General features: G+C 42.5%; 1 protein-coding gene across 1 annotated transcript; it reads left to right on the forward strand.

Annotated features, from left to right (window-relative positions):
• Nucleotides 1-36,026: 36,026 nt before the first annotated feature.
• On the forward strand, nt 36,027-60,727 carry FAM180A (family with sequence similarity 180 member A). The gene is made up of 3 exons (XM_059473334.1): nt 36,027-36,202; nt 59,984-60,084; nt 60,386-60,727. Exons 1-3 carry the CDS (start codon nt 36,127-36,129, stop codon nt 60,725-60,727), a joined length of 519 nt encoding a protein of 172 aa, XP_059329317.1. The 5' UTR covers nt 36,027-36,126.
• The last annotated feature ends 221 nt before the right edge of the window (nt 60,728-60,948 follow it).

Raw genomic sequence — 60,948 nt, forward strand, 5'->3', positions numbered from 1 at the left:
ACTATGCCTTGCTATCCATCTCTCTGGATTATTTAATTATTTCCTTTTCTGCCTTACTTGTCCTTCTTTCAGCTTATTGATTTTAAAGCAGTGTCTAGGGCTACACATTCATGTACATTAAAAGAAAATAAAAGGCTCTTCAGGCTCTTCTGGCTCTTCTATTATGTTTTCAAGTGAATCAGGAAATGCACAATTATCAAATTTAAAACAATTATCGGAAGCAAAAATCCTTACCAAGGCAAGAAAACCCCACCCAAACTCGAACACTGCATGTTATCTCTTGCTAACATCACCATTAATAATCTTTGACCATATTGGCAGGGGAAAGTAAATGATAAAAACCCCCATCAAGGGACCAGAAGACAAAAAATAAAATCTTGGAGGTTAAACCTTGACTTTTTGAGAAGGATGTCAAAGGCAAACTGCAGTAGCTGCTCTCTTTGCTCTACTGAAGGCACAATGCCTGACTTGAACTCCATTTCAAAACACACACAAAAAAAATACTGTTATTTCTCTGGAATTTAAATGACATTTCCTTCACTATAGGAAATACAAGAATGTATTTCTTTTTATATGCAGTTTTGTATGCTCGCAATTACCATGAAAGAGAAATATGTATTTTTTTATAATTGTTAGGAATTAAACTTAAATATGTTCATTGGATACAGAACTGACATGAGTTTCACAAATGAGAAATTTGCAGGCAGGACATTGATAGATTTTCATATTCCACCTTACAGCAGCAGAAAGAAATAAATTGCTGCATTGTCCTGGATATTTCTAATATTAAAAAGCAGAAAGAGCAATCATTTCTAAGCCTGGAGCAACTCTGCCTTTTTCAGCACATGAGATATTCTACCTTTCATAAGATTTTCACCATGGTTTCTGTAATATTGCTAAAGTTTCCCCACTGGGACAGTACAAGCCTGGATTAGCCTTTTGGCTGAGGTCTAGATTATTACATTAGGGGTGTTTAAATGCAAAGGATTTGCTGCTACACTGACCCCTTTTTTATTTTCTTTCTTTTTGACGGACTTGGTTCTAGAAAGTTAACTTGAATTAAAACTCCACCAAACAAAAACCAACAGCTGGAATATATTCTGAAATATGTAAATTTAATTTAGTTTCACTACAATCCTGGTCAGAGCAGCTCTGAGAGTGAGCATCTGATGGGAACAATAAGAAGCTATATGTTAATGCATATTCCTCAGTCTATAGAGGGACAGAGAAATTGGAAATGTGTACTCGTAAAAGGTAAAATCCACAGAGAGAAGCATTACCATTTACATTACTGAGGTGCCCTTTAGTTGAGATCCAAATTTATCTTCCTGAATTACCATCTTTAGGCAATCTATTCTCTCTGCAGGTTAGAAAGTGCTGTTCTGTATGCCCAATACAACTTTGTTTAGTTATTAATATTCACAACAATGTCAAAAAGGGATGGCACTGTTATTATTACACACAGTTTTAGTCTTCTTCCTGTCAAAGCTGGGAGTCACACTGGAAAAATTGAGATGGCACCTGGATGTGGTTTGTTTTACTCAGTATCCAAAGGCCAAATAGTAAACTTTGTGTGATATCAAGTTTAGGCAGCTCAACTGAGCACACCAGGATTTTTGCAAAAGGTTATTTATTGTATTTGCAGGGACTCTTGTGGCAGGGAGGAAATGATGCATCTGACTCCATGTTCTCAGAAGGCTCATTTATTACTTTATGATACTATATTATATTAGAGAATACTATGCTATACTAAAGTAAAGAATACAGAAAGGATACTTACAGAAGGCTAAAAAAATAATAAAAACTTGTGACTCTTTCCAGAGTCCCGACACAGCTTGGCCCCAGTTGGCCAAAGAGTGAAAACAACTCACACCAGAAACCAATGAAACAATCACCTGTTGGATAAACAATCTCCAAACACATTCCAGACAAGCACAACACAGGAGAAGCAAATGAGATAAGAATTGTTTCCCTTTTCTCTGAGACTTCTCAGCTTCCCAGGAGAAAAATCCTGGGTGAAGGGATTTTTTCAGAGAATGTGAATGCCACTGAAAGTTACTGAAGCTTCATATAAACACATCTTCCTTGCAATTAAACATAATGTTAATAATGACTAGTAACTATCAGTGATACAACAGAGTGCTCTAAATATGGGTCAAAATTTCAGTGCTGCAGAACTTTTGGGTTTGCCTCTGAGGTGGAACCAGAGCTCTTCCCAGGGTTTCTGAGCTGTCACATGGCCAGCCATCCACTACATCCATTCATCTTCTGCTACAGCCCTGCCCAAGTATGCCTACACATAATTTGTCAGAGTGAATGGTGCCTGCTCTTGAAAGATCAGATAAAATGAGGTTATCCAGTGAGGTCTTCCCAGCTGTAAAATGAAGTCATTAATTTAGTCACCATGAGATGATGTTTTGTACTCCCTGAATTCATGTTTCTTACCATCTTCTGTTTCAAATGTATTTAATTTAGTATGCTGGATGCTCTACCAAGTTGACAATGCCAATGCATCATTCATGCTCCACGAGCTTCACTTGGGACTGCTTTATTTCCCCAGCTTGGCAAAGTCTGGTTGTTTCACTAAGTGCCTTTCTATTTGCTTCATTAAGTGACTTTCAGATCTCAGCATGGACCTAATTCTCCACCCTGCAAACTGGCCTGAGGTCAAGAAGCTGATCACTGTTCCTTGTGTTTAAGCATTTTGTCTCTAAAGTTCTAGCTACAAAGAGATTTCCTCATTCTGTTGTTAAAAGCAGCAAGGAGATCTGGAGGTTGGCTCCCACCAGCTGCAGGGAAATTACCAGGTCCAATGTCACACATCTAAGTGATGGCTGCAAGGATTTTCATCCCTTTCATCCAACTACACCGTTGGATGAAACCCTATAATTCTGTGCTTGGGATCCCTGAGTTGATATTGTATGAAGTTCCTTATTTGGCATTTGGATCCTGAGTAAAACAAAACAAAACAAAACAAAACAAAACAAAACAAAACAAAACAAAACAAAACAGAATCTCCTTATCCTTCCCCACCCTGAAAAGAATAACCTTGCTCAGGAGGAAGCTCGCTTGTGCTTGAGACACAGGAGACAAAATCTTGCAATCACATTCATTCCTTTATCTCTCCATGACTTGAATACATTTAAATCCCAAGTGCTGAGAATGAAGAAGAGCAGGAAGGAAAGATTGTTTGAGGTGACTGAACAATTATCAATCCCCAACAGCATCTCTTAAAGTCTGTCTTAGAAATGGCATCTTATCCTCTCTACAGCCACTCTTCTTCTGCAGAGCTTGCTGGCAAAGATCATGTAGCAGCAGAAATGTAAGTAAAGCCTTGAAACAGGAGACTGGAATGAAGAGAGAGGTGGAATTACTCAGTTTTAGTTATCCAAACACTTAAGACTAAAATAGTAACAATAAAAGTCTATAAACCCCTGAGAAATTCAAGTAGTGAGATAGAAGTTGACAATTTAGCAAGAGCAAGGGTTAGAGTGTTCTGTGGAGAAATCAAGGACAAAATTTCCCTGTTCCATTGGCTCCTGCCTCACTGGAAGACTTGGGAATGGATGGGGGATTGATGGAAGGAATGTTGCATCACTCTTAGGCCACTCAGTCATTATCATTCACCTCAAACAAGTATTTAGGGGGCTGTACAGTGGTGGCATTATAAGTGCCAGAGACTATGAAAATCTGAACTGCCCCCATCATCTCATCATGTGGCATTGTGCAAAATCACTTGGTTCCTTGGATGCTGTCTTCCAGATGAGTCCTTCAGCAGCAAAGGCCTTGAACAGCAAAGCCCTTCAACATTCCTTCCCTTGCTTTGGCTCAAAAAGTCCTTTTCTGGATCCCTCACACACTGGTTCTCTCTGCCTATGGACAGGCTAAGTGTGAATCACAATTTCCATCCCAGAGGAACTGTGCTGGTGTTCCATAAAAGACATCTTTTATGGAAAATCCTTTCCTTAGGATTTTTCCTCCTGAGAAGCTGAGAGGCCTCAGGAACAAAATGTAAACAATGATTATCTGCTGCTGTGGAATGCAACAGGTGCATCCGTGATTGGTCTCATGTGGTTGTTTCTAATTAATGGCCAATCACAGCCAGCTGGCTCAGACTCTGTCCGAGACACAAGCCTTTGTTATCATTCTTTTCTGTTCTACTATTAGCTAGCCTTCTCATGAAATCCTCTCTTCTATTCTTTTAGTATAGTTTTAATGTAATATATATCATAAAATAATAAATCAAGCCTTCTGAAACATGGAGTAAGATCCTCATCTCTTCCCTCATCCTCAGACCCCTGTGAACACTGTCACATGGTGGTACTTCACCATTTTTTAAAATAACATGTTGTAAAGCTGACATATTTTCTTTTAACATTCTTGACTGAAATGAACAATGTTGATGTTCCCAAATTAGAATGTTTGTCTTGCTGAACTCAGTTGGAGTTTTAGTTGAAGTCAATTCAAAATGAGCATACATCTCTGCCAGGGGTGCTGCAGGCTCCTGGCTTGCCACTTGCTTTGGCATGAAGCTGCAGTGACCTAGGGGAAGTTCAGGGTGGGATAAAGGAGTCTGGCCTGTAGTGGAGCATGAGAAAGAAGTCATGTGAATTCTGACATAATAGGATTTGAAGGGTTCAAGTAGAACATATTTCTGAAGAGATGATTGTGTCCTGCAGTCATTCTGTCTGGGAGAAGGGATGTACTGGCATGAAAGAGGCACAGGAACAGGACATTCCTACCCAGAGTGGAGCAATTCTGAGTCTTAGACACTGAAACCTGTTGCAGCAGGTCAGCATGTGTTTTATTCCAAAAAACAATCCACAGCAAACTTTAAGGAAGAGCATACAAGTTAATAGTGTGCAAGAAAAAAGAAAAGCACCAATCCTGAGCCTACTTTTCAGTGCCTGTTAGTAGGTCTGAGGGGAAAAAAACAACTTGCAGAGAAGAGGAGAGCAGCTGATCAGCTGCCAGCTTCTCCCAGGTCCTTCTCCTCCAGCCCCTGCACAAATTGACTCAACACACTCAGGCACTGGGTAGGGTACTGAAAAATGAACTCCCTCTTTCTCCTTCTCCCTAAAATAATTCCTTTGCACTTGATGTAATTGACTCTTTTTCCAGGCAAAATTCTTCTTTATTGAGACTAAAGGAGGGGAAAAGGGGAATAAACTATTAATGTGAATAGGGGAGTAGGGGGATGCAACAGCTCACTCTCTTGAATACTGATGCTACTGTGGGGTTCTTTGCTTTCTGTGACAGGGCTACTCAGTGTTGTGACTTTGGCTAATAACTTGTCCAAAACAGTGTTAAAGACCTAGTATTCTATGAAATATTCTATTTTTCTCCCATTCAAAAAAAAAAAAAAAAAACCAACAAAAAACAGCATCTGAGATTTCTTGTAGATATTTTCATGCCACTTACACAATGCTGTGGGAAGCCCACCTTGTCATGCCATGGACACAGGTCCTCTTAGGACTTGGAGAAGAACCAACAAGAAGATGAGGGAGAAAGCAAAATTCTCCAAGACACCTAGTCAGGGCAAATCAACTAATTCTGAGCAAAATAAAGCACCTGACCTGTGCAGAGTATGTCAGTTCCTTGTATTACTGTCAGAGCAGAAAGCATTCCATGCTTTAGCATGCACTGTTCATAAGAAAATTGTGCCATCTTGTGGGAAAATGTAGAAAATATCAAACCATACCTTCCCATACATTATGCAAACTGAAAGGCAGGTGCTTCCATGATCAGATATTTGAGGGAATATTCAGTAAAGGGAAGTCCCCAGCCTGAATAGTGAAGGACCAAAACCTTCAAAAGACAATTTCAGCTTCCTGACCTAAACACTTATGTGGGCTTTGTAGTTCTGAGACTAAGAAGACAAACTCAGCCAGGTGATTTATTACTGAAAAGTGCCAGCCTGGCAGATTTTTCACTGCCAACTGTGAACTTCCACAGTGGGCTAATTCTTACCCAAAATAAAGCAGCATAGGCCAGCTAACTTGTACCATCCTGATTTGGAACCTTTATAAGAAAAGAATATGCAGATTGATCAGAATCAGAAGAGACATAAATGAAAATTAAGGGAAAAGAAGACTCTCAGAACTGGCAGAAGAAAACTTGTATCATCAGAGCATCAGTCTCTGTGATTCTTGGCTCATAGCAAGCCCACAAGACTTTGTATCCACAAGAATCCTGTTGTATTAGCAGTAAAAAATAAAACCTAGATAATAGCAACAAACGTCTTGGTCAGAGTTCAAACGCTTCACAGCAAATCCTTGGATTATTTATATAGCTTGGAACAGTGGTGCTTTTCAAACAGACGTTTGGACATGAGTATTACTGGGCTGCTGTTGCTCAGGAATCCTGCTGCAAGAGGCTCCATGAGGCAGGAAAGATGAGAGAAAAGGGACTTGAATTTGTGGGTCAGAGAAAAAACAGTGGGAAAGCAGCCCAGTGTCCTAGAAAAGAATAGGTGGTACCAGTCTGTGCTGGGTCCTCCCTTCTCCAGTGCCTGCAGTGCTTTCCCACTATTCCAGCCTGGCCCTGGTGTTGGGGAGGGAGCCCAAAGTCCCCTCTTAGCCCCTCTATCAACAATACTTCAATAATTGCAGCACACTGCTTCTAAAGGGTGAGGTTAAGGAGCTCTGGACAGCCCAAGCTGCTCAAGCTTCACAGCTGGGCTCACCCTTTGACAGGAAAAAGCATCAGATGTGTCTGATTAGCTGCACTGCTTTCCCACAGCCACTTAAATAAGGCAAAGTATGGAAGAAAATTCTTGAATGCAAAAGAAGAAAACAAACAAGAACTTGGGTCAGGACAAGATGCAGTGCCCTAAAATCATATTTGGGACACATGTGCTTTAAATATAAAAGCAACTGAGAGATGCTAAACAGTGGAAGGAAAAAGGATATTAAAAAAAATAAAAATAAGAGACTGTCGGAAGTCTTAATAAGCAACAAAAAAGGAAGTCTGAAAACTTATGTTTTTTGCTGCTTGGAAAGCTTCCCTTTTTTATTAACAATCCCTTGAGATATAAGGGAGGGTCCAATGGCAGGGAGAAAATTTTTAGTCTGGTTTGTTATTTTTACATCAAGAATAAGGACAGCACAAAATAAGAAGGTCAAGCATCAAAACAAAAAGAAAGTTCATGTGATATGCCCAAAATGTTGACAGAACCTACTTTAAGTGAGAGTAGGTCCAGGGAGTAGGGCAAGAATCAAGGCACTGAACTTTCAGCTAAGATGGAGATTCAGGGCATTCTGTTCCCTGAAGTCAATACAGAGAGAGGGGCTCCAGAGAGCAAAGTAAAGGATTTCTCTGCAATGTTTGAAGATTGAATCAGCACTTGGCTACGGCCACGCTGACATTGGGGATGTTTGGTTCAGGACCCCAGACCGGCCTGTGCTGGTTTGGGCTGAGATAAGAGTTAAATGTTCTTCACTGTTATGGGGCCATGCTTTGGATTTGTGCTGGAAACAGTGTTGATAACACAGGGATGTTTTGGTAATTGCTGAGCAGAATTTACGCAGAGAAAAGACCTTCTTGCCACTCTCATCACCCCACCAGCAACTGGGCTGGGAGTGCACAAAGAGCTGGGAGGAGACACAGCTGGAATTGGTCAGAGGGATACCTCAGACCAAATGTTGCCATGCTGGGCACATAAACTAGGGGAAGCAGAAGGAAGAGGAGGGACATTCATTTCTACTCTTCCAATTCTCTCCCAGCCCACCCAGGGGGAACGAGCAGTTGTGTGGTTAAACCTTGACATTATGTCTAGTCCAAAGTAAAACTGCACATTATTGTATTTGCAGGCGCCCTGAGGAAGGCAGGAAATGATGCATCTGACTCCATGTTCTCAGAAAGTTAATTTATTATTTTATGATACTATATTATATTAAAGAATACTATACTATACTAAAGAGTACAGAAAGGATACTTACTGAATACTAAAAGACAATAATGAAAACTCATTACCCTGTAAAGAGTCCTGACACAGCTTGGCCCTAATTGACCAATGAATGAAAACAACTCGCACCAGAATCCAATGAAATAATCACCTGTGGGTAAACAATCTCCAAACACATTCCACATGAGCACAACACAGGAGAAGCAAATTAGATAAGAATTGTTTTCCTTTTCTCTGAGGCTTCTCAACTTCCCAGGAGAAAAATCCTGGGCGAAGGGATTTTTTCAGAGAATGTGAATGCCACAGCACGTGGTGTATTTGTGCCCTCAGCAATGTATTCTTCACTCCATTGATTTGTCCTGATTTTGCCAAACTGCTGCTCATGTGTTTGCTGAGGTGAGCCTGGGCAGAATGCTGAGCAGCCACACTAATGTTGTTCCCAGGCTGACTCAGGCAGGGAGAGCTCTGAAGGTTTGGGGTTTTTGGCAGAGCATCTCCTTTGCCTGGGGTTGCCAGGAAGGGCGGAGGATGACAAACATCAATCACACACCATCCTCTCAACCAAAGCTGCCTTGTGGCACACAGTGGCATGCAGGAAAAGCAGAGCCAGCCTTGGCAACAAGGCTCTTGGCACCTGCAGCCTTCATACTCAGGGCAGCCGTGAAGGTGCTGGTGCTGCTGGTGCAGGAGGGTGTCAGCCTGTACCAGCACCAAGCCCTTTGCAGCAAAGTGCAGCAGGGGTTTGTTAAAGCAGACAGAACAGAAAATGAGCCACAAAGTTGGGATCTGGATACTGAGACAAGGAATTAGTAAGGAGTCAGCTCCAGCACCATGCTGCAATAGGCTTTTTAGCATGGGAAGATGGATTATGTAAACCTATCCTGAGCACATCATGCATTGGTGAGCTTCACTTAGGGAGGCTCAGGCTTTTAGCTCTATTAATTGGGGCTTCCTCTGATGACAGCATCAACTCTGCTGAAGGAAATGGGAATGTATTTGAATAAAGACCTAATCAGGCCAGTAGCAACTACATATTCCCACTGCTGAATGGCCTCTTTGTCAATTCAGCACAGATGTTTGATTGTATCCTGCTTGCTTGGCTTCCTTTTCATGCACAGGCTAACTAGTGTGATTTAAAAAAATTGCAATAACATTCCTCCATATTTGATTTAAATTCCTCCCTGTTGGTTTTGACCTTTCTAAAAATATAACTACATGTGAGTTTTGACCAAGAAACATTTTTAATTCCTATAGTCTCTGACTAAAACAGGGCCTTGAGATCATTCACTGAGCTTGGGGAGCCCATGACAAGTGCTGGGGAACAGACAGAAAGGTCTTTGGAGGAAAGAGAATAAAATTTACAGGTTCAGAGCTCCCAGGTCATCATAAGCTGTCATGGGCCACCAGTTGATGTTCACTGGCTACATCCCGTACCTCTCATTCTTTGTTTCTCCTGGCAATAGACATTCTACTGGCCCCTTTCCCAGTCCAAGCTATTCAACTTAAGACAGTGCCAAACCACCAAATTTGAGCAAATTTTAATCTCCCAAATCTTGGGATAGGGTTTTACTCTCATCTCTTGTTAAAATATTGCTTCTCATAACAAAATTGCTCCTTTCAAATATTCAGAATATACAAATTGTTGCTGTCAAATCCACACATTACATTATTTCAATTGTCTTCCTTTAGTTTTTCAGTCTAGCCCATGAAGAAATGACATATAAGTCCACTGATACTTGCCTCTTCTGACTTTCAGCTGGATTTATTCATTTCCTCCAGAGTCCTGGCAACCTCCCAGCCACAGGAGTTTTAACAGGCTCACTTCTAAGGCACACCATCTCTTCTCCTGCCCCAACTCTCTAGGAAAACTGCCCTCTACTCTTCCTAGTGACAAGTTCTGCTTGAATACCAGGTTGTTTAAAAAACCCAACCAAACAAAAGAAAACAAACAAACAAACAAAAAACCGGCTGCAGCAATTTGGCATGGGATGGGCTGTTTTCCCCCTTGCACAGCCTCACAGCCCATGGTCACAGCATGGGGGAGCCAGTGAAGGTCCCAAAAGTGGGTAAAGGTGTGGGACTGATCACCTTATCCAATAGCCACCAGCAGATGAAGGAAAGATATTATCATATGGTTTAAAACCAGTTCATTGAGGCTTTAAATCCAAACTCCAACTACCCTGACTGGCAATTTTTTCTAATTTTCACTATCTTCCAGAAAGGAAAAGTAGATGACCTTATTTCAGCTCATAGTAGTTTCCACCAGCCCCAGCCCGTTGTGTAAGAGAGCTTCTCCCTTTTCTGCACTGGCGCTGGCATCTGCTTTGTGAGGCCGGATCCAGTTGGTGCTAGGTTGTGCTATGGATGAGTTGCACAGGCACTTTTCAGTCTGTGTCCTTTAAACCGCATCGTTCTTGAGAAGCAGACCACAGAATTTTTCTTGGCTGGAGTTTCCCAGACTGTCTTGAGAATTCAGTCTTGCCAGATATTGTTATCCTGATCAGTGAAACTTTGCACTGCTCTCATTTCCCTCTGCAAAGCAAGCAAGCTCAGGCCGGTGCATTTCCAATATTTACAAAGGCTGAATGTTATGTAGGATTTTGTGCTGAAAAATCTGTGCTTGATTTATGTGTCATATTAACACCTTCATGATTCCACAGATGCACATTTAAACCTTTGTGCTGCTCCCCAGACACCTGCAAACACCAAAGATTATAATATTTCCTTGATGTTCTCCCATCAAGAGATACACTCCATATCAATTTTCTAGTAGTTTGATTACACTTTTTTAAAATTTGGATCCACCTTTCTTCCACATGTTTGTTCTATAGCCAAATTCATCTACAGATGAGTAGAGGAAAGAAAAAAGGCTGCACTGCAGTGCTGCAATTGTTCCCCTACAAGGCCCTAGGATGATTGCACTGATGATAGAGCACTGTACCTCTGTCTCGGCACTCAGTGAAAACAGATGCCCCCAAGTTTCACTTTTCTCTTTCCATGGCCTTTGTTCCCCTCACAAGCCATGAAAAAAATAAATTTTGTTTGCACAGAGATGACATTATATCTCCTGACCCTAAAGCAAGTCTCCTGAACTCACAAATGTTCCTTAATGTTTTCACATGTGCAATTCCCCAGTTTCAGTTGCAGTGCCAGTGCCCTGGGTGTTCAGTCCACAGGATCAAAGACTGGGACAGTCATGAGTTGTGTGACAAATGACAAAGTGTCAAAACTGCTTACACTACAACAGAATGAACTTTTAAGTTATTTAGATATGTAAACACGCAGGGAAAGACTAAAAATAATTTTTGAAAGGCCTTCTCTTGTTTAGGAACAAAACCACAAGATTTTAAAGGTCCCAGACTGCAAAAGGACATAGAATTTAGGTAAGTACCAATCTTATGGCCTGATAATCTGCTGCTGGTCTGAAGAAATTACAGCAGAATTTCCCAACACAGAGTTGTTGAGGTCCATCTACAGTTGGATTAGTCAGTTTTCTGATGTAAGTGTGATTTTGCTTGGACTCACTGAACTATGCCAGGACTAGAGAAAAGTAGAAAACAGTATTCCTCCATTGAGTTAAAGGGGACAAAGGGAATCAACTGAGGAAAAAAAAGGATTTCTTGGCTGAATACTTTGGGTTACTGTGACGGTGTTCACAGGGATTCTTGGATTGAGGGAAGAAATAGGGATCTGACTCCATGTTTCAGAAGGCTTGATTTATTATTTTATGATATATATTACGTTAAAACTATACTAAAAGAATAGAAGGAAGGATTTCATCAGAAGGCTAGCTAAGAATAGAATAGGAAGGAACTGATAACAAAGGTTTGTGGCTTGGCTCTCTGTCTGAGCCAGCTGACTGTGATTGGCCATTAATTGCAAACATCCAAGATGAGCCAATCACAGATGCACCTGTTGCATTCCACAGCAGCAGATAATCAGTTTTTACATTTTGTTCCTGAGGCCTCTCAGCTTCTCAGGAGAAAAAATCCTAAGGAAAGTATTTTTCATAAAAGTTGTCTGCGACAGGTTACTTTATAAAAGAATAACTATCTCGTCAAATTTGCTTTACCACCTTGTGTGAAAATATAAGGCTTCTCTTAGAAGAGACAAGTCTCCAGTTCCTAACTCCAGGATTGGGTCTTTTTAGCAGATTCAAGTCATGATTCCCATCCTTTGGTATTTGGCTGAGCCAGAACAAGGTTTTTCTGCCTGCCTGAGAGGAAGGGCACATGCCACCACCTGCCTGTGTCACTGCACTGCCTGGGACATGATGGGATTTTGCACCCAGACCCACAGTAAATGCAATAAACCTGACTCCAAGTGTTGCTCCTTGACATGCATTCAGTAAATCATCAAGAAGTCCTTACCTTGGGGGTTTATTTATGACACATTAGCAAGTGTATTTTTATTTGGTTTACAATTAATTATTTATTGGTTTTCCATTTAGTTCCTGAGGGGCTGAAATTTTTTATTTGATCATGGCTTAGTGTCACTGAGCAGCTGCTATTGTTGAAAACCTTATTAAAGGTATTTTCATATATTCATTTCATTCTTTCTGCCTTTATTTATAACAATAGTATTGGAGCAGTTAATACCTACTGCTAAGGGCTGCTTTTTATTGTTGCTTTTTGAACTGTGGCCAGGTTAGTAATTCATATTTAGTGTCCATTCTCTGGTGTCCTGATCTCAGCAGGTAAGGAGAGTGAGAAACACACACCTCAGAGAACTCAGATCTTTCTTTCACATTATTTGCAGACTAACACAGACTTGGCAATGAGCAGTTGTAGCAGCAAGGGGAAGCTGGGCTGATTTTGGGTAAGAAAGGAGCAAGGGCTTGTGTTCAGTGAGCATTCACAGGGCAAGCTGCTGAGAAATGCGTGCGGGCTGGGCATTTTTTCGTTCTTTGTTTTCAAGAGGAAGCAGATGTAAAGGTCAAACATTAATTTCCAGCCTAATCTGTGCCTGGCAGAGAGGAGGTTCCAGGCTCCTTGCCTGCTGTATTGCCCTGCCCAGTGAGACCTTTCTGTTCCTGGGAGAAGGAGGGAGAGTTACCCTATGTGCATCCCTGGCAGGGTGGCACCGAGTGTGACACCTCCAGAATAAGGAATTCTTGGGACAGCAATCCCTGGAGGTGGCACATTAAATCCTGTTAACACTGCTTCCTGAGGAGCAGAGTGAGCTCAGATCTCACCTGAGTTTAGAGCAGCACTTTTGTGCTGCAACTGGGAAGGATGCTTTGCGATCATGTGAAGTCCCAGGGGTAGGAAGGGAAAATGTGACAAAGAATAATCCTCTGCTAAGGAGCTTGCAATTTAAATACAAGGCCATTGTTTCAGGATTTAAAGGGATTAGTGCCATTAGTGCCATGCAACCTGCACACTGGGCAGGCTAACTGTGGCCTGCCTGGTCACCCTTCCCAGCCATCACCTCACTTAAAGGACCCTGTGTGGAGGGGAGACGCCACAGATGATTTTGGTCTCTGACAGATCTGTGCATTGCAGTCCTTGCACTATCAGGACAAATAACTTGTACCTCAGGCTATCTCAGCAGGTCCAGCACAGGCTGAACAGTGTATTTCTGAGATTTTCAGTAGGCAAATGAGTCCCCAGTCTCTATCCTTGGCTGATTCTCCAGGCTTTCCAATTTGCTGCTTTTTGGAGAGCACAGCTCCTTCAGTTGTGATTCCTCCTGAGTCACAACAGTCACTGCATACATAAACTGTGTCCTCCATGCCCTCTCAACAAGATTCTCCTGCTTCAGGGCTTCTTTGAGGGCTGATCTCAGGACTGGCAGAGCAGACGTGTAGCTGGAGTTTGGTATCTGAAAACAGACCCATCCTGCAATTATCCACACACATTGACACAGCCAGGTTGCTTCCTTTAAAAAGGAACTTTTCCATAGCACCACATTTTTCTAGTTTATTCCTTTGTCATCCCTCATTAAGGCACATTCTCACTTCTCTCTTTCAGTCTTTTATAACTTTATCAACCAAAACTGATTCAGAGTTGTGACAGTGTTCACAGGAGTTTTTGGTTGAGGGAAGAGATGAGGATGTGACTTCATGTTTCAGAAGGCTGATTTATTATTTTATGACATATATTAAAACTATACTAAAGAATAGAAGAAAGGATTTCATCAGAAGGCTAGCTAAGAATAGAATAGGAAAGAATGATAACAAAGGCTCTGTCTAGGACTCTCTGTCTGAGCCAGCTGACTGTGATTGGCCATTCATTAGAAACAACCAACATGGGCCAATCACAGATGCACCTGTTGTATTCCAGCAGCAGCAGACAATCATTCCTTACATTTTGTTCCTGAGGCCTCTCAGCTTCTCAGGAGGAAAAATCCTAAGGAAAGGATTTTTCATAAAATATGTCTGCAACACAGAGTATTAAAAATTGTCACACTCAGGTTATTCCATGTTTATTATGGTAAAAGTAGATATATTTCCTTTAATAACTAAAACACATCACTCTCTTGCCTACCACTATTATCCTGTTTAGAGAGTAGCTATGCTTAAGGAAGAGTTTCTATCACTCATGGTGTCCCGGAAACTATTCTTATATAAAACATCAAGTACCATTTCCATATGAAGCTTATAAGTATTCTTTTCTGGATGTGAAAAGAAGAATATTTTTCTCTTCCAGCATTTTTTATCCAGACACTGGGCTTTTAGGGTTTGTTTACTCTGTAACAGGTGGAGTCAGTGTTCTCTAGTTACCTTCCCATGGAATTACTTAGTTGGAGTTGGGATGATCACCAAGGAACATGCAGCAAGTGAAATAACAGTGCTTCAATTAAGAGAGGGCCTAGGTTCACTGCTTTATGAGGTTTGTGACTTAATTACCAGCATGTAGATCAGCAATGCTGCAATGTGCTAGGTGAACCTGCTTTAACAAGAGGGCTGGACTAGATGATCTCTAGATGTCCCTTCAACCCCAACCAGTAATGATTCTGATACAGCAGTATAGCAATTTATCTAACAATTGATTCAGTGAATTTTTTCTATGCATATAGATACATTTATATTTACATATAAAATCAATTACTAAATACTTCAGCTCTTTCATGCAAAGAATAGAGCTGTTATATTTGGTTTCACATGAAAGATTCACATTCAACTTCCCAGTACAAAAAGTCCAAAGGTAACTGGAGAGTAGCACTGTGGGTATGTTTGGATAATTACTTGAAATCAAGGACATGTAAAGAACACATTTATTTCCAGATTTATACCACTTTTATTTTCAGTGCTGTTTGAGGAGGACAAGTACAACAATAAACATTCTGATAGCCACTCCAAGCTCACAAGAGGTGCCCAATATTATTATTGCAATGGGTCTTAAAAGCACATAGCAGATATTAATATCTTCTTTCATTTCATTGCTGCATTTACTGAAGCAAGAGTTTTATGAGAATTTGGTATTGTCACTGACCTTTCCTGCTGAAAATATTTACCACCACATTCACCATCAGTCTTTCTTTCAACAGCATCTGTTTAAGGAAAAATGAATCTTTTATTTATTCTCTTTGTAGCTTAATCTTTCCCTCCCCTCCCAATTATTTTGGCTTAATAAAAGGCTTTTTAAAATTATCAGGAACCATGCCTGTGAAATGCACCATCTGGGAGCAGAAACAGACCAGAATGCAGATGAGTCTTAAAAGACAAGTATTTTACAAAACAAAGCAGCCAAAAAGAAAAAAGAATTTTTTTTTTTTTCATTCTACCCCATCAAATATGGTTTCCACCAAATGACAGAGAACAGGGGGAGAACTAGAGAAGGCACTGCACTAGTGAAAGACAAATAGCTTTTTATACTGTGTAATTTATGCTTGGGGTTACAATGCAGGAAATACTTAAGCCTGCTGTGATTCAAGGTTCATATGAAAGCAAGCAAGCCCTCTGATTTAAAAGGAAATAAACCACTTCAATCTCAGGTTATCAACTGTGGCAGTGATGGGAATGTTCTCTCCTTGTTTCTGCACTCATGATGTTTCTTTTACAATCTTTCTATAAAGAGATGTTCAGCTATCAACATGAGAGTTACAATAATCTTGGAACGCAGAAGAATTATAGGGAAAAAACGGCCTCACATGAAACTGGCTATTACATCCCAGATTTCCATCCAAATCTTCAGCATCTGAGACATCTCTTAAGAAGGTCCATACTTAATGCATTATCACAACCTAGTTTTATTACAGTCTGAGAGCTCTGAAAATGCTCTTCACCCCCGAGTTCAGCAATTATTGATATTGCCATAAAAGCAATGTAACACCCAAGGCCATTTAGTGCTATAAAACAGCACATCTGCTGAGTGGCTGGGAAGGACAGTGCAGACTTGCTGTCATGGAATAGTTCCACTCAGTGCAGTCAGCCTAGGAATGACTGTCATCAAAAGCAACTGATTTACCCTGCTGAAAATTATTAAAGTATTTCATTCTTGCTGTTGGTCCTGTGAATGCTGTCATGCACTGTCATGAGAAAAATGCCTTTGAATAGCTCATGGCATTTCCTGTGTTAGGGCTATTTCCAGAATCCATGCTTCCCATATTTCAGAAGGATCCTTCCCAGAAACATAGATGGGATTCATCAGCTATTTGAGGTGTGTAATGATAAAAGGCCATTTCCCATGCAGGGAATATTTATCTAGGAAATGTCTTTGTTCTTCTTTCTGCTCAAGCAATTCCTCTGTCATACTACAGTGTATTTGTACAATCAACAACTTTACCCACTACATCAACAAGTAAAAAGTAAAAAAAAACCAAAAAAATGGGCATGCAACCGGACAGTTTAAACACTCTAAGCTGGGTCTGTTCACACCATTCTATGAGGCCACAGAATCATAGAAAAATTCAGTCCAGAAGGGACTCTGGGGAATCACCTAGTCAATTCTCTTCCTCAGCCCAGGGATACTTTCAAAGTTAAGTCCAAGGAATGCAGGAAGCATTAAACATCTCAGGTGTAACTACTGGAGCTGGAACCCAGAAACATCTGCTCCTGCAGGTCTCATAAAAAAGAAAACCAGAAAGCATCTTGAGAGGAGAGTGAAGTTACCTGGTGGTTTGACCAGCCATTGGGTGTGCCATTTATTCAAACCAGGATTTTCCGCTGGGACGCCAGTCAAGTGTTCCATGTGGGCCTCTGGATCCTGGCACAAACTCCCTTGCAGTTAAACCAGGGTCCCTAGATGTCAAAATTTCTCTTCACCCATTCTCTGTCCCAAAAATTATGTTCCCTACACTGGGATCTGTGTCAGACTGCCAGTACTCACCCAGAACAATGAACTAACAGTGGAAAGAGGTACACGAGGCTGGGTCTTCAGCCCAGCATGGCAAAAGATTTTCTCATCAATATAATGTCCCTTTTTCCTAGCTCAGAAGTGAGCCATACACAGATGGGTTTACTGCTCCTTGCAAAAGCTTTTGGAGCTTTGAAGGCAGTAATAACACAGCTTCACCACGATTCTTATATAGACATGAAGCATCTTGAGGCATAAAGAACTAAATTACCAGTCTTACTTTGCCAGGAATACATGATCAATTATCTGTGTGCTTCAATGGTGTTTGTAATTTCAAAGCTGTAAGTAAAAAGAAAATGCAGGCTCTTTGTGTGTATACTGCTCAATTACAAAATGAGTTAATGAACCTGAGAGTCTTAAAACATAAGACATTTACAAATGAATATAGAAAGCAGAAAGGCACCAAGTGCAATTCTTGCTGCCATTTCTCTGCTGAACCATTTCTAAGCTTAACTTGCCTGTGTTTGAGTCAGCAATCAAAGCAAACATTAAAACACCTGAGAGCTAAATTATCTAATAAATCAACACAAACTCAGACCTTTTCTTGCCTACAGAAGCTTGTCTTTCAGACAAACCCATAACAGCTTCTTCCTGGAACAGTCCTAGAAGTTTTCATTTAGACTTTTTTTTTACTAGAAACCCTTGGCAACCCTGTGTTAAAGATAATGGGGGAAAAGTGAGACTACTGGTTTTTTGGGTTTTTTTGTTTGTTTGTTTTTTTTAAAGAGTGCAATATTTTATCATTTTCTTCTTTCCTGTGTGGCTTCAGATTGAACTACTGATGTCTTGATAATGAGACACTGTTTTATGAGATACATTAATCTCAGCTGCACCTTCTGAAAGTGCAGCCACTGTGGTTAAAGCGGCTTTATGTTTTCATGTCTGCTTTGCACAGCCATAAAAACAAAGCTGGTGTGAGGTATTATACAAATGTAGTGGCAGAGCCAAAGGCACAGAGTATGAATTCCTGTGAACTCAGCAGGTTTTGTGGTACTGAGTACATTTTTCCACCACACTGCTGTGAAGGGTGCCTTACCTGTGCCCATCTGCTCACATAACTGTGCCCCGAGTCTTGGAGATCTCTTTATATTTTCATTTCTAACACCCATAGGGCTATGAAGGTTCCATTTCTGCTGAGATTTTCCTCATTTCCAGAAAGGCTGAAAGCCTTTTGATGGTGGCAAATATTTGCCATGTATGAGTTTAGGTATGTGTGGTGGTGTTCACAGGGGTCCCAGGAAGAGGGAAGAGACGAGGATCTGACTCCATGTTTCAGAAGGCTGATTTATTATTTTATTATATATGTTATATTAAAACTATACTAAAAGAATATTAGAAAGGATTTCATCAGAAGGCTAGCAAGGAATAGAAAAAAAATGGAAAGAATAACAAAATCTTGTGTCTTACCAAGAATCCGAGACAGCTGACTGTGATTGACCATTAATTGGAAAAAACCACATGAGACCAATCACAGATGCACCTGTTGCATTCCACAGCAGCAGATAATAATTGTTTGCATTTTGTTCCTGAGGCCTCTCAGCTTCTCAGGAGAAAAATCCTAGCAAAGGGATTTTTCAGAAAATATCATGGCTACAGGTATGATCAGAGATTTTGAGGTAGCTGATATGTTCCTGTTATCTTCAGAATCATAGAACAAGGAATGGTTTGATTTGGAAGGGACCTTAAATATCATCCAGTTCCCTCCATGGGAATGTACACTTCCCACTAGATCATGTTTCTCATTCAGCACTTCCAGGGATGGGGCATCCACAGCTTCTCTGAGCAATCTGTGCCAGTGTCTCTCACCACCCTCACAATGAAGAAATGCTTTAACGCTGTTTCATTCTGTCAGGAGCTTCAGGTTACCTGGAAGATGTGTAGAGCAGCTGTAACAATGAGGAAAATGAATTTTGTAACAAATTTAGAAAAGTCTTGTCAAATTCACCATAAATTTGCATCATTTACCAAGATGGGACAGCTTCCCAAATGTGTAAGTCACCACATCATTAGAGGCTCACTGGAGCAAATATAGAATTGATTGGACCCAAATATCTGACTGATGCTTTACCATAGATCGCCTTTGTAGGACTTTCAAAGTTCCTTTTGATGTTTGACAGGATGGGGTAAATTCCAAGGATGGTTAAATTCCAAGCATGAAGATGGCCCGCCCTAAAAGTGCCTTCTCCTGCCACCCAGTAGATTGTTGGGATGTGTGGAGAGGCTCCAGGAGCAGTGGGGAGCAGAGCAGGGATGCTGTGTGCCTGCTCCAGCAGTGCTCACACACTGGTATTTTGTACATCTAATACCTGGTTGCATGGCAGTGTGGAGGGCATCCTAAAATATGGAATTTTCCAAGAATAAGTATGTGTGATCCAGCTGCAGAGCACCATGAGCCAGTTGGAAATGCAATATTAGCCAATTCAGAATGGAAGCACTTTAGTATTATTTCAAGTTCAGTCTTTCTAATTATTTTTTTAGCTATTTATTATTATTATTATTATTTCCTTTTATTTCAGACAGATTTAGGCTTCAAAAGCCTTAACAAATTGCATCTATATCCAAATCTACATTTTTCTTTCTGTATTCACCCAGCCACAAGGAATGTAATTGCTTGTTTCCTTTAAATGTTTATAAAATAAATTGTACAAATCTGCAAATTCAGGAGAACAGACTTCTTGTGGTTAAAGTATACAGCATATGGATCATGTTTCATGATAGAGAAAATACTTGTTACTAAGTAATTTCACATTTTAATTGTGGTATATTTTAGAAATGCTTTTTAAAAAGCTTTATTGTATTTTGGGAAAGTACATTTATGGTGGTCCTCAAAATAATGATTTAAATAGCATTTCTAATTTTTTTTCCTAATGGATTCAAACTCAAGCCTTTAATCTTACCTAAACTTTGAAACAGGAGAAACTAACTTGTGCCTCCTATTTCAAGAAGAAGTAACAAAAAACTTGGTCCAAAACCTGAAAAAAAAGTTTAAGGAGGTCTGAAAGTCTGGAGCTATCAGAAAGTGGGAAATGCATCTTTCAAATTAAATGAGACCCTCTGAATTTGAAGTCCAATTTATTTATTGAATTTCATCAGGATTGGGGCCCAGTCCCCGTCCCTCCTTCACCCTCTTTTGGCAGCAGCCACCCATCATAGTGAGCTCACAACAGATCCAGTCCCAGCACAGAGCTTGCTCATTTGAGCTACAATATTTTCTTCCCACCTCACAATTTGAGATTTGTTTTCACACTGCACATTGTCTTATTTCTCAACATTTTCCAATGGGTCTGCAAATACTGATCTGTACTTCAGAGATATTTTCTTTCTTTTGACAATATGTAGCCCTCACATAGTTACAGATATTGTTAGAAGGGTTTTTATCCTGTAGGCAGAATTTTATTCTTGCAATCAGTCATGTATTGAAATCTCCCTTTCAGGAAAAAGGGAATTTCATGGAATTGTGGGACAAGAGATCTTAAATACAAAAACAGCTCCAGGCCCAGGCAAGTGGTCATAAAAGCTGTAAAGAATACGACATGAATTTTCTCCAATTAAAACCAAATGCAACAAGCATGCAACAAACAACATACTTTTCTAGCTAGCACAGACACCAAATATGGTGTCATTTTCTCACCACAAACAGCTTTAAAAAAAAAAAAAAGTCTATGTTATGCTACCTTGTAAAGAACAAACAGTTCATTTAAATGGGATTCATAACTTAGTGCCAAGCTGGAAAACCTGGAAAATGAATCTCTGTGTGGGTGGAAGAAGTGTGCTTTTTTCCTTGACTAAACACAACTTTCCTCATTTTAAAAAAGGGCCTCCAAACCACAGTGGAACTCCTTCCTGCATTGACCTGCCATGGAGACAGCAGGAGCACGTTCCACGTTCCTTTCCAGGTGTCACTGAGGCTGCAGAGCACCTGTGCACAGAGATGTGAGAGACAACTGCTCACTTGGAACATTTAAAAAGGTTTATTAAACCTTAACAAAAATACTACAAAGGACTAAATAAGGAAAAAACTGCAGTGTTGAGAACTGCCCTTTGTGGATACCACATGGCCAGTTTGTCTTAGATGGATGCTCAGGCTTTGATACCCCTGGGGTGTATAAAAGATATCAGCCAACGCTGGCCCATCCCAAAGCCTGTCAGTCAGCTCTTCTTGGCCATTTATCAGTGGAGATGCTTTCTTGTCACTGGATTGGAGGTCAGGTGTTGCCATGCTGCCCCCCTGAGCACCCCCAAGCTTTTCCATTCCCCACTGCCCCATGCCAGGGACACCTGTGCAGCTTCTTTGTACCTGTCCTGGACAGCCCAGGCTGTGTGATGGCAGCAACACAGGGGGGAAAGGGAACTGTGGGGAGAGCAGAGGGCATCTAAACTACAATAACATAACTGTACAGCACTAAAGCTTTTCTTAATATTCACACAATAGTGATCTTTTAATTGTGAGAGCCAATCATCTCATTATCCATCTATAACAGAAAGCTTCTGTTCCTCTGCCCAGCCTGTTCCTGCCACTGCAGGAGGCTTCCACCTCTCCTCCCACCTTGTATATCCCAGTGGCACCAGCTGGGACATGGAGTGCCGGGACCCAGCAGGCACTGAGCAGCTTTGGCTCCAGGGTGTGTAATTCCGCGTTAGCCTGCTCCAGGTGTCAGCACGCCCCAGCACCGCCCGTGGTCCCAGCCCTAGGTCTCTTACAGAGCTTTCCCACCTGAATTCAGGGAAATTATTCCGCCCTTTGTGGGGCTGGGAGTGGCATAGGAGCTGTTGGGAAAGGGCCTGAGGGCTGGAGATGTCCTTCTGCACTTGTACAGGTTGGTCTGTCTCCTCAAAGCAAGGAGAGAGGATGCCAGCTGAATCCCAAGCAGATTCCAGGGAGTATAGTATATGGTAGAGATAATTCATGCTATATATGTATAAAATATTGTAAAAGTCCAAAGTTATGTCTTCTGGGAAGATTACATCTGCCTTGCTCAAGAACTGGTGTCACTCTGCTACATATGAATACAGACTCTGCCTAGATGCTCAGACATTCATCTGGACTCCTGGACCTACCTTTGTCTGTTCCTGCACATGTATGGATCCAGTTCTACATGTGAAGACACACAAAGGAATGTGGTCATCCCTGCCTCAGGCAGAATAAACTGTATATAACCTAGCTGCTTGAAGCATTCGGGGTGAGCCACTGGGGAAATGCTGTCACTTTGTCTGTCGGATCCAGGTTCACCCAGCGCTAAAACCCGGGTTCAACACTGCCCGAGGCTGTGGTGGTTTTTTCCTTGAAATTCTATTTTGTTAACAATTTAATAAATCTTTGTTAATTTTTTTTTTATAAATTTGACTACCGATTTGATCATTTATAACAGGGAGCAACAGCCAGGTGAGGAAATTGCTAATCCAGGTCAGAGGCTGCTCCACATAGGATCTTGCTTTAACCGTGCAGACAAGATTCAGGCTGACACAGCCACCAGCTGTATTATACTCATTTTTCCTTCCCCTGCCAAGGTGGTGACAACTAATTTTAGAAGTATGTGCTCTTTATGAGACTGACTAATAGCCCTTGGGGCGTCCTTCTAATTACTTCAATAGCCTTGGGTGGGGTCCTGAACGTTTTTGTTGCCTTTTGTGCCAACGGGGGTCAGCTGCTTCTCCTCTGGTGGTGTCCACATGGGACAGAGAGACAACATGGGGAAGGTTTTGGCACAAAGGTCTTCTCTGCTGTCCTGGAATTCAGTAATTCCTCACAGGCTAGTTAACAAGCCACAGGGAACCACAGAGAGATGGCATTGGTTATAATTAGGAGTAAACTAAGAAGAGCATTTGGGCAAAGGGGGAGGCAGAGTAAACCACCACAGGTAAACTGCAAAGCCACAAACCTGGCGTGCAGTGCTTGGCTCCCAGCCCACCTCTGCTGCTGCCATTCCTTCAGCCCCAGGGCTGGATGCCAGGAGGAAGCAAGGCACTGCTGGAGGAGACTGTGGGACAGGGGGGCAGGCAGAGGCAAGGACAGCTGCTGGAGAATGTGAATCCTCCCTAATTTGCAGCTGTGGGTTATGGTGGGAGACGCTCTGCACCACCTTTGAATGTTGTGAAAAACGCCAGTCACTTGGTTTTAAAATTTTAAAAGTTTAATAGTAATAAAATGGTTATAAAAATAGTAATGCCATCAGAGTAATAATAATTTGGACAGTTTGAATGAGGACAATATGAGACAATGAGAACAAAGAGTTACAGATGGTCTGGGTACCTTTTTCTGGGCAAAATAAGCCCGAAAAAGGACACACGTTAACAAAGGATTAACCCTTAAAAACAACAGCCTGTTGCATATTCATACACCTCATACACAATGCATAAATTCCATTCAAACACAGGATTCTGTCTGGTTATCCTCAACTTCTTCCTCATAATTCTAACAGCGTCTTCAAGCCTGAGCGAGGCGGGAAGAAGTTCATTTCTTCTGATAAGAGGGCGATAAATCCTCTTTCTCTGAAAGATTTAGGTGTCCTGTGGCTGCTATCTCACTGCAAGTCCTTTCTTTAAAAAAAGTATCCTACATAGCATAGTTTCTATTTTAACATTTTTTATAACCTAAAACTATATTTAGCATACTACCTAAGAGAATTAACACAGCATAACCTTCTAACACAACACATATAATATTCATTTTAATATTTGCAAAAAGCCAATCATAAAATACGCATTTTTCACAATGTCCTTTCTCCTTTCTGCTTGGCAACCACCAAACACAAAGTTCTGCCCCATTCAGCTATCCACGAAGACCTAACAGCTCTGTTGCAAATAATATTTTGGGATTAAAATAGGGCTCCTGAAATAAGTTTGGGCCTCTTGCCCAAGAGGGTGTTTCAGGACCAAGCCCTGGTTTATTAAGAAAAATTAGAATAACGTCAGCACTATTATCACCCTGGGACACATGCTTGAAACCAGTTATCTGCTCAGTGTCTTTCTGCTCTCCAGCTAAAGACAGCAGGCCATGCACATCCCCAGAGGGAGGGGGTGGAGGGAATAAAAGAGGTTATTGTCACAGAGGCAGTAACCTGTAAAATCTGCAAAGCTGCCTTCATTTTTTCCCTTTGCTGTCCAATGTTTCAGCAACTTAGCTCAGCTGTTGGTTTTCTATTAGGCTTACTGTCAAAATAAAAATAAAAAAGACAGTGGCTGAAAGAGAGAAGGAAAAAAGAAGGGATCAGCCATCTTTTTATAATTTCATAAAGGATTATGTTAATTTTTTTTCCTGCTTCCCCAGTTTATTAACATTTACATTTAATCTGTTTTTTGTTACTCCCCAGAATCTGTTTCTGCCCAATCTGTCTCCTTGCCTTATTCTCCTATTTTAACTCAAACGTGGCATAACCATTCAATCCAGCCCTTAAGAGTACAGGGTTAATTTTGCTTCCCCTCATTTCTGCTGCCAACAGCCAGCATCATGTGAGGACACCGAGGGACCTGTTGGAAGTGAAATGTACATAATTTTTGGAACTCTCCATTCATCTGGACACTTTGTTGGAATTTAATAATTGAGAAATTTCACAGGTCACAGAAGGAGGTGATCTGATACTGACTTTAATAGTGACATAGATCTACAATTAGAGGTCACTGGGATGTAGGAGTGGTCCCAAGAGGATTGTTATCTGAACAACTTTTCCTACTCTATTTTAAAGCCTTCTCTGGTTCCTTTACAACCTGCTAGCACACTCTGTGCACAGAGCTGGTTTTGTCACTGCACTCGAGCCTACCTGTGCTCAGATAAAATTTGCCACGTGTGTTTCCTGTACCCAGCCAGCCTGGCACCCCTTTGCTAGCACAGGGCACAAGATCTGACCTGGAGGAGCAGCTCCAGGCCAAGCAGTTCCCAGTTGCCCCATCCTGAGCAGCAAATTGGCCAAGAGGGGCCCCAGGGCTGTAATGAGGCTCAGGAGTGAGTGAAGCCCTGCTGGCCAATGAGCCTGTCCTCATCCCCCAACGTGAAGCACAGGCTTGTCCTGGTGTCCAGGAGGGAGGAGTAGGGGTATTCATGGTGCAGTAAGAACCTTGGTGAATGAGCTTTTGTGGAAACAGCAAGCTGGAAATGACCAGCATCCTGAGGCTGTAAAGCTCCAGAGTCATGTTGTGGCTAAATTCTCAGAGCATTGTGCTAAAATGGATTTTCTGCACTTTTTTCCTCATCTCCAGCCATGCTCTGCAGTTCAACCCAGACCTCTGTGTGGTGGTGTTCACAAGGGTCCTGAGGGAAGAGATGAGAATCTTGACTCCATGTGTCAGAAGGCTGATCTATTATTTTATGATCAACATTATACTAAAAGATAATGATATATTAAAACTATACTAAAAGAATAGAAGAAAGTGTTTCATCAGAAGGCTTGAAAGGAATGATAACAAAATCTTGTGACTGACCAGACAGTCCAAAACAGCCCAGGGTGCAAAGGAGTAGCTGATACAGCCTCTGGTGAGTGACCCCCATCAGAGAGGGAAGGTTGCAGTAGATTCTGCACTGCTGGGATTCATAGGCATGGAAGAGAGCTTGTCCCCTGGCTGAGGAAGCTGCTGTCAGCAGTGTCCTGCAGTATGATCACAGACAGACATGTGTACATGCCTCCACCTATAGCTCCTCAAGAAAAACTGAGGAGGTGAGAATTTCCTGCTTTTTCCATTCATTTGCCCTCAAGCTTTTGTGCCAAGCTGAAGAAGAAAGTGAGAGCACCTCAGAGAGGAACCAGCCCACACCCTCCTCAGCAGCAAGAGAGGTATTTGGTTGTGTTGTCACCCCTACACTGTGACACGACCGAGGAATCCTTGCAGATAATAAGAATGCTGTGCTATAAATTTGAGTGGTTTGTGGGTGCTAGCACAGCAGGGGCAGCCTGTTCTGGGAGGGATCAGAGAAACGAGGCAGGCAGCAGCAGCAGAAGCTCAGTTTCCCCCCCTCCTGAGGCAGCAGTCTGACACAATTGGCAGCTCATTTCTCCTGCCCTGGGATGTGAGCTGCCTCTGAATGCCTCCCTTGTGCTAGGGCTGGTACTGAGCTAAACGTGGGCCTGGTGCCAATGATTACAACTCCCATTAGCTGGAATATACATTAACTTCAGAGGTTTCAGACCTCTCCAGCAAGGGAATTGCCCGCTGTATGCATCCATTATTTTTCTGGAAGAGAAAGAACTCTGTTTCGTGCCTGTTATTCACTCCCACAATCTGTTTGTTTTGGTTTATTCTGGGATTTTTTTTGGGAAGCTGGCACTGTGAGAAACAGTTTTATGAAGGCCCTGAGGCAGTTGTGTCACCACAGTGCAGTGTTTTATGCTGTCATGCAACGTGGCACTGGGTGCCTGCAGCTGCTGGGGATGGGGAGGTGCCCCAGGACAGGCAGAGGCAGCTCCAGGAGCCTGGGAGGATGGCTGGAATGTTGAATCCACCCCTGCCCCACCACCTGTGTGCACACAGGCTGAGGGGATGCCCTGTGAGCCCCAGCAGAGAGCCAGGGAAGAGCTGGGAAGAGTCTCTTGAAAGTTGTAGTGATTTAAAGTACAAAGTTATGGGGGCCCTTTTAAAGCCAGGGCATTACCTGTGCTTTCTCACCTCACTTTACCGGTGCTTACTCACCTTTGCTTCTTCATCCTTGATCAAATCTTGCATCCTGGACAGATTTTAGCTATAAGCCTGAGTTGTTAGATCAATGAGTTCAGTCCTCTCTTGAAGCCCGAGATACAGTCTAGGGCTTTAAGATGCTATTCACTTTACAGTTGTTTATCAAGAAAAATTGTGGTTCACAGGTCCGAAAAAAATGTGTTTTGAACAAAAATCCAGCACTTAATGGGTTCAAGTTATTGATTTTTACTTGAGTCTGTGCAACCTAGGAAACTTAATGGGTTCTGACCTCCTTTTCCTCTCCAACCTGCATGTTATTTTCTGTGCTGTCAGTAAAGCTGTGTCTCAGCTCTTATCACTATGATGTAGTTGCTGTTTCACTAAAGGCAGCCAAAGAAAGTCCTGGAGAGGTGAGTAGATCTGCAGTCTCTCTTATGTGTCCTCTCTACATGTGAAACAGGTGTCTTGATTTTTAACCTGAAGAATCTGGTCACTTTTTTCATCTCCTAAGGCTTCTCAACAAATCTGTGTGCTCAATATTGCTGTTGGTCATGTCAGCTTGGAATGCTTCATGGTGGGACCTGTTTGAATAAAATTAAGTGAAAATTCCTCTCTCCCTTCCTTCCTCTTGGTGGCTCATTGCAGTCATAGGCACAGAATGGGGGATTGGTCAGACATCTAAAGCACCCCAGGGCATCAGCAGAGGTGATTTCTGTGCTTAGGATGGCACAGACAGGCTGTGGCTGAGGGATTTTAGAGTCTAAAGAGATAAACAGACAAGGAACAAGGGCACTGTTGTCCTTCCTTTACTGCTCACAGGTAAACAGGGCAGAAAAAATGTCAGTGTTTTACTCAAAGTTTGCCTTTTACCTGAAGCAAATGTTCGCCTCCATCACACAAAGAAAGAAATGGAAGTATCCCTGAATTACTCTTGAAGACCTTTGCCACAAAGTTGTTCTCATATTTGAAAACTTTGCCGTTTCTGGAAATGATGGATTGTTTCCCTGGAGGTGTGACAGCCAGGTCTACTGGTAGCAAAGAAAAGTAACTCTTGCCTCTCTAAAGATCTGCACATTCTCAGTGGATCTGAGGTGCCACATACACCTCAGGCCTCCCATTTTTTGAGGATGTTTTGACTTCCTGCATCCCACCTAACTGCAAACTGGTTTAAGGGTCTTATTTGGGAGACTAGAAGCTGTCAGTTTTCGTTCTGTAGGGAAAATGCAATTGGTTTGTGATTTCTCAGTGTAAAAAGGCTTGGTGTGGTAGGGAATGCCATTTTCCAGAGAGAAGTGTTTGGTGTCTGGAGGGTCAGGCATTGCTTTGCAGATCACCTGGTGCATCTCCCCTTGCTTTGTTCACAGGAAGAAGGGAAGAGCTGAACCCCACTTCGTCTTCAGCCTGAAGGAAATAGTTTGAGTTGTTCTCTCATCTCTCCTGTATTTAGTCCCCCATCCTTCCCTGAAGAGCCCCAGTGTTGCGTTCACATTCTCTGAAAAATCCCTTCACCCAGGATTTTTCTTCTGGGAAGCTGAGGAGCTTCAGAAAAAAAAAATGAAAACAATAATAATCTCATTTGCTTCTCCTGTGTTTCGCTCTTCTGGAATGTGTTTGGCAATTGTAAATCCAACAGGTGATTGTTTCATTGGATTCTGCTGCAGGTTGTTTAAATCATTGGCCAATTGGGGCCAAGTTGTGTTGGGACTCTAGAGAGAGTCACAAGTTTTCATTATTATCTTTTTAGCCTTCTGTAAGTATCCTTTCTGTATTCTTTAGTATAGCTCAGTTTAGTATTCTTTAATATATTATAGTATCATAAAATAATAAATTAGCCTTCTGCGGACGTGGAGTCAGATTCATCATTCCTTCCTTGGTCTGGGGGAAACACAAATACAATACCCCACCAGTGCTGCCCTGGAGTAAACAAGTGGCAATATCAGTGTGTTGAAAGGCAGAAGAAGCAGATAAAAGTTTTCAGATCATGAACCAAACTTTCACACTGCACTTCCCTTTTGACTCTGTCCAGCTCCTGTGTCTGTTTGCTGGTGCCATAACCTCACCTGCATCTGGCACCCTCTCCTCACCCTTCCCCTCTTCTGTCATCCCCTTTGCATGATCCAATCTCATCCCACCCCAGTCTGAGCCTGCATGCAATGCTACTTCATTGCTACCCACCTCTAATACTATCACCACCTAATCCATTCTTTTTGTGTCTCTAATCTCTCAATTTTATAATTATTAGCCAGAGTCTTTGTTTCTCTCCTTACCCCAGAACAATTTTATCCGCAGTTTCGATAAGCTGCCGAATCATAGACTCTGAACTAAAATGTAAAATCTCTAGAATGCGCTGGTCTGGCTATTCTTGATAATGAGTGGAAATGAGATTGTGTTCAGCATTTGGTGTTTCACTCTGCTCCTGAGATAGCACCAGTTATTTCTGAGTTTGCATTGTAAAGCTCTGTTTTTATTTTGCTTTGGATTTAACATTTCATAACATTTACTGAGGAGACTTTTTTCCCCTGCAGTTCTGAGGATTTAATAATGAACGTTCACTGCTGTCATTACTGGCTTTGCAGGCTGAAAAGCAGGAAATGCTCTGCATAGCTGACCTTCCTTTATGATATTAGCAGTGATTTGTGGCAGATATTTCTTGTCTGCTGCATTTCAGACCCTGTTTTACAGTAGCACTGCTAACAGCACTTTCTGTAAGTCATGGCCCTGGAGTTTCCATTGGCTTCGTGCCACTGGAGCTTACACTGGCAGCCAACAGGTTGCAACAAAGCAGAGCTGATGGGATCTGTGGAAAGTTAAACAACCCAAAAGGCTCATTCTGCTTTAGCCAGCAAGGCTTGCATGCTTATAAGCTGGTATTAATCCTCAGAGAGGCATAGCTGTACCTCTGAGGTGTAGCTGTAGTGATTTACAGCAGCAATGCCCAAGCAGCCACAAGGAAAGATAGCAGTCTGCACTTTATAAGGTGCAGCAAGAGAAGGAAATCAGCATCCCATTTGATTTCTGTGCTGGATCCTGCTGATTGCTGACTCATTCTCCTGTCTCCATGCTCCTGCCACTGCAGATTGCTGCCAGCAGCAGCACCCTGACTGATGCTTGAGGCACTGAACACAAAAAGCATCTGCACCATGAGGTGGCATCATTAATTTCTACGTAGTCTAACACACATTTGACCAGAGCTGCTTTGCTGAAACACCATTTTTTATGAAGTTTTGGTTTAGGGAAGACTCTGGCTCACTGTTGCTGGGGTGAAACTCTGAGCTGAAACTCTGAACATCACTCTGAGCTGTATTCACAGCTCCAGTTTCAGTATCTGGGCTATCTGCACAGTGCCTGGGGAGAAAGCCTGATTTCTGAGAATGTTTCACATAATCCAGGCTGAAACACTGAAACACAGAGACTCTCTAAGCTAGTCAAGAGGAAATACCAAGAAGAGAGGGGAGTATTAAATTTTGTGTCTCTTTGGAGCTTAAAGCTAGTGGAGTTATTTCTCTGCTCAAGTGTTCATTGCAAACATGAGTCCTCTCCCTAATTTTTGTCTAAAGCAGGAGAGCTTTTCTTAGATACTTAACATATTCAAGTAAGAACCAAGAACCTGGATTCAAATATCTCTTCTACTTGAAGCAACTTAAACTTTCATCTTTTATATGAGCTTGGTGAGTAATGCAGTACTGATGGAATGTATCCTGCTTCCAAATACAAAAGATGGTTGGGCAGTAAAACCTGCATCTTCCTTGTGAGTGCTGTGATCATGGCAAAAAGCACCACCCTCCTTTTCCTTCTCCCCGCCACAATAAATATTTCATTACCTCCCACAGATAGTAAGAGATTCAGCAGCAGAGCTGAAAAGCTCCAGCCCAGAAGATCCTGTAATTTGGGTCTTAGGGGAGTTTTTTGTGGTGTGTATCCACATCTCCTCAGGCAGAGAATGTGCTGAGCCAGGACACCTTATAAAGCAGACAGCTTCTCAAACACACAAGTCACAGAGCAAAATATGTTCCCCATCTGCTTCCTGAATATATGGAAAAAACTGAAATGTGCAACATGGGGCTTGAGAGGGGCCTTTGCACTCATATGGTTTTGTGAGTAGTAAGACAAGCCTCAACATTTTGTTTGAAATATGAACTAGGAAGTAAGAAGCTCTGTTTTTTAAGGTAGATACAGTGATACAAGCATTTAAGAAGCCTCACAGGGGAAGCTCAGGCACACAAGGAATTCAGATATCTGCAAAGCTGCATGTGCAGAATTTAAATTTCAGCCAGTTAAATGTAAATCTGTGAAGGATCCGCTCAGCATCCAAGTGCTCCTGTGAATGGGAGCTCAGGCAGCTGGATGAAGGCAACAAGGGAGCTCTGGGCCACAAGGACAACTGAAAGGTGCCCTAAAGTTCCTTCCAGTTCCAACTCATGGCACTGTGTTGTCATACAAGGTCCATCCTGGCTTCTCTGAGGCTTGGTGGGATTCTGACATCCAAATTGTTGCTGCAGGAAGCTGCAAGCTCAGCTGAAAGGCCAGCAGTAGTCATTATGGACTATGGGGCTCAAATGCCAGTAGCCTAGTTTAAAAAGATATTTTCTTTTCCTAGGAGCTTGTGCACAGCTGTTGTTTCCGCTCTCTTTGTTCTCCTTGTTAAGAGGGTATTTCTTTTCCTCTTTCTCTCTTTGGCAGATGGCAGTGGTGCTGTGTGAGCTCCTGCACTGTCAGAGCAGCCCTTTACAATTTGGGCAGAGGAATGGATCTGTTCTCAGTGTCTGCCCCAGCTCCACCATCAGTTCCTTCAGGGTGTGAGTCACTCTGGGTGCATGTCTCCATTTCTCCATCCCCGTGGTGGGCAGGACAGCAGTGTCTGTGTCAGGCACGTTGTTCCACACTGTTGGCAGGCAGATCTGCAGTGCCCATGGCACAGGGCAGGGCTCTGGCTGCAGAGCAGAGACTCTTGCTCAGAGGAACTTTCCATGTGCACTCTGTTTTCCTATTGAAACATCTTTAAAAAAATAATCTGTCTGTTTGACAGAAGATTTGCAAGGGACACTCACAGTGACTGGGGAGTCAGGGCAGACTGGAATCCTGCCTTCCCACCAGAGCTAGAGCTGGTAGCATGAGCTGGTATTCTCCAGTGAAACAGAGATTATTTTCCTTGGGAGACCCACAGGCTCCTGATCACCCATTGCCTTGCTTCCCCTTCCAGTCACTTTTTAGATTATGTTATTTCACACCACGAGATACTAAAAAGAACACAAGGGACACCCCACTTGATACACTGGTCACTCCAGAGCATCTCCTGAGAAATTCAGGATTTCTATGTATCCAGCTGGCTGAAATTGTTTTTCCACCATGATGGCATCTGTGATGGGAAGAAAGCTTTGGAGTACCACTACAAGCCCTGCTCTCACCCTTCCTGTGCTGCAAAGTGCAGCTGACAGCTCCCTGTTGGCTCCTCACGCACTCCTTTCCACCCTGCCCTATTTCAAGGTTTTTCCAAAGGACTGTGTGGGAACAGCAGTCACTGACAGCATCAGGATGCAGGACTCAAATGGAATATTTGCTAGTTAGTATCTGGTCATTGCAGTTACAGAAATGTCCATTTTCACCTCAAAAAGCCTGCCAGGGGCAGCAGTCACACCTTCCCTGGGCCTGAGAGGTCTCACAGGTACTGGGAGCACCAGAGGACCTGCAGCCCCAACACCTGAATTTGTGAGACTTGGTAAAACACAAATATTCACCTTACATAACTGTGACACTGAAGTCTAGCACTACACTGATTTAAAACCCAAATATTGCCCAGGCACCAGCCCTGAGCCTCCTGGCTGCAGCAGCATGGCACCCTCTCCTTCTGGGTGCATCTTCAGGATGAATTCTGCACTCTAAACCTCCCCTGTTCATACTTCCAAAGCAATGTAGCCATGGTTAATATTTATAAATAGCAAGGATTTCTACCCTACTTCAGCATTCATTATAGTTGCAGTGATTCAAACCTCCAGCATAGACAGGAACTGCCTTGAGCTGAAATTGAGCAAGTATCTAATAAAATATAGTCATGAGATGAATAGGAGTTATACAGTTGAAGTGCCTTGAGGATGCTTGAAAGATTTATTTCCTGGCTTCCTCTGGAGGGTTTTTTAGTAGGGAGGCTTGGACTCTGTGTGTGTGTGTATATATATCCATATAAGAGAGAAAAATATTTTAAAGTTTTAAGGAGGGGAGGAAGGGACATTTTCAGTTCTTGAGGAGGTGCTACAGAGAAAGCATTCTTTATTTTCTGTGGGCCTCCTGTATTTACAGCTGCTGAATTTCCTGTAATAAAACAGATGTGAGTGCATCATTCACAGTCTTACAGGGAAATTTGGGGTACATGGAGGTAGGCACTCAAAGCTGTAGTGCCTGAAGACTGCACTGCTGTGTGGGATGTGGGTAGAGATTGTTTGAGCTCAGATGAGGAAGAGGCTGCTGGAGAGGAGGATTCTGTAGCCAGACTCAGATTAGGGAGAAATAAATAACAATTAAAAAAATATATTATGTAACTTCAGAGCAACTTCTCCAGGGCCTGGAAAAGGAGAGCTCAGTAATAATTTCATACTCTCATGTCCCTTTGATCTATATGTCTGTTTTACCACACACCTCTTCTGTCTCAGCTGCAACTCCTCCATTGCTCCCAGGGTCCTTGCTCCAGGGCTGGAAGTAGGGGGAAATCAGGCAAGGGAATTCCTGGGACTCTTCTCCTCAGCCTTTCTAAGCTGCATACATAAATCAGTGACAATTAAAAAACAGAGGAAGTGTCCCATTGCTGCCAGCCAGAAGAGAGAGCCATTCCAAAGGGGTCTCTCTAGAACATGTCTCTGATTCTGGTTTAGGGGGGATGCAGCCTGTCTGACCTCCTTAATCCTCTCTTATCAGCTGTTGTTACCTTAAATGTAATAAATTACATTATACAGCACCTCAGAAGTTTCCATCCACACTCCAAATAACACTGTAAAGATGTTCCTTTGTCACCCCACAGGATTTTAGGTTCTGGCACAATTTTCTTCCTTTTCTCAGGCCTGTAGTGTGCCTCCCTTGGTTACCTGACTTTGAAACACCTTGTTCCCAGACCATGCTGACATTAAGATCATCCTGTGACCAAATATTCCAGGGGTCCGAGGATGAGGGAAGAGACGAGGATCTGACTCCATGTTTCAGAAGGCTTGATTTATTATTTTATGATATATATTAAAACTATACTAAAAGAATAGAAGAGAGGATTTCATCAGAAGGCTAGCTAAGAATAGCAAAAGAAAGAATGATAACAAAAGCTTGTGGCTCCGATAGAGAGTCTAAGCCAGCTGACTGTGATTGGCCATTAATTAGAAACAACCAACATGAGACCAATCACAGATGCACCTGTTGCATTCCACAGCAGCAGATAATCATTGCTTAGATTTTTTTCCTGAGGCCTCTCAGATTCTCAGGAGAAAAAATCCTAAGGAAAGGCTTTTTCATAAAAGATGTCTGTGACATCTTTTATGAAAAGATGATACACATCACCTCAGAGCTGGGGAAGCTGGTGGCTGAATCTACCTCCTTAAAGAACAAATCCTATCTTAAATGACCTGAATAAAGAACAAATAAGCCTTTCTCTTTCTCTCTCCCCCTCTCTAGGGAAGACAGAGCTCAGTTTCCTCCAGCTCTGTAATTTCTGGACAGTCACAGGAGTGAGCCCACACCTAAATTTAAGCCTGCATTCAGACCCACCCCTCATATGCCATGGTAACAGCAGTGTTCACAGAGAGAGCTGCTGAGCCACCCTCCACTTGAATTGCCCCTTTTGTCATCTCCCTGGCATGTAAAATACTGTCCTGCATTCATGTGCTGTTCATGTGGGAGTAACCTGGGGCAGTCTGAGCATAGGAAAATCTGTGCATGTAGGAAAAGAAGTGGAACTGCCTTGAGCAAGACAACCTCATTTGACCCTCCTCCTTCCTTTACAGTTGGTGTTTCAGCTGGCACAGGCAGGAATGAGGGGACTGAGGCTAAGGCCAGATGTTGGCATCAGGCACACAGGAGTTTAACAGGTTTTCTCCATGCCTTCCTGCCAGTGCACATTAACCCTGAGCCACAGTGCCCTCTGTCATTCCAGCTCTTGATCCTTTGCCTTAATCCTTCTATTTATACCTTCTGAGCTGCAGTCTCCTTTCTTACGTGCCAGCGTAATTCATGGATGCCTGTGGATTTGTTACTGGCTTACTCTCACCCATAAAAATCAGAGAATTAGACCCATCACTTCTAGGTACTAAATGGAGTATCCCCTACCCCTTGGTTTTGTAAATACTCCTTGTATTCCTATTTTTTATCAGTATGTTCCAACATATCAGCCTGCTGTTATTTTGGTGCCGTATTCCCAAAATGCACCCCATGATTCCGAAGCTGTGTCAGGGACAGCAAATACCTGCAGCTTCCTCCATGCTGACTCAGCCTGGGATAGACCCTCCCAGAGTTGAGTTCCTTGGCACCAACATCAGCCAGGAGATGTCTATCAGTAGCCTTTTATTTTTCTCAGCTTCAGCCTTTATTTTTCTCAGCTGAATGTGGAGGCATTCAGCCTGGCTGATGTAGCCTGTCCTTAGGGTTGTTCAGTGTTCCTCAAAGTTCCATTGAGGAGAGCCAGTTAAAGATTTGGACCTTCCTGTCATCCATAGTGGCCAAATGGAGGAAAATGCCAGGAGCTGTCTTGCCTAGAACTGAAATCTAAAGGCAGCATGGTATGTTCTTAATAAAGGAGTGATTATATGAATCACAGTAGCAAAATGTTCTTGCAGAGCTCATGCCCCACTCCCTGACTGCAGTGTCTGAGGGCAGCTGTCCATCATTCCAGGGGAGGGATTGGCCTGGGACAGGGGTTAGTGAGTGTGCAGCCCCCTGTGTCACAGAGGAGTAGCTACAATTCCAGAGTCCCTTTTAATGAAGCTTCTTGTGGCTGTTTATTGGACGAAAATAAATTCCAACTGGCCCATATAACAAATGAAACTCAACTGCAAAAATGTAATGATATTTATTCACCCAGCTGCCAGCAAACTCACATGCACTATGAGTCATTCCAGATGTGGATAAAAACAAAGTCTGTCTGTGAAAGTAAGTTTCCTGATCCCGAGGAGACTTGGTTTGGGAGAGGAGCTGTGCGCTGACTTCAGCTCCACTCAGAAGAACAGGCAGGTTCTTCTGCAAAGGGGGAGGGGGAGAGGAAAAGCCATCACTTATTCCTGAAAAGAAAGGAGCTGGGAAAATAAAAAAAAAGCTACTGTACAGCTAGACATACGTATTTTAAAGAGAAGGATGCCTTGGAAGACTCTGGTGCTGCTGCTGTTCTATTGCAGTGCTTATGCCACTGTGACCCACAGATGGAGCAGAGGTAAGATTTCAACCTGAAAAACTATTTAAGGGAAAAATTTCAGTTGTAGATTTGGTCTCAAATTATGTTGCATTATACATGTATGTGTATATATATATATATATATATATGTATATATACAATCATAATTTTTCCCTCCAACTCTGGATTTTTTTTTCTCCGCTAAACAGGTCAACTAAAAATATATAGATAAATAAAAAATACACATGAAAAGTGCAAAAAGGTAAAATGATATATGTATTCTGTTATTAAAAAAATTATATTAAATAGCCCAAGAACCAGAATTACATTCTTGCACTTTTTCCCTTCTTCTTTCTCATTTTTCTTCTGCATTAACAAAAAAAAATATAGCTTATGAAACCTTAAAGTGAAAGCCTGTGCAGTCCCAGGTGGCATAATCTGCTCTGGCAGGAAGATACCTGGCAATAGTAAAGCAAAGAATGCCTGGATTGTGCAAGGTGCCTGGGAATGCTGCTGCCCTACCCTGGCAGGGGAGCACAGGTGACACAGAGGAGGTGACCTGGTGTCTTATCAGGCTTCAGCTGCCAATCTGACAATACACAGCTGTGACATATTTGTAATGTTTTTAAAGTGTGGCAGCAGCCTATGGAATGTTTGGGGACTGCTGGATGGCACAGGAGATGCTTGCTTCAAAGCATCCTGCTGGTGATGATGTCCTTTCCCTTTTTTGGTTTTATTCTCTCCTCTGGTATTTGGCAATGGTTCAGGAGCTGCTGGAAGTGGAGAAAGGAAACACCTCCCAAAAGATTTCTTTGGTTCTGATATTGAGATTCACAGACATTTAAAGGAACCGGAGCCTGCTAAAAAAATAGAGCATTTAAATGCCTTCCTCCCTATTCCAGTCTCCTCATTATAGCTGGTACCAGTCCAGTCTGACATTTGGGTTTGGTTTTGATTTTGTAGTAGAGGGAATGGTTGAGGGAATTAATGAAGAGCTAAACAATCCAGCTCAGGCTGCTTAATTTTTCCTTACAGTGCTTAATTATTCCTTTCAAAAATCCCTGTTAGTGGGAGCTCACTGGCAGGGCTTTGGCCTGGGGCTCGCCATGGTAAAAGTTCTTTGCACAACTTTTTCATCAGACTCTTGGCTGATATTGCATGAGTCATTGTACCTGCATGTACCTCACTTTTCTCTTCTGGTATAAGACTGGAAATAGCACCAATATTTGTCATAAGATCCTGTAATTCTGTAGGTAAGAATTTGTTGTTCCAGGGGTGACACAAAAATGTGAGAAAATCAGAACTAGATCTGTATATACTAATAAAAAAAAACCCACAGCCCCACCCTTTGGAAGAATGATGTCACATTGCCTAAGAAATGGAAAAAAAATTAAGAAAAAGGAGTTCAATTTCATGTAATAATCACTATTCAGTTTTATATCCTTCACTTTTGCTTACACACTCATTTTAATTAAACAACATCACAACCCTAAAAGGAATTCATGCAACTATTAAAGTTCAGTTTTAATCACCATGAATATTTAAAGAAAAACATCAGAACTCTATATTGTGCCTTTTGAGAAAGCAGATTTTTTTTTTTCAAGCTGGAAGCTCTAGCACTTATTTTTGGAGGCTTCAGAGGGAAGAGAAGATTCATTCCCTGTTGTGATAAGGAGTTCAGTTGTCACAAATAGTGTATGCAGGCATTTTCTGAGGAGGAAACCAGGTTTCTTTTCCACATCTGCTGGGACAATTCTGCTCTAAAGTTGTATTAGAGGCACAACTCCTTCAGCAGTAACTGAACCTTCACTCCCTTGACCTGTGTGTCAACCCAACCAAATCTGCAGTACCTTGAGAGGGTCCAAGCACTGTCTTAATTTTTGAATTGCTTAGAAACCTAGGATAAAATTTGAGTACTGAGCAATGACACATTCTTCTGCCTACTCAGAGCTCTTCCCTCCCTCCGCAAATGACAACTGAGCCTTGTTTAGGTTAAACTTCAGTCATTTAAGCCTTATCCGAGTCCTGGTTTGAGTTTTGCAGTGAACACCCAAAGACAGATCAGCATCTGGTGTGAGGGAAATGAAAGACAGATCTGTGTGTCATCTCCATGTTGACTTGTCATCCAGATTGTTTACAAACAGCGGGGCAAAGGCCTTGCTTTAATTGCCAGCAGTTGTGGTCTGCAGCAGAAATGAGCAGTCAATATTGTACACAGCAATGTCTGGCTCTGGCCATTTTTCCATGGGAAGCACTGGGGCAGCCTGGGATCCCCAGCCCTTGTAACCAATCATTCAAGCTTTGGCTCAAGAAGAGCTCAGGCATGAGAAAAGATGAACACACTTGTGCTGACTGCGAACTCCTTTTTCCCTTTGATTGGAAGCATCAACGAGTGGGGAAAAAAATTTAAAAAAAGAAAAAAAAGAAAAACATTTCTGGCAGGAAAACAGAGGGCTTTATTCATTCCTTTTTCTTTTTAAACTGCCTCAGCCTTTTGCATTGAAAATCTCACACACACTTCTCAATTGAGCCTGCCTCAACTGAGCTGTGGGTACAGGTCCAGAAGTCACAGGCAAAACTTACTCCCTAGGATGGGTGTGTTTAAAATAACAAAGAAAAGATACTGAATGATGATGAAATAATTTTCTTGTCATCACCTCAAGTTTCCTTGAGCCTTTTGTAGGCTCAGCTGCATGGAAGTATCCTCTCAGATTTTGTGGACCTTCTGTCTAGGGAAAAAAGGTAAAGAAAAAAGGTAATTACAAGTCTCTACTGACTAAGTATTATTCCCTATGCAATGGCAGAGGTGAGATTATATAAATTCTTCAGCTTCCAAATAAGAATTCCAGATTTAAAGAGATGTTTCTTCTGAAGAAACCAAGGAACAAATCCTGGGTTTTAACAACAAAAATAAGCAAAAAACCCCTTCCATGAAGCCATGGCAACCTGTGTCACTGCTTGCTGGTTGCTTCCATCAAACTTTGAGAAGTACCAATCCACTGGAGAGCAGAAGCCAGCCTTATGAGCCTTACAAGAGTTGTCTGTTCCCTGAGGAGAAACCCTAAGGCAATCCTTACTGGCACATCTCAGCTGGCAGGAGTTTATTTGCTGTAAAGGCTGCCTGATTCTAATAAATGGAACACACAAACAGTAGCATCCTTGCTGTGTGTTTGCTCAGGGTGGGAAGATGCAGATTTACTATGGTTGTGGCTTTTGGACAGTGCAGGAGCAGCAGCAAGGGTGAGTTCACCCCTCAGTGGAGGCTGGAAAAGGAAATGTTAAAATAAAACATAAAATAAGAAGGTAGAATGCTTTTCACCCATCACTGTCAAAAGGATATATCAGCACCACAGAGGTCTCATGCTTTTGGGGAGTTTTTGTGCTGTTCCTTCCAGACCTCAAAAGCATCACTACAGTCCCATCAGATCTCTCTGGTCCATGTGCATTATTTTCTACCCAGTCTCTAGTGGCTGGTGAGAGTGAAATGGCTGTTGGAGAGCACCAGGGGAACAGTCTGCTCTCCTTAAAGCTTTTTTGCAGAAGGAATTGCTTGAAAGAGCAGAAAGTCCATCCTCTTTAATTTCCCCGCAACATTGCAGGCTCTCAGTATTTGGTGTGGTGGGAGCTGTTTTTGGGTTTGGTGATGGAGCAGCTGCTGCCTGAGCAACTTTGGCCTGGCACTTCTGCTCGTGGGCTTAGCCTGAGCAGGCTGGCAGCTCTGCAGGGCCAGGAGAGGGGAGACTGTGTAGAAGAGAGACTGGCTGATGCTTATTGTATTTGTGTTCCCCCCAGACGAAGGAAGGAATGATGAATCTGACTCCACGTTCTCAGAAGGATAATTTATTATTTTATGGTACTATATTATATAAAAGAATACTATACTAAACTATACTAGAGAATACAGAAAGGATACTTAGAGAAGGCTAACAAGATAATAATGAAAACTTGTCACCTCTTCCAGAGTCCTGACACAGCTTGGCCCCAATTGGCCATTAAGTGAAAACAACTCACACCAGAATCCAATGAAACAATCACCTGTGGGTAAACAATCTCCAAACACATTCCAGACAAGCAAAACAGAGGAGAAACAAATGAGATAATTATTTTTTTCCTTTTTCTCTGAGGCTTTTTAGCTTCCCAGGAGAAAAATCCTGGATGAAGGGATTCTTCCAGACAATGTGAATGCCACAGTTGCTAGAAATCCAGCCAATACTTTTGTAAGGAAGCACTGCTTGATATGTTCTAATCTCTGTGCTGATTTGGTTGCTGCTGATCTCTGCTGTGTGTGCAAAGATTGAGTGCCTCAGAAATTAGAGCATGCCCTTTATCCCCACTCCTTTTCTTCCTATTTCCCTCTCTTCCCTGCTGCATCTCATATTGCATCCCTACAGCCAGGCACTCCCTGCTTGAGCAGCTTCTGGGATGCCACCACTGACAGCAACTCTTGGGTGACTTTTTTGGCTTGGAGAGCATGAGCAAGGGGAATGTGGCCCAAACACAGCCTGTAATTGCAACAAAAATGGTCAAACACATACACATTTAGGTACCCAGTGGTCCTTCAGTAAACCAAGTTATGGTCAGTGTTATTGGATATGTGACAAGGTTACATCAGCCAGTCCAGCGACCAGAAATTTTTAGATTGTAATGTCTATCCAACTTCTTTTAATTTCTATAAATTTCTATAAAGACTTTGTTATCCAATTCTTAAAATGTGCAGTGCAAATGAAAGAGATGAAATGCTAAGGAACAGCACCAACTCTGTCTAAGCCTAGCTGTGAAAAGTATGTTATTTCTTATGAAGAAAATGCAATATTTCCCTTTCCTTTGGCTCTCGTGATCACTTGGAAAACTGCCTCAATTGCCCCAGTTTCCCTGCCTGTTGGGTCTATGCCAACAACCTCATTGGAGCTGCAAAAGGTGATTGATCTCCTGCAGGGGTTTTCCCCACCTACCCTGAGCCCATTCCATGAGTCTGATCAGTTCCTGGGAATGCATGTTTGTGGGCTGGAGTCCCCTGATGAAAATTATTTCTGCACCAAATATTGCAACTCTGTCTGTGAAGAAACGAAGTCATCTCCTAAAGAAGGTCTGGGGAGGATTTTTACTAGTTTTTACTTTCAGGTTTTACTTTTTGCTTTAGTTTTTACTTTTTTTTACTAGTTTTAAGTTTTTCAGTTTTTTTGCACTAGTTGTTAGTAAAGCTGCTAGGTGTTGCAAAGGTAGCTGGACTATCACAGTCTCTGAATGGATTTTAACCGTGGTAGGATAAATATCCAGTTAGGCAGGGCTGTGACTGTAATCAAAATCCATTCTAGCATGCCCTGATTCCCCAAATGCTCCTTTAGGGCCAGACTTAATTAATTTAGGCTGCATGGAGGATCATCCCTGAATCAGAATTCACAGTGGTAACCTGAAAGACATGTAAAGGATGCTTAAAAAAAAAATAAAATTAAAGTTTCCAAGCTCTTCTGGGGGAAAGATGCTCTGATGAGACCAGAGGGAAGATAGATTATGGAAGTTTTCACATTTTAGTTTAGATCACAGAAGGATTTTGTACTCTTTAAAAGCAGTCATGCTGTTAGGAAGGAAGGATCTAAGTGATTCTGAGACTTTATTCACCACAGGAAGCAGCCAAAAATGGCTAAAGCTTACTGCTCACACAGTAAAAGTTAAAAAGAGACAGGAACTAGACAATTTTGAGGAAACCTGAGTAAACAACAAGAGGAAGACACAAGAAGTAAAGCTGTTTTCTCTTTGATATGTCCTAGACCTAATGAGATCAGTTTGCTGAAAGTGGCACCTGTAGAATCTTCTTGGTGATCCCAGTTCCATCCCAGGACTGAGGGCTGGTAAATCATACATTTGCTGCCACTTTGGTCATCTTTCTCAGAATTCCTGCATGCTGTAGTGTCACATCTGTATGCCCCATTTCCAGGGGTGGAGCTGTTCTGGGATCTGAGTCTGCACGAATTCCTCCTGCCCCAGCAAAGCCCATCTGGGAAACACCTCCTGCCCTTTAAGCTCATCCTTCCACTTTCACCTGGAAATATCTCCCTCCACCTCACCCCTAACAACCATCTCACTGCCCTTAGTGCCTCTGGGCCAGCCAGTGTTCTCTTCCAGAGGAGAGGCAGCTCTGTGGTGAATGAAAGAGCTCATAAAAAGAGTGTAAAATACTGTGAGACCTCTCCTGGTTACCTTAAATGCTGGGCTCACACTCCTCAATGGTACCTGGCTGTTTTAGTAAATTCTTTGAGCTTCATAAGCTTTTGGAGGTCTATAACACACCTAAGATAGCTTAGCTACTTTTGGGGGCATAAAAATCAGCAGGATGACTTCTGTTGCAGTGCTGGAAACAAAAAGGTTTAATAAAAGGCAAAATAACACGCAGAAAAACTGAGTTAGGTGTAAGAGGTTTTTCGTAAAACACTTTACAAAAGCAATTTATTTCTTTGTTCTCTTCTTTTTCTATTAAATTGCCTAGGTGAGGCTTTTGGGCTTTTGTCTAATTAGCTATCCTTAAGTTTGGGGTGAAATCTTCTGAGTCTTATAAAGTGTTTTCGTTTAATCAAGGAAAGAAACTTTTAGGCTTCTTTCCTTTTAGGGGGACAAAGAATAGTTTTGTCACTCCATCAGCAAAAAACACACTCCTACACCTGGCATTATGCAAACACACAGAATAAAAAGAATCTGAGTAAACAACCTGAGTCCTTCTCCAGAGAACTTTCAGTGTAATTAAAGAGAGGAAATATTAGCATCCTTTTTTGTTGTGAGGCACAGAGTCATTAAATGCCTTGCCCCAGATCTCTTCAGGATGGCTGCGTGTGTGTTTAGTCCTGTGTATTGTTAATAGCTGTGGTTATTTTATTTTTTAATTCTGTTTCTGAAGCACAAAGTGCTTTTTCTTGTTTTCCTGGGGTGGATCGTGCCAAATTCAGCAGGAGTGCAATGACTTCTCAGACAGAAAGGAATCCTGTCAGAAGCACTGAATGGTACAATCTAATTGAAAGGGAAGCCAGCAGGCCTTAATGAACATCACCAGGCTGCAGAGGCTCTGATTATTCAGCTGGTGACAGGCAAGATGTAAATTGCTGAGCTAAAGAAGTGAGTGGGGCAGCAATTAATTCTGCAGCAGTGCCTGTGCCCGGGTTCAAGGCAGGGCAGGACCCACGGGGCAAGCCCAGGAGGAGGAACTGGTGATTGCCCACAGGCACAGGGCTCTGTGAATGTCCTGCAGCCCAGGGCTCTGCTGAGGGGAGCTGAGTCCATCCAGGATGCAGAGAAGCCAGCTGGGTACATGGACCTGGCAGCAGCAAAACAGGGAGCTCAGGGAGTGTCGTGGTTTGAAGGGCACAAACCTGGCCCTTGTGTTAACTTCAAAAGCACTTCAGCGTGCAAACCAGCATGACAAAGTCAACAGTAGTTTTTCTGCTCTCAGGAGTGAGGTCACAATTCATTATTTGATATTTTGTCTCCTTGCTTTTTAAAAATTTTCCAGCCCAAAGCAGGCATTTGTTATTTAAAGGGTTTATCAGCAAAATGCCACTGGCATGGGTGAAGGTGATGCAGGGTCCGCTGTACAGAGAGCAGGTGCTGCAAAGCAGAGGGGGAAATGTATCAAAGCATTATTGCATTTATGGGGTGCCCTGATGAAGGAAGGAACGATGAATCTGACTCCATGTTCTCTGAAGGCTAATTTATTATTTTGTGATACTATATTATATTAAAGGTCACAATATTAAAGTACACTAAAGGATACAGAAAGGATACTTAGAGAATGCTAAAAAATAATAATGAAACCTCGTGACTCTCTTCAGAATCCCGACACAGCTTGGCACTGATTAGCCAATGAGTGAAAACAACCCACATCAGCAACCAATGAAACAACCACCTGTTGGATAAACAATTTCCAAACACGGTCCACATGAGCACAACACAGGAGAAGCAAATGAGATAATTATTGTTTTCATTTTTCTCTGAGGCTTCTCAGCTTCTCAGGAGAAAAATCCTCGGCGAAGGGATTTTTCAGAGAATGTGAATGCCACAGAGCATCATTAAAATAATAAAAAAAAAAGGCAGCTTGAGAATAAGCAGCAAATGACACTTGTTATTTAACACAAACCAAAAAGCCCTAAGGGCACTGTTATCCCTCTAACTGGAGTTTTCCCTCTAACTGGAAGGGAAGAAAGTCAGTGCAGGGATCCTATATGTCTCTGTTGTGCCTCTCTCTCATTAGACCCAAATTCTGTTTAATTTGAGAGTTGCGATGGCAGCTTTACAATATATCCCCTACAGCATGCTTGCTCATCCAGATACATTAAACCAGCCCCAATCTGCAGCACAGACTGTGGTGTTGCCAGGCCCAGTCCTCAGCCAGTAGCCCCCTTCGCCCTCCCTGAGGTGCTCAGGCTGCAGCAATAACCTGTGTGCCCTTCTCTCCTGTCCCAGGGCTTGTTACAGCACAGGCTCAGAGCCGGGCTGGAGGCTGAGAGTGGGAGGAGGAGAGAAGCAAAGTTAAAAAAGCTCCACTACTCCCAGTTTCCACAAGCATTCCTTTCCTCTGGTGAAAGCATATGTGAGGCCTTTCCTGGCCCAGTTTGCTGGTTGGGTTTGGCAGCCCCCCCCAGTTCCCCTGAGAGCAGCCTGCATACCACTGGGCCTCTGGAAATTCCTCCCTGGCCACAGGGAATCCAGGTCAGCAGCCAGGGGCCAGGCTCCAAACCACTGAGTGTCCCTCTGCTCAGGAGGAGCCAGGTGGGTAGCTGAAAAAAAGATGCTGAGAAAGGGAAAAATAAGTTGTTGAGTGCTCGGAGGTTATTTGGGAGGAAATGGGACAGTGGAAGGACAATGCTGTGATTCAGTCTCACCTTGGTGACCCAAACTCATGGGAGCTTCTGTGGCACCTGCCTGACACAGGGGAAGCAAAACACTTCAGAGTGGTTCTGCCTAATTGTAAAGAGAGCAAGAAATGGATGTGGATATCTGCTGCAAGCCAGAACATTGGGATTTAATCATCTCCATCCATTTGGCAGGTGGTGGTGTGCCACAAAAATGACCTTGATGCTTCTGATCTCTGTCTTGGGAAGAGCAGGGGCTTTCCAATCTGGCAGAGATTGTTTGAGCCACAGAGAGGGAAACAGAGGCAAAGGCAAAGGACAGATATGCTGAGAAAGAAAAGGATGGAGGTAAAAATGAAAATGGTGGAAAGGAGAGGAAAAATGAAGGTAAAGGAAAGGTGCAAAGAGAGAGAAAATGTATGAATATGGATGGGAAATACTAAAGTGCACCACATCAAGATTAGAGTAGCATTGTCTCCTTTGTCAGCATGGCATGCATCCTCACTTGAACCCACACTTCAGCAGATGCCCATGTGCCACAGCTGGTCTCCATCTTACCCATCTGCCTCTCAGCCTCTTGGAATGGCTACTTTCCTTTGGGACTCTGCCTTTTTCTCATGTAAGCAGGACTCAAGTTTACTTCTAGTCCCCAACAGGCTCCCATCCTACCAGGATACTGAGAGCTTCCAGTCTGGGCAATTGACCTCTAGTCACAGTATGAAAATTAAAGTTACTGCTACTGAATCATCAGTGTGGCAGGATTTCTTCACTTTTTTTAACCCCTCCCTTTGATCTTCTACACTATGTAGGCAAAAAGACTCTTGCCACTGCCCAAGAAACAGCCTAGTTTTTTTCCACAGAAGCTGCAGGAATCTTGCAGTTTTACAGCATTTCCCATTAACATCAGTCATAAAAACAGCACCACAACTGCACAAGTCCTTGTAGCTCCCTATCAGTCCCTGGAGGGATGGATCAAGTTTTGAAAGCCCTCAGTTTTCTCCCTGGTTTTCATAATGCTCACAGCATTGACATTACTGTTTTGTTTATGCTTGACTCTGAAGAAACACAAAGTGTTTATTGAATTTATTTATTAAGCACAGATTTTATGTCTCAGAGTTCATGTTTAAAGCCCTCTTTTAAATAAAAGACATTTAAAACATGCTTCATTTTTTATTTATGTAATTATTCATGCCTTGGCACCGAACACACTCCATTTCCAGTTAAACACTATTTGTGGACCTCCTAATATAGTACAGCATGTGTTGAGTGAAACCATGTATTTTTCATAGTTGCAGCAACTTCTGTTTTCCTAGATTACCATGCCAATTTGGCAGAAAGTTTTGGAAGGTAATAGTCTAATGATAAAAAATGTATACACTACTTGTTCTGCTGCTTTCTACTGCCAGGTTTTTAATAAACAGAACTCAGAGGGGCTGCCCTACCTTGACCTGTACTTAGCAAACATAAAGCTCAGCTGGGTCCTCACAAAGGAACAAGAACAGAAAAGTATCCAAAGATTTTTCCACACTGGGCTATCCCATATCAGGAATCAGATGCAATCAGCAAAAGTCAGATCTACCAGCCCCAGTTAGGCCCAAGTGGCAGGGGACACTGTGTGCCTGCCCTTTGGGCTCTCCAGCAGGAGAAGGTGATGGTGATGATGATGGTGATGATGATGTGGCTCTGTTGACACACAGAACGTCTGGGAAAAGCCAGGGTTAAATGGATGGGCATCACAGCATCTGATCTCTCCCTAAAACCATCCTGCTGTTCTGAGGGAAGCCAGCAGCCACTTGGCTGAGGCCTGGGCACTGCTGCATTGTGGGGATGGAGGGAATCCTGCAGGAAGGCAGAGAGCAGGATGGAGATGTTTAGCAGAGGGACTGAGAGAGATGGGGCAGTGACACAGGCTGGGCAGTAGAGCTGCCATGGTGCTGCATTTTCCATGTTCACAGCAGGGAAGTGCTGTGGGCTTCAGCTGATGAAGTCTTGTTTTGAAGAATGTGCCTGGTAAATACCTAAGTGTTAGGGATACCATAACAAATTTTGTTTCCCTAGAAAGATGCTCCTTTCCCAGCCAGAAGCTGTATTTTGGGAGCAGGCTGCTGGACACTTGCTGGGAATTTCTGGATGCTCTTCAAGCCCTGAATGACTAACTGCATGTGCCATAGCCCATCAATCCATCACCACCCAGTTCTGTCAGCCCCACTCCCTGCGTGTGCTGCTCACAGCCAGCGTGCTCCAGCCAAAGGGAATGCCAGAGCCGAAAAACATCTGCACAGATCCTCCAAAGGAACACAGAGGGACTCTGAAGTAAAATAGCACCATCAAGGCAAAGAGCTCAGTTTCTACATGCACAAATTCAGCAGTGTAACCAACTTGTCACGTGTCTTAAATAGTCCCTTTCTGTTTTCATGATCAAAGATGGAAATGTGTGTCATGCTGTCTTGGTTTGGAAAGACAGGAGTCTGCTAAGGAAGGCAGGAGCCTCCCCTGAAATGGAGAATGTAAACCCTCCCCACTCCTCCAAATTGCTATAGATTTTAAATTAGGGGGCTCTCAGGCAAAAAATATGGGAGCAGTAAATAACAGTTCTTTAATAGGGAAGAAAAAAAAAAATGGATAAACAATGCAGTACACTAGAACAACACTGACAGAGTCAGAACGCAACCTGACACCCTGTGGGTCAGGGTGTTGGTAGCAGTCCAGTTGGAATTGTGGCTGCAGTCCTCCTGGAGTGTCAGGTGTGGTTCTGTTGGAGGAAGGGGAATCTGTAGAGAAGGATGTATCTCTGAAGATCCAGTGGAAGGAGAGGCAGCTGTTCCTCTGGGGAATCCAGTGGAGAAAGCTGTGCTGGTGTCTCAAAAACCTCTGGATTATATCTGGGTAGCAATGCTTGGCTCCTCCCTCTGGGCGGAGCATCTCACAGTGGGATGTTATAGTTCTTATCAGCCATGCAGTGACATTCAATAGTCTGTTATCAGCAGATGTCCCCTCCCAAGGGAGGAGAAATTGTGGTCACTCAGAGAGAGAGATAAGGCAAAATGCCCACTTGACAGAAGATAATCTGCCATACAGATGGTAGTGGAATACATCTTGCAATCTGGAACACATGCCCAGCTGGCTTTTCACACCCTCTTGTGATGTTCCCGCAGGAGCTTTTCCCTCCTGGCTGAATTCGTGCTACCAGAGGATATATATGATAAATCCTCTGCTGGACCTGAGGCTGGAGCTCATCAGCCCCTGGATGTCTGCCTGCTGAGGTGGAAAAGGGTGCCAGTCCTTCCCACTGCAGTTCCAGCTGGGAGCAAACTGTGCCTTACTGAGCCCAGTGCATTTCCCTCTGGGTGCTTTTGCTGACAAATTAACACATGTATTATTCAGGCAAAGTTATAAATCACCTTCTGAGCGTTCCTTTCACAACAAACCAGTGGCTCATGGCAGCCTGTCTCTGTGACCCACCAAAGTGGTTAACAGCTACTAATCCAGGGAGCTCAGCCATGACAAGTTAGTTTTCGTTCTCCTTCATCCATCCTTAATCCTTGGCACTCAGAGGTCAAAGCAGAACTTGAAGATTAATGGGGCTAGCATTTGGAATTATAAATAAGGAGACAAGTAGTCCCTGCCTTATTTTGTGGCCATACTAAATGTCAGTCTACCCCTACAAATGACCTCCAGCATCTCTGACAATGATTACCCTAACTTGACAAAAGGAAACCATATAAAGATGATGTAAGATGGCTAACAATCACATATTCATAACCAGGTGGTGTCTGTAAGCTTAGGTGGGAGGTCACCATCACTAAAAAGCTGAGGAAGATCTGTCATGCAGATAGATCACATGCTGAAGTCCAGCTTTGGCAAGGAGTGATTCTGTAGGCCAAAGCAAGATGGACCAGAAGACTTTACCCCAGCAGGATGTAACCCACACACCAACAAAACCTTGCTAAGCAAGCTCATTTCATTATGCAAGCCTCAGAGTCTCTGAGCTAGCAAGGGGAAAGCCCAAATGCAGAAAACAACAGGATGAGATTTACAATGAGTATCACAGCATCTTAATTAAAGTGCTTCTCCACAATAACAATGCCTTCACACACAATCCTCACACACAGAGGAGTTAAACCAAGGAACTGACTCCCAGCTGGTTCCAGTCAGCAGCATGCTAAAGAGTTTTGTGGAAATCAGGCCTTCCTCCCTTTCTCTAAATTTATTCATCCTAAATTTAGAAGATGAGGTCATTTTTTCCTTAAACATTTACTTACATTATTTTCCCATAAGCCAAAATCTATTTTACAAGTTCAGATCAAATGGCTCCAGAGGAGGGTGTACATTAAGGAAGAAGAGCACTGAATCAAATACATCAAACACAAATAAAAATTGGCAGGGAGCCACTGGGAGATGGCACCTGTAGGGGCAGGGACTGAGAAAGGTTTTGAATTTCCATCAACTTCAGGCACAGCTGTCAGCATTTTGTGCCTTTGAGGTCTCTCTCCTGAGGAAACAGGATATTTGGGTTATTCTGTTGGCTGTAAGATTTCTGTAACCCTGACTCTACCGTTCTTGTCTCCTCTGTGATCCCACATCCCTCTGTGTCTCTCACAGCACAGGGCTCTCTGTGGCCTGGCTGCCAGCAGAGCAGCATCACAGGCTGCTGGTGCCAGCTCAGGTCACCTGAGGATCTCACCCAGTGTCCAGCAGCCTTAAACAATTTGCAACATTCCAGGTTTTAGCAAGGCTTTCTGTATTTAATGGTGAATCCAGTTTTCTGTCAGTCTCAGCTTTATTTCAGCAGATCTTGAAACCTGAAAGATCTCAAAATAGACAGGTTTTAGGAGAGTCTGGAGTAACAAGATCGGAAAAATGTCAGCTTTGTAAAATGGAAATCCCATGTGTGTATTTGTGCAATGGGGGATGCAGCACTAAACCCAACATGTTTTACATTCATCCTTTACATTTCCATGCTATGTTTATGGCAATATCACAAAGACTGTCTTGGCACAACATCACATCTGCACACATTGAAATCCCCTGATCAGATTTAGTGGAGGATTATATTTGAGCTTCACTAATATTTCAGTATTATTCCCACAGAGATGCAGACATGAACATAAGGGGCCCAGACATGCACACAGGTGTGCACTTGACAGAATAGATGTCTTCCCATGCTGATCCTCACTCACCTCTCCTGGAGAAACATGTGTTTGCCCTGACTCTCAGCAGGGATACAGCCCAGCTTTCCATCCTTCATGCTCTGCTTATGTAACAAAGCAGCTGTAGCAGTCCAGTTCAGAGACAAACCTGAATCCATCTTCAGGTCTTGAGTCCCTTTCTCAGACTTCTTACCTTTATTGACACTACTAGAAATCATACAATGATTTGAAAGGGCATTGCCTCCAAAAAATAATACATTTTTGTACAAAAAGGAACCAGTACCCCTTTTTTTGTTGTTTTCTTGGCAAGGCTGATCTATTCTCTCTCTCATCCAGCACATATTCATGTCATTAAGAAAACCCCAGCAGGTGCACTGACATTTGGAGCTCAATGAACAGCTGGAAAGGCAGCTGGGGTTTCCCTGCTTTTGAAGAGCAAGTGAAATCCCAGAGCTGAGGAAGCAGAAAACTGGTATTTATGTACTCACTTCCTAACCATTTATTTCAATTTGGATGGGAATCTGAAGAAAAAGGGAAGACATTTCTGGTTGTTTCCAATTGGAGTGAGAAGATATGGTCAATCTAATGGTTATTTCTCCTCAGTTCTGAGCTGTCATACTCATACTTAGTGAGGATGAGGAGTACCTTGTTGTTTCATATGTGTAAGCAGTTCATACATTAATTAAATAAAAATAGAGAGACTGCTCCTAGACCCACTGTCAGACACTTGAATTTATTTGCTAGTGAAACCATTCACAGATGGCTTAAGTGAATAATTCCAGGGTCCCTGGCATTTCTGAGCTGTCATGTGATCATGAAAAAAAATTTCATATTACTCCCTGCTATGTCTGTGGTTCAAACTGGACCTTTGATTCTTTTCTCTTCATCCAGTCTGGGAAAAAAAATTTACATATTCATTCTGCCAGTTGAATTTCCTCTGTTAAAATCTCAGTGGGGTGTAAGCATAGAAGGGGATGAAGTGTTTGGCAGCTGATGGTCCTGCAGCCAGCCCTCTCCTCTAGCAGGTTGAGGTGGCCATCAACAACAAAAAAAAGGATCTTATCCATCTGGTGGTTAGATCAAGGGTGTGCAGGCATGAGGAAGGGCTTCTGCTTTTCCTCGCAGGGCTGATTTCCATTCTTAGGTATTCTGAGGACTTGAATCATCACCAGCTACAGCAAGCACACAGCACAACTGCACTCACCGGGAGTTTCTCACACGTGGAAACGCTGCTGGCGTAGCAGATGTGTTGTGAAGTGAGACAGCTGAAAACTAGCACTGTTTTTTTTTTTTGTTGTTGTTGTTTGCTTTTTCCCTTCATTCACAACCAGGCAGATTCCTGGCTTAGGTGCCTGTGTGGCCACACAAAGCAGTGTCAGCACCAAGGGAAGGAGCTGCCCCTTGCAGCCACAGCTCCATTAGGTCAGGCTCAGAAAAACCCTTGCCAAGCTGTCACCTCTGCCTGCCAAGACACAAAGGAAACCCAGCCATTCTTAACTCCTGAGTGAATACCTTTCCTGCCTGCCTAGTGACTCAGCTCTGAGGAAATACGCACCTGGGAGGTGGTGCAAGGATTGAGCCCACCCCTTTGGGCTCTGAGATGTTGATATAAAAAGGGCAGAGAACTGGTGAGAGTGATTTGGTGCTGTGAGAAACAACTGCTCACTTTGAAAATTTAAATAGGTTTATTAAACCTTGACAAAAATACAACAAAAGGAGTACATAAGGAATAAGTTGCAGTGTTGAGAACTGCCCTCGTAGATACCACATGGCCGGTTCATCTTCAAGATGGATGCTCAGTCTTTTATACCCCTGGGGTTGCATCAGCCAGCCCTGGCCCCTCCCAAGGTCTGTCACTCAGCTCTTCTTTGCCATTTATCAGTGGAGATGCTTTCTTGTCACTGGATTGGAGGTCAGGTGTTGCCATGCTGCCCCCCTGAGCACCCCCAAGCTTTTCCATTCCCCACTGCCCCATGCCAGGGACACCTGTGCAGCTCCTTTGTACCTGTCCTGGACAGCCCAGGCTGTGTGATGGCAGCAACACAGGGGGGAAAGGGAACTGTGGGGAGAGCAGAGGGCATCTAAACTACAATAACATAACTGTACAGCACTAAAGCTTTTCTTAATGTTCACACAATAGTTATCCCTTAATTGTGAGAGCCAATCATCTCATTATCCATCTCTTGGAGCTGCTGCAGTTCTGTCTTTTCCCATGAAGCAGAGCTCTGGTTTCCTTTGTTCTCTCTCCATTGCTTCATTCTGCTCCTGGGGTGTTTCCCCACAGCTCAGCACCAAGCACAAACACCCTGCTGTATTTCTTGTATTTCTTCCTTCCTTCCCTCACTCACTCCCTTCCCTGCTGCCTCCTGGGAGAAATAGGAGCAGATTGGAGCAGCTTTGTATCCCTTTGCCTGTTGATTTGTAGGAAACTAGGAAATGTGAAATAGGAAACTTTTTCAAATGGGTTTAATTAAGACTGCTTGGTGTCTTTCCTTTGGATGTGAACCACTGTGAGCAACACGTACAGGAAGGAGAAGTGGCTCTGCAATGAAGACAGGAAGAAAAAGTATTTGCCCATTTCCCAACTCTGCCTGAAATTAACTGTGTAACCACAATTATTTATTGCCTGTGGGTTAAACCTGTGGAGCAGGGTTGATATTTCTTTCCTTTATTGCTGCCCTTCACTCACACAGTTTTTGCCATTGTCTAGTCCCAGTTTGTGCTAATATAGCAGCAAACTGGAGGACAAGAAAATGATCTATTTCACTTCTTCTTTCCTTCAGTTTCTCTGGGTGCATTTTTTCTCTTCACACCTTCTGCAGTGACTTTGCTCCAACATATTAAAGGCCTCTCCTGGCTGACTGGAATGTTTTCCTATGAGCATAAATAATTCCAGGTGGGCACCCCTCCTTATCACACCAAGGGAAGAATAAATAACACAGCATACATTGTTTCAGCCTGGGAACAGGTGAAAATGCTGCATAATGGAAATTCCATATGAGGGAATAAATTCTCAGACCATTTTAGTTGGTTGGTGCTCGTGATATCTTTGAAACCATTTCACTTAAGCCATGAATGTAAATATCCTCCACCTCTCACAAACACAGGCTCAGGCAAACCATTTTCTTCTCTAGCAATATCCATTTCTGCAAGCATAATGGTTTTTTTTGTCTTTCTAATGCACTTTTGCATTTCTTACTTGTGCCAAATAGCTAGACAGGCTATTACCACTCTATTTTTTTTAATGGGAATTCTGTTGCACATTAATCTAATCTCACACATCTCAGGTCATTTATGAAGGGCAGAAATTTTAGGTAGGAATGAGTTCTGTTTTATGCAACTGAGACACTCTTTCAGAATGTGTTTGTTTCTTTAAAAGGAGATAAACTAGTAAAATCTAACTTACTTTGAAAAAAACTGATAATATGTTGCACTATGGAATTAAATACAATCTGCTATTAATTTTAAGTGTTTTAAAGTTTGGTTTGGTTTTTTTTTTCCTAAGAACAGTATTGCCTGTTGCCAAATTTTGTAGGGAGATCTACTTCCTACATCCTTATTAACAAAACTCTTCAAGCCAAAGCCTTTCATTTAACCATATCTTTTTTCTTAATAACTAAATATGATGCTAATGTCTATTCCCACTTTTAGTCAACAGCAATGAATTAAGTTTAGCCGTAGGAACTAAGATAGCAAGGATGTGAACTGAGGGCAAAAAGATGATATTCTCTTGGTAGCTGCTTTTAAACATGTGCTAATTCATGTTGTTTTGTAATTAAAATGTTTTCTCCATCCCACTGCTGTGTTCTCCGAAGGGGCATTGGGAATTAATCCCCCAATGATGGAGATTTAAATGTATCAAAGTTGGATAAAAGTCCTTGCATTGCATTTGTTGTCATAGAAGCTACTTATGTCAATAACTGCAAATCCAGACACAAATTTCAGATGCTAAACTGTAGCACTGCAGCATTTTTGTTCCTTGTCTTTCTAGGATTTTGTATGTGATTCCTCCTATTTTATTCCCCTTATTCTTCCTCCAAATCCCCAGTCTGCCAATTTCTCCTGGACTGGGACAAAGTGTTCAATGATTTCTGATATAGCAGTTTTGATACAGAAAGGCAAAACAAGAGAGGGAGTGTAGCCAAAGCTTATGTTCTGGGGATGAGCCAAGCACAGGACAAGGAATAAAATGCATAAAACACATTAATCCTTTAATAATCCTGCCCTTTTTGTGATTTACATTACCACTTTCACTGCCTGACACACCTGTCACAGGTTAACATCCCCTCAGCCTGGTGTAAGTGCAGCTTTTGACACCACTGCAGAATGGCAAAGGTACCATTTTCAAGGTATTTTCAAGGGTATTTCCCTGTTAGCCTGAGGCAGCAAATAGGGAATAGTGAGTTGTTATTCCCTCTGGAGTAACAATTCAAATGAAGTAACTCAGCATGGACTCACCAAAGTGTCATTAGACAGAAATAAAGTTCTTTATGTATAAAAGATACTTCTGGTCTGTGTGCAAGCCCTCAGAAGCAAGGTTATCAAAGAGAAACATGAAACAAAAACTTTTTTCAAGTGCATGCAAACTTTGACACTCACGTCCCCTTCTCTTCTGCACAGCCTGGTCAAGGAGCATTCAAACCTTTGCTTCCACACAGTTATGGAACAATCCAGAAAGATGATTCCAGAAAGATCCAGGGCCAAGTTGGGAGGGCCAGTGGGTCACCTGGTGCCACCTCTCTGGCACATGGCACAGGGTTGTGTTCAGACAATTTTAAATATCTCCAGTGCAGGAGATTCCACAACCCCTCTGGACAATCTGCTCCAGTGTGCAGTCACCCACACAAGAATCCTCTTGTGAGCATTTCAGGCATTTGCCCTGAAATCCAAAACAACAGCTTCTAGGAACTGCCCAGCAGTCTCTGCAATAAAATGGATTCGGGCAGCCTGGACCACTCATCATTTTTTGCATGGCATTAATTATAATGGCTGATATATCTGCCTATACCATCACTTCATGGACAATGCTGAGTTTTGTTTCTTTTCTTTGGCAAAAACTTGAATCCATCTTGAAGAATGAAGTCCTTCTTGCTCCTGTGCTCCTCCTGTCCTTCATGAAAGGTGTCCTTCTAAAGCAATGAGATAAAGCAATCAGAATCATTCCTTCTGAGTCTTAACCCCAATTAAACTGTTCAGGCCATAGAGCCCTGGGGAGTTGTACTTGCTTTGGAGCAATGGTCTGTACCGGTCCCAAATTGTGTTTCACACCTTTTCATAGGGGAAGGAAAGGGCATTGATGATGCACAAATAACTGAGAACTCCTGCAGCTATGCTCTGTGCTTATTGAGCAAACACAGCACAGGAAGCAACTGGGAAATAATGAACAGATGCACGGACTGGGAAGCAAAACTAAACATCTGTACCCTCACCAATCAAACTGCAGGGAAAACCTGGGAGAGGATCACAAATATTTACCACACAGCTAATGAAGTGCAGGAGATTCTGGCAGAATCTCTTAAGAGAGATGAAAACATCTTTAAAATGAGGCTATTGTCAGCCTCAAATGCGATGTTTTGTTTAAGCCATGAAGATGCTTTAGCTAAGTGGTTAGAAGCAGGTCAATGAGTTGGCAAACATGGCTTTTTTTTTTTATTTGTTTAAGAGCTTGGGTAGTCTGGAAGGAGAGTGGAATTGAGTCAGAGAGTGGAATTGTGGAATTGAGTCAACAGAGCAGTAGGAGACTGGATGAGCTCCTGCAGCCAGGAGAAAATGGAGATTTCTGTGCCAGTTTTGAAGGGCACTTTTAACCATCCTTATCAGGAGAGGTGTGGGCTGCCTGCAGTCCCCAGGAGAGGCAGTGGTGATGCACTCCAGGCCAAGCAGGGCCAGCCAGGGGGCCTGGAAGGGGTGCCTGTGCTCAGATATGCTGCTCTCTCTGATCCAGCCCTGAGCCCTGAGCAGACAGCAAGGCAGAACTCCCAGGGCCCCTCTGCAGAAGGGATTTGGAAGAGGATGAGCAGTTATATATAGATATACAATAGAAATGTTTTCAGTAAGGACAATGAAAAGCTTATTTTTCCTAACTTGTCTCTGTAAATCGTAAGTTTTTTGTTACATGACAGATCAGCCCTTGAGACAGAAGCGCCCATATCTACATTGGAGATGTCTTAACACATTTGTAAGAGAAATAAAAACAATAAATCAATTGGAGACTCTCCACTGACTTCACTGGCTTTCTCTGTCAATACTAATTGGGAATCTCTGCTCCTTAGATGTTCATTCCATTGAAATGAATTGGCTGCAATAGCAACATAAAATCATGCAACAACATAAATTCTGCATCTCCAGTTGCTTAAGAGCTTTATAGAGAAGGGCCTTGAAAAAGAAATTAGTAAAGGGTTATAAACTCTGCTGCTGTTTTTTGATGTCCCCAGACAACTCATGTCAGAGATGGAAGTAAATGCAGGAAGAAGTAAAAGTCAGTAAAAAAGCTTCAAGTGGAATTTGCAATCATTAAATGCAGAAACTGACTGAAAAATCTTTCTGTATCTCAGCTTTTGTACTTAACTGACACATGTCAAGTCAGTACAATGAAAATCAGACTGCTTGCTCCAAGTGTTCATACAGACTTGGAGGAACTCCTGAATTCATGGAGAGGACTGTGGAGGGAGTGATGGTGGAAGGATTTGACTACTGAGCAGGTAGGAAGAGAGAGGGAAGGACTGAATAAAATGCAGATCAGGAAAATCAGATAACCATGACAAATACAAACGAGCTCTGAAAGACTTTCTGAGTAGAGTCTCTAAGAACTGTAACATACTTTAATGTGTTTTGGGAATGAGATAATGAGACGAGGGAGTCAGTGCTACAGAGGCTGGCGTGCTTCTGATACACATTAAAATCCCTTCTCATCACAGAGTACCCCAAGCCCTTGTCCCTTTGAATCTCCTAACAAACCCTTCTTCTTCCTGAGGTGTTACTTGTGACTCAGCAAGTCAATAGCCTGGCATTCATTTTTGTGAGAGTTCCTTTGCTGAGGTTTTCAGGGTGAGTGGTGATGGGCTGAAGATGGTGTCCCCCAGCTCAGCTCCACGGTGGGAATCTCTGCTTGGATTGGAGCTTAAAAGCAATCAGTGTGATGACAAGAAGCATGGCAGCACTGAAAGTAAGATGCCACAGACACTTCTCCCATGGCTCAGGGGATATTTGAGGTGTAAACCATCTGCAGATGTAGAGGTACTCCATGCTCTGAGGCTGTTTTTCACCAAAAGGGCATCTAAAAGCTAAAAGGGATAAAAATGAATAGTCATCATTATGGACTGGATTTCTGCCAGCTGCTAAGTAATTAGAGTTTTAATTGCCCAGTAATAAAAGTTTTTAATTACTCAGCAATTAGTGCTTGAAGTTTCAAGTGCTTCACATGCACTCAGCTGCATCCTTGAATTGTCAAGAGTAAAAAATGGAGCAGCTCCTGTGTGCCTGAGCAAAGCTCTGAGCAAGAGAGGGAAACACCAGGGATGGAGCAGCTATGCCTGAAACCCATCCTAACTACTCTATCTAACTACAGAATGTTCATTGAAATTCAACAAAATACTTTTTCTCTAGCTAATTTAAGGCCAAAATACCCTTTGTATCATCAGGTAGGAATTGCTTCATACCTAGCATTATCATGATTCATTTTCCATATGCAGGATAATAAAGGTCCTGAGGCTCTGGTTTCTCTCTTCTTGCTCTACTAGAATTTAAATATCATTAACAAGCCAAACTATAACAAAGTCAGCAGTTGCCAATGGTGCAGGAAGCAGGGCTGCATTAAGAGGAATTCAAATTCATATATATGATCTTCTTGGGTAACCCTAAAGAGGCAAAATGTCTGACGAACCATGTAGTCAGAGAGTTGGGACAGCTTTTCCATAAAATAATTACATTTGCTCCAGCCTTTTTTTCTTTTCCCTTTTCCTTTCCTTTTCCTTTTCCTTTTCCTTTTCCTTTTCCTTTTCCTTTTCCTTTTCCTTTTCCTTTTCCTTTTCCTTTTCCTTTCTTTTCATGCATAGAAGAGAGAGCTTTAAATGATGTTCAGGTTGTTTTACAGTCAACGTGCAAAATCCATCACAAGAACTTTGGCAAAACCAGGCAAAATTGATTCAGTAAAAATGTTTCATGGAAAAAAATCTGGTAGAGGAAGGGTGGGTTAAAACCTTCCAAAAATTCAAAGTAAGCTGCATGTTACATTACGTGTTACTCATAACTCTAAAAAATCTGAATTTTGACAGGGGAATAATGCCTATCAGAATTTGGGGAATTTGTTTCCTTTTTTTTCTTAGACTGGTTTCCAAATTTATCTATTGGCAAACAGAGTTAAAGCTGAGAAGTGAAGTTTATGGGAAACATACCAACAGTCACATAAGCGCAAGTTAAAAAACCAAACCCTTCCTATTCCTGAATATTAGAAAAAAATCCAACAAATTCAAATTATGATTACCCAAACATCAAAATCTAAATAATATACAAATAAAATATTAAACAGAGTTTTTTCCCTTCTGCTCTGAAAGTAATTTAGACTTTTTAACAGTACATGGATGGTTTGTAACCTAGTTAATAACTCAAAGCATTTAGGTCTTCTCTAAAGCAGCATCAGATATTTTCTGTACCCTGGACTGTCCAGGTCACTGCTTCCACACATGCTGTATTTCACTGGGGTGCTGAGTTCAGGGACTGTCCATCTGTTTCCTGTCTCATTTCCCTGTGACAGTGCAGTGCACTTCACAGTGCTGAACAGATACCTGATGGTAGCAGGCTCTGGTTTTTTCCAGTTATTACACTGCAGAGTATTAGAGCCACACTAAGCTGGGATTACCTCACTGGATGTAGCTGCTGTGTCTAAGCTGGTAACAGGCTCAGTGAAGTGACACAGACATCTGGGTGAGTCACTCCTTCCAAGTGCAAATGCCCAGGACAGATGAGCTGGTTACTCTCTGGGAGATCTAATAAATAAGGAGAGATCAACTTTTAGGCAATTGAAACCAGGAGAAATGTAGACTCTCAGAAGAATGGCAGTAGAAGAATGTGTCGCAGACTTCTTTTCATGAAAAATCCTTTCCTTAGGATTTTTCCTCCTGAGAAGCTGAGAGGCCTCAGGAACAAAATGTAAACGTTGATTATCTGCTGCTGTGGAATGCAACAGGTGCATCTGTGATTGGCCCATGTTGAATGTTTCTAATTAATGGCCAATCACAGCCCAGACAAAGAGTCCAAGACAGCTGCCTTTGTTATCATTCCTTTCTATTCTTAGCTTAGCTAACCTTCTGATGAAACCTTTTCTTCTATTCTTTTAGTATAGTTTTAATGTAATATATATCATAAAATCATAAATCAAGCCTTCTGAAACATGGAGTCAGATCTATGTCTCTTCCCTCATCCTAAGACCCCTGTGAACACCGTCACAAGAATGGACCAAATAAAGTAATTTTTGTTGAGTATCAGTACTGATTTCCCTTTTCAGAATCCAGGAAAAGGGCCTGTATTTTAGACAATGTTAATGCTGCCATTATCATTACTCCTTTCCCCTCTGATGGTGCAGCTCAGAGTCCCAGGCTTGGATAACAAAGCACCCTGTGTCAGGCACCTTGTGGATCCAGCTAACCTCCATCCTTGGTCAGTCAAGGCCAAAGCAATCCTTGCCAGACATTTCATTTACAGCCAAAGGCCGTTCTGTACAGCAAGATTTTGCAAGAGGCATTTTTTTTATTTGATTCTGCTGTTGAAAAGTGCTGCTTTTTGTCAGTGTCTGGCACACCTTATGCAAACTCTCTTTTCCCATTGCTGTTTTCCAGCTGTGCTTTTCCCAGCTTCTCAGAGATTCAAGAGGTCCTCAGCTGCCTTCCTGAACCCAGTGTTACAGAACTCCCTGGAGGATGTGGTTCTGCTTTATGAGGTTCAGTATATGGTTCCTTAAACCTTAACCAGGACTGGGGGTACTGCCCATAATTGAGTTATCCATTATCTGGCTTTGTGTCACTTTTATTCATCCCAGCAGTAAACCCAAGGCTGTGTGATAGTTCACCAGAAAGATGGGAGCACACAGCAACTTTCTGATCTCCCCCACCTCCAGACAGTGCAGCTGTCCTCATTTGACAAAAATTAAATACCCAAGGACATGTTGTTAATTGACATGTACTCTGTCTAGAGTCTCTTGGAGAAAATAAATAGCTTTCTGTGTTCTGATTTTGTACCAGTTTCTTTTAGCTGAGCTCGACATCGACAAAGGTCAGAGGATCTCCATCAAGGATGAGGAGCTGGCCTCCCTGAGGAAGGCTGCTGAGTTTGACACCATCTGCAACGAGATCATCCCCAAGAGCATCCCGGAGATCCGCAGGCTGAGCAGCAGGCTGTCCTCCTACCCCAGGGTCCTCAAGAAGGAGGACTTTGAGAGGACAGTGCTGACCATGGTCTACACGGCCTACAGAGCTGCCCAGTCTCAGGGGCACCAGAAGGACACCTGGGCTGAGTCCTTTGTCAACCTCTACAAAGCCCTGAAGAACGACTTGATGCTGTCCTACAGCAAGCAGCCCTCGTAGTGGAAGGGGAGCGGCAGCTCAGCCAGTGCCCTGGCTGGTGAAGGACACCTCGTAGCACGCCCACCACTTTATTCTCTAAAGAGTTTCATAGCCTGCTTCGTGAAAGATTGTTCGTTTTCTGGCTCCCTCTTGTGGAGTCCTCTTTCTAGTTCCATGCTAAACGGTGAAAAACGTCTTCAGCCCTGAGAATTCGATTTTTGTGCTGGCTTGGAGGCGCCTTC

This window comes from Ammospiza nelsoni, chromosome 5 (genome assembly GCF_027579445.1).
Source record: "Ammospiza nelsoni isolate bAmmNel1 chromosome 5, bAmmNel1.pri, whole genome shotgun sequence".
NCBI classification, from domain to species: Eukaryota; Metazoa; Chordata; class Aves; order Passeriformes; family Passerellidae; genus Ammospiza; species Ammospiza nelsoni.

Bases quoted from the DNA above. Each gene is read 5' to 3' on its own strand.
- FAM180A (XM_059473334.1), top strand. From the start codon at position 36,127: ATGCCTTGGAAGACTCTGGTGCTGCTGCTGTTCTATTGCAGTGCTTAT. The intron at 36,203-59,983 runs GTAAGATTTCAA...GCTGTTTTCCAG, and splicing joins GACCCACAGATGGAGCAGAG to CTGTGCTTTTCCCAGCTTCT. The intron at 60,085-60,385 runs GTTCAGTATATG...ATTTTGTACCAG, and splicing joins ATGTGGTTCTGCTTTATGAG to TTTCTTTTAGCTGAGCTCGA.